Here is a 69,998-nt window from a genome sequence, read left to right as displayed (position 1 = left end):
ACCAGGATGCAAAAGCAAGGTTTATCTGTTACAAGTTGCGCGACAGGGAACTCATCTCAAGCACTCACTGGCCTCAGCGCAGGGAGGCAGGGAGGAGTTACTCTTTCTTAGGGCAGTTAGTTTTTATAGGCAAAACCCATAAAATTTCTTAGAGGGGAGGGGGTTAGTACGGGTCCATCCTTGATTGGTCCAGTTTTTCCCGGACCTGGACTTTCTCTTATTTTACCTATCTGTTTGCCCTGTCAGGGGTTTTACAACTCATCTCCAGGGTCTGGTCATGTTATCTCTGGAGAGGGGCATCTCGTAGTTGATTGGTTACCACCAGACATTCTGACTTGGTTCTTTTGAAAACACCTGTCTTTACCCTCTCCAGGAAGGAGGAACTGACTCATTTTTAAGATATCTCTTTCTTCAGCTCTTTTGGGTTTCTGGGGAAACTGTGTCTGGGTCTTTTATCTCCAGTGCTGAGATTAAAGGCGTGTGTCACCATATTCCCATCCCATTTGGTTTTGAGACAGGATCTCTATAGCCCAAACTGGCCTGTGTTATGCCCAGATCCTGTCCCCCAAAGAAGCCACAGGGAGACTTTAGGTACAGAATGCAAAAGCAAGGTGTATTCTAAGTTTACAAGCCTCGGCAGGGAGGCTCTGTTCCAACCGCAGCAGGGAGGTTAGAAGGAGTGCTCCCCTTTCTTTGTGAGGCTAGTTCTTAAAGGCACAGACCATGTAATCCATTTTCCACAACCCGCTTCCCTTTTTTAGTCTTTTGGTCGAATATCCTGACTCTGTGTTGTTTTTTTTTTAAAGTTCCTGTAGCTGATACCGCCACCTGGGAAATAGGGGTCTAAGTTCTTATCTACACTTAGGAATCCTGGTTTAAGCTTCTCTTTGTCTGTAGGGGATAGAGGTTTTACTGAGGTTTCACATGGCAGCCCGTGCCCCTTCTCTATACCTCAGAGCCTCTGCCACCTGGCTGGTTCTAAGTTTTCCCCTTTAAAATAAAAAGATAAATGTAAGTAAAGTGTCTTTCTGAGTTCTGTGAACAATTCTAGTAAATGACAAAATCTGCTCAGAGGAATTTAAATTCAAGGCAGAAATACCTCCAGTTTAGAGTGAACCTATCAAAAGGCACCCATGCCAGCCAGGACCTGAAGCTATTGTCTGAAGTGGGGTCCATCCTGTGGGGGTCGGGTCTTGGCCCATGGGATCTGACGTTTCAGGTGGAGCTAGAGGTCAGTGAGTCTCCCACCGGGGAATTGGTTTTTTGTGGGGAGAAACCCACCAGGTTAAGACCACAGATGTGCTCTGCAGTGGAGGAGAACAGGGTCAGGTTTTGTTCTGCTCTCCCTGACATGTACAATTCAAGCCACACGATTGGGAGAGCTGGGCCCGCTGTATGAGGGAAAGCCAGCTGTTCAGGAGGTACCAGTCCTTGCTGGATGAGGATTCTCTCACCTTTCCGGTTCCCCACCTTCCCCTCTCCGTTCAGGATGATCCCACACCCCCCATGACCGGTTAAAGGCCGTCCATGCGGTGGGCTCACACCCTGGGCCCAGAACGACACAGTTTACAGAGCGACAGCTTTGTTCAGCTGGTAACTGCTACGGTTTGGAGAACGGTGCGTTGAAGGCTTGGTCGCCAGCCTGTGATGTTACTGGGAGGTGCTGGGGCCTTCAATAGGTAGAGCCTAGAGGTAGGAGTCAGCAGCCTGGAGGCCTGACCGTGATGAGTACCTTGGGAACCCATTGCCGGTTCTGTTTTGCTTCCTGGATGCTGTGTGAGGAGCTGCCTCACCACAGGCCCAGTGCTACAGGACCGATAGACCGTGGGTCAGAACCTCCAAGACTATAAACCTTATATACCTTCCTTCTTCTTCAATTGATAACCTCAGGGATCTCGTGATGGTAATAACTGACCCACACAGAAACTTCAAACCTGCTTCTCTGCAAAATGTTTGCTGAGGGGCCACCCTAGAGGTACTGTGCAGGTGTTAGGACCCATCTGCTGGCAAAGCATGTTCCCAGCAGCAACATGGAGCTACAAGTTCTGCACGGACACAGAGCTCCAGGGTTCTGCATGGACACAGCTATAAGGTTCTACGTCAATACAGAGCTACAAGGTTCTGCATCAACACAGAACTACAGGGTTCTGCACCAATACAGAGCTTCAGGGTTCTGCATGGACACAGAGCAACAGGGTTCTGCACAGACACAGAGCTCCAGGGTTCTGCATGGACACAGCTATAAGGTTCTACATTAATACAGAGCTACAAGGTTCTGCATCAACACAGAACTACAAGGTTCTGGCTTCCATGGTTCCTGATTTCATTCTGACAGCTTGAAGCTTTGGATGATTTCCAGATCCAGATTTGTCCCACTGCCTGCCCCCAAACAGCTGTGCCCATGGCACAGCATCATACAGCCCTAGGGTCATCCAGGCCCCTTAGATGCAGGGCCAGAAGCTGGCTAGTGATACCCATGCTGCTCAGTGTGGAGGCAGGGTGGTTACACTGTGGGTTAGACAGACCCAGCCCCCCAGGCCACAAGTGACCATGCTGCACTGTGCCGGCGGCCACCCACCCTGCTTCCTTTGCAAGCAGCAGCAACTTGTGTAGCCAGTTGTGGCTTCAGCTTCTGTTTGGAGTGGGCCAGCTTCCAAAGTAGATCCACAGATCTGAGAGATGCCAACATTCTGTGAAGTGTTGTTTTGTCCTGGGTCAGGGTCTTCCCAGGCTAGCCTTCAACTTGGCAATCTTTCTGCTCTGGTCTCCTAAATGTTGAGATGACAGAGGTGACCCTCCAGGTCCAGCTCAGCTGTGCCCAGCTCAGTCTGACAAAGGAGCCAACATGCTGAGTCAAGATTCTTCCTGTTGTTTGCTATGAAGATTGATCCATTTTAAGTGTTTCTCCAAACCCTCTGGCTTCTTTCCCATGATGCAGCAAGTGGAGGATTCCCTTCCTTTTGAAGGCTGAAGGCTATCCCATCATGTGGGTGGATCCCAATGTGTTAGTCCAGCCATCAGCCTTGGGGCTTTTGGGTTGCTTCCAAATTTTTGCAGTTGAGAATAGGGCTTCTCTGAACATGGGTGTGCAGAGAGCTCTTTGAAATTCTGCTTTCAGTTTTGGGGGTATCGACTCCCAAACTGGAAGTGTGGAATTGCTGGGTTCCATTTTAAGTGCCTTTAAAAAAAAGATTTTGTTTTGAAGTATGTATATGTGTATGGGGGTGGGTGCACATGAGTGCAGGGATCCATGGAAGTTCTCCCTGGAGCTGGAGTGACTGGAGGCTGTGAGCCACTTGGTATGGGTCTGTGGAAGAGCAGTACATGCTAGCTCTCTAGCCCTCTTAACGCTGTTTGTTTGCCTTTTAAACAAGGTCTCGTGTATCCCAGGCTGGTCTTGAACTGGTCATGTAGCTGACATTGGCCCTGCACCCAGCTCCAGGACGTTGGGATGACAGGTGTGTGTCACCACACCCTGTCTCATAAATCCATGTTTAATCTCTGGAGCAGCCGCCACCCTGTTTTCCACAGCAGCTGTGCAGTTCTGTGTCCCCACCAGCTGCACACGAGGGCTCTAGTCTCTGCACTTCCTCCCGGCGGCGTTTATCCCTCTCCCCACCATTCTCTATCTCTCTCTCTCTCTCTCTCTCTCTCTCTCTCTCTCTCTCTCTCTCTCTCTCTCTCTCCCTCCCTCCCTCCCTCCCTCCCTCCCTCTCTTTCTCCTCTCTCCCCTCTCTTTCCTCTCTCCCCTCTCCCTCTCTCTCCTTTCCCTTTTTCTCTCTCCTATCTCTCCTCTCTCTCTCCTTCTCCCCTCTCTCTTTCCTCTCTCTCTCTCCTCTTTCTCTCTCTTTCTCCCCCCCTCGGTATGACCATGCCGATGGGGATGAAGCACCATCACTGATTTCTAAGATCAATTCCACTCCACTTTGCTGCTCCACTTTCCTTTTCCCCACTCCACCTTCTGAGAATGTTGAGAAGTCCAGATGACGACATGGAATTTCCTAAACACAAAGAGTTAAGAAGACTGAATTCCCCAGAGTTGGGGATAGGGCCTCTGTTTACACTACTGAACACTCCCGCCTGGAGCCTGGGCTGTCTCTCTTCCCAGCTAACTGGCTTCAGGCTGATGCAAGCATACAGTCCAAAAACTGAAGCAGAACTAAAAACAAAAACAAAACAATTAAAAAAAAAAAAAAAACTAGTCTGTGCCACTTTTGATAACCTAAGCATTTAAGAAAAGATTCCTCCAAACAAAGGACAATGAGGAGGGTGACATTGTTCAACATTTTTGCAAATCCCTTCAACATCTGGCTTAATCGAGGACAGCCAGATTGCCCCTATCTGCTTCCACATTCAGCGAGTCGTGATTTATAACTCTGGCTGATGTGCATGGAGAATGAGGCCTCGCAGACAGGTCTGTAGCCAGGATGCAACCGAGGACTTAGGTGGCCTTTGCAGATAACATGATCCTCTGCCAAATTCCATGTGGCTGTTTCTGGCAGGGCTGGGCCACTGGCAGTAGCCTTAGATACAGTCAGGGATGCCACATCAATGAACTAAAAGCCACTGCTGCTTGGGGCTTGACTGATAGACACATCACCCATGTGGGATTCTCCAATGGGGCCATTTGGAAAGCATCAGTTCACGGATTGTGCAGATGCACCAAATGTCGGCCATTTTCACTACATTAAACAAACCCCGGCTGTTAGTGCCTCTGCCTGCATCCTAAGAGTCAGTGCCAGAAAGTGACCGAGTTCATGTCACAGACACAAGTTCTCCAGGATTTTAACTTTTGCTTGAAATTTCAGATTTTATTCCTCTTAACCAAAGGGCTAGCACTGTCCATGGCTGAAGTCACGGGCCCATTATATTTTCAGTCTGGCCATGAACTTCTGGGCTCACTGAGTAGCTGAGACCCCAAGTGCGTACACTAGGTCTGATTTTATTGCTTATTTTAAAGAAATCACCTGCCCAGCGGTCTAGGTATCGTATCGAGTGCCTGCCGCACAAGCATGAGGACCTGAGTTCGAATCCCTGGCATGAGTGTACCAAGCCAGGTGTGGCGGGCAAGTGGTTATGACCCCAGCGCTGGGTGTGTGTGGTGGTGGTGGGGTGACTGGGATTCTGAGGGCTGGCTGGTGAGCCAGCCTGGACAAGATGGAAGCTCCAGGTTAAGTGAGAGATACTGTCTCAACAAAGAGGCAAAAAAACAAGTGGAAAACAAAAGGAAAACATTCAACATCAACCTCTGGTCTCTCCAGACACCCACGTGGGTGAGTGCATCTGGACAGACAGACGGCAGGCAGGCAGACAGACACACATACACACACACAATGAATAAATTAAAAACAACAACAAAAGAGAAATTGTCTGTTCAATGTCAAATTCTTTTTTTCTACTTTGGGTGTCTGTACTGTGAAAACTTGAAGTCGATGTCAGGTGTCCCTGTCCCCTTAGTTTTGGGGACAAGGTCTCTCACTGACCCTGGAGTTTTTAGGATTGGATAGACTGTCTAGCCAGGGAGCTCTAGGGTCCGCCTCTGTCCACCTCCCAGCACTGGGGTGACAGATATGTACTACCATGCCTGGCTTTCACATGGTGCTAGGGATCCAGGCTCAGGTCCTCAACAAGCCTTCACCCACTCACCTTTATCTCTGGTCCCAAATACTCAAGCCTTGAATAACTGAAGTGTGTCAGTCAGTTGTTCTTTCAAAAAGAGTATTCCAGTGGTGGCCCACGCCTTCAGTCCCAGCACTCAGGAGGCAGAGGCAGAGGCAGAGGCAGATGGATCTCTAAGTTCAAGGCCAACCTGGGCTACAGAGTGAGTTCCAGGATGGCCAGGGTAACACAAAGAAACCCTGTCTTAAAACAAAACATCAAGCCGAGCGGTGGTGGCCCACGCCTGTAATCCCAGCACTCGGGAGGCAGAGGCAGGCAGATCTCTGTGAGTTCGAGACCAGCCTGGGCTACAGAGTGAGTTCCAGGAAAGGCGCAAAGCTACACAGAGAAAGCCTGTCTCAAAAATAAAAACAAAACAAAACACCAAAACCATCCAAACAAACAAAAAACCAAAGGAGTATTCTGTAAAAATAAACCCAGCAGGCCTCTGGAAGTAGCTCATTGTCTAGCACAGGAGCCCTGGATTCTACTTCTGGCACTGAAAATGGTCAGGAGGGATGAAGGAAAAATTGGAGAAAGAGAGGAAAAAGAGGAAAGAGAGGGGGAAGAGGGAAGGAAAGAAAGGATGAAAGAGAGGGAGGGGAGGAAGGAAGGAGAAGAAATAAGAGAGGGAGGAATGGAGAAAAAGACAAAAAAAAAAAACTGAGCCTGAAAAAAGAAAATAAGAAACCACTGGCAATAATTTGACTCTCCTGCATCAGCTGCCTATCACAGGTGTGTGTCATGACAGCTTTAAAAACAAACAAACAAACCAGCCAGTGTGTGGTAGTAACAAGACAGTGCCAGCAGCAGAGGATTTTGCTGCTGTCTCATTTCATTGTTTCTGTGAAAGCGAGTTCAGGTGACACCGACGTGGTCAATCAGACTTGGGTAAAGCAGCAAACCCTGCATGGTGTGGCTGGGTCTCCTTCCCTTGGCTCAAGGCCTTAAGAGAAATGACAGGGCACCGGGAGGAAGGAATTCTGCCTCTAGGTGACCAGACTCCGGCCGGCAGCTGTCTACCCTGGTGTTCGTCGTGGCAAAACAATCTCCCGAAGTGTGTTGCTTGGTGTGCAGAGCACTCAGAAGCAAAAGAAGTCAGGTCTGAGAAAGCTGCCAATGGGGATGATTGGCTCCTTGACCTCCGGCTCTGCCCCAAGTTTGGGCAGGGCTCTCTCTGAAGTCTGATTGAGGCGTTTTTTTTTTTTTTTTTTTTCCCCAGGGCAGTACAACTGGCTTGGACTCCCCTGTGAACCCCGCAAGCAGGGAAGATGATCTCACAGCAAGGAAGGTGAGAGGCTGGAGCTGAGTGGCAGAGGTAGGAACTGTGTGCTCTGATATCTCGGGTTGGTAAACCTTCACCTCAGCACAATTAGGACAGCCAGGAATGAGGGGCACCATCGGAAAGACTCCGCCATGCATTTACACGGTGCAGCCCTTCTGTGCCAAGGCGTCCCCCACATTGTAGAATGCCTTTGTTCAGGGCAGCCTGCCACCTGCCTTTTCATAACTTGTCACCACCTTCCCCAGAGCCCAGGGCACTTTGTGCCAAGCCTCAGTGTGTCCTTCAGGCAATTCATTCCTCTGCAAATCATTGCCTGCCCTCCCCCTTTCCGAAATGCTCTCCAGCCGGTCCCTCTTCCCTCGCCCCTGTAAGGAAAAGGTACTTAAGCTTCAACCATCTGGCCCTCCTCTGACTTTCATATTTTGCATGGCTTCTGTGCACATGTGCATGTCAATAAATCTGTCCACTTTGCTCCCATTGTTCTGTCTGCTGTCAGTTTCCGCACGCCCAGTTTGCAAAACCTGCAGAGGGAAAGCTTGGATTTCGCTGCACCTGCAGGCCTCACACTTAACAGCCTCCAAGCGCCTTAAAATAAACCTGAGAAAGAAGAAAGGAAGGAAGGACAGATGGATGGGTGGGTGAATGGATGGATGGATAGATGGGTGGGTGGATGGGCCGGTGAATTGATATTTGGTTGGATGGATGAATGAGTGTGTGGTTGGATGAGTAGATGGATGGATGGACAGATAGGAGTGTGTGTGTGTGTGTGTGTGTGTGTGTGTGTGTGTGTGTGTGTGTGTGTGTGTAGATGTCTCCAGCCCACACGTTACGCTTCTCAGAAGAATGCTGCCCTTCTAAACCCTTCCTGTCTCTGCTTGGACTCTCCTATGCTTCACTGACATACCACACCACTGTCTTGTCCCCCATGGTGGACAGTCAAGGACCGTTCTGGATGGCTGTGGTCCTGGCTCGCCGCCACTGACTGCTGGCTCTTCCTAGAGGTAGGTGTAGGAAGGACCAGCCGCAGGAAAGGTGCTTTTGAATCCCTGCCGTCCTGCTTCCCATCTGCTGATGGCAGTGTCTCCAAGGCACTTTCCTCTGCTCACACAGACAGCAGGAGAGGATCTTGTCCCTCTCAGCCTGGGTGAGGGTTGAAGAGGGTGACAGGAGAGGCAAAGGTGAGAGGGACAGTGGCCACCTGGCTGGTCACAAAGGCCTTTGAAGACTCAAGTGGCCTACTTTGGCATATCTGAAGAGACTTAACATGAAAGACAGGGCAGGTGGAGCAAGACAAGACTGGCACTCGGCCTTCCTGTTCCCTGGACCTGCAGGGTTAATCCACACAAAGAATCATCAAGCTCAAAGAAAATCCTTCCTTTGTTGGCCGCTTGTTCCTAGCTAGCTCTTCTCATCATGCCAGAGTGAAGACTTGCCATCTGATTCCCGGAGGCATCCAAGTACAAGGTTTCCGCTTCCCCAACACAGAGCCATTGAAGACAAAGAGGGTGGCCTGATGGGTGGGTCTCCTCATCGCCCACAGCGCTGCTTCTCTGGCTTCCTGCCTAGGAGAGTAGGCTGCCCTCATCCTTGGCCCCCTTCCACATGAATTATCCATCTACACATTGAGGCCTTTGTGTGTGTGTGTGTGTGTGTGTGTGTGTGTGTGAGCATCAGTGGAAGCTTAACGAATGGAGTCAACATGACACAGGATGGTCTTGGAAGTCTACAGCAGAAGCCTCAGGATGCAGTGTGCTCTACAGAGAACAAGGTCAAGGCTAGCTCCCAGGCACCCTCATTCCCATCCCCACAAATATTCTTCCTGATCAACTGTGCAGGAAGGGAAAATCAGTCTCTCTTCTTTTCCTTTTCAGGTATTTCCTGGGGTCCCTGTTAGAAAGGGACATTAAGGCAAATTAACCAAAGAAAAGCATGCAAAAGTGTCATCTGTATGGCTGCTAGTGTATGAGGAAGGCATTCAGGGGTGAAGGAACCCAGAGGTGGCTTAAGTGTTCTCAACAGCCAAGGGAAGGCAGGCTATAAGAAGGTGACCCTGTATGGGAAAAGCAAGTGACCAACTCAAGAATTATTGTGCAGATTTAAGTCTCTGGAGAGACATGAAGACAGAGAAGTAAACTTCCTGTACAAAATGATTCTACACTGCTCCCCACCTGCCGCCTCCCCCAGAGTGTCTCTGGTGTCTTAGGAGACTAGGGTCTCAGAATGATCAGCTTATGCTCATGAGGTGTATTTGGGGTGACATATATTGGTGCTCTATAAATGACTGTCTGCTTGCACCATTCCATATGAACAAGGACCATGAAGTCTTTTTTGTTTGTTTGTTTGGAGACAGGATCTCACTGTATATCCCTGGCTGTCCTGGACCGGCTTTGTAGACCAGGCTGGCCCCAGACTCAGAGATCCCCTTTTCTCTGCTTCCCAAGTACTGGGATTAAAGGCATGTGCCACCATGCCTGGCTTTAGGACCATGAAGTCTTAACCAATAAAGGTCTTTAGGAGACCTTTACATTAACAGCTGGGTGAAAATAATACATAATTAGTTTAACACCTGTTAAGCATTTGTGAACATTTCCAAAGTCCTTCAAGTAGCATTTGTTACTTAGTCAAAATTTCTCCCAAGGCTTCTCCTTGCTCTTATTATCCCAAAACAAAGGGTTTATAAACAAGACAAGTTCGAACCCTTCATCCTGTTCACTGGCTATCCTGACTGGCCAAAGACTCCTGTGTATCAGTTTATGGCATTGGCTTGCTTGCTTATTTTTGTGATGGGGAGGCATTTTATAATTTTCTTTTCATTGGAAAGCTGGCTATGATGTTGCACACTTGGAACCCCAGCTCTTTGGAGGCTGAGGCAGGAGGATTGAGAATTAGAGGCCAGCCTGGGCTACACAGTGGTTGCCTGGAAACAAAACAACGTGAAATGGGCTGCAGGCACTTTTAGGCCAGACTCATATAGTCATGGAAAAGCTGCTGCCCCTTTAAAGGCTGGACTTGGGCCTTTGTTTCAGATTAACTAAGGCTGTTTGGGAGAACTCATAGGGACTGAACTCTACCTGAGTTCTGAGTGCCATCTTTTTTGAACATATCCTCATGATCTTCAATTCATACACAGGAGCATGCCCCTCTGCAAGGGCTGGTGAGTCTCTAAAGAGGTGTAAGTGTATAAATTTGAAAGACATTATAAGATAGTTCTGTTAGTAATATAAGTTAGGATAGAAAGAGAATCAGGTACATTTTGGTCTTACAAAAATAGGATAGATAATGGAATATTTTCTCTGAGTTTCTCAAATGCAAATGGACTAGTCTTTGTTTAGGTATTTATTGCTTGTATATATTGTATATAGTTATTGTACTTTTCGTATATAGTTTTTCTTATGTTAGTTATAACCTTTTTCCTTTTTTCTTTTTATTAGAATAGAAAAGGGAAATATGGTGATATTTTATTTGTGCTGAAATGTGGTTTTATTTGTATGTTAATAAATAAAGTTGCCTGGGGGTCAGAGCTAATAGCAAGCCATTTAGCAGAAGTCTTGGCAGTGGTAGCACACGCCCTTAATCCTGATCACATGACAGGCAGATCTCTGTGTGTTCAAGGACACAGCCAGCATGGACACACGCCTTTAATCTCAATACCAACCATAGAGACCTGGAGGTTTCTATAGACAGGCAATGACGAGAAGGTCATGTGGTTGGGTTTACAACCAATGAGAAGGCAGAACAGAAAGTCAATAAAAAGACAGACACACAGGAAGTGGGTCTCTTTCTCAGGGGCAGGACGGCAGCGGGTGGTAAGAAGGCGGTCTCAGTTCTTGACTACTGCTCTCTGACCTCTGGGCTTTTAACTCTGCTTTTGGCTCTGTGTTTCTTATTTAATAAAACCGTTCAGAATTACATCTACAAGTCTCCCTTATACAAATGCACACACAAGCTCCCTCTTATCTGCCACACACACTGACCTCTCTCCACTCCTCTGCCTCCTGGCTCTGGCAATGGCTGACTTTCTTCACCAAGAGGTGAACTCATCGCCTTATATCCCAGAACCGGAGGATGATTTTGTGTTTTGTTAATTTTTTTGTTCAGTTTCAGAGAGATTTGTTCCTCTTTTCTTCATGGTCATTGTTTTGTGGAATAAATAGCTCTATAGTTCCTCATGGTAGAGTGCTGGACTTGGTGTCTCCACTCTTCTAGAAGGTTCCCTGTGTTTGCAGATCACTGTACATACAAGTTTTTCAGGGAGAGAAGGCTGCTGGTAGAGTAATGAGGTCTTTTCCTTTCTCAGGGCTGTATAAAAGACTCAAGACATGCTCACAGTGTTTTAGAAAGTGCAGGGGTTTCCAAGATACCAACAATAACATATTCACAATCACACACCCCTCTGAAAGTACAGGCAAGGGGTCATTGCTAATCATCTTTACATTTGTTTATTTATTTAGTGTGTTGGGGGGTCCTTGTACCGAGTTGCACATGTGGAAATCAAAGAACAACCCACAGGAGTCTATTCTTTCCTGCCATGTGGGTTCTGGGGATCCAACTTAAGTCATCAGGTTTGGTGGTCGATACCTTCACCTGCTGATCCATCCTACAGGTTTCAGTTCCTGATTTAGAAAATTTTCTTGCTGGGAGGTAGTGGCGCAAGCCTTTAATCCCAGCACTCGGGAGGCAGAGGCAGGCAGATCTCTGTGAGTTCGAGGCCAGCCTGGGCTACCAAGTGAGCTCCAGGAAAGGCGCAAAGCTACACAGAGAAACCCTGTCTCGAAAAACCAAAAAAAAAAAAAAAGAAAAAGAAAATTTTCTTTTCTAGATTTTTATGTGTATGAGTGCTTTGCCTGCATGTGTGTATATGCACCACATGTGTGTCTGATACCTTCAAAGGTCAAAAAGGGGGGGTGGTTCCTGGAACTGGAGCTATGAATGGTTATGAGCCACTACATGGGGTCTGGGAACTGAACCCAGGTCCTCTGTAACAGCAGGAAGCACTCTTAACGGTCAAGCCATCTCTCCAGCACCAGTTCTTGATTTTTAAGTGCTGGCCACATAGCTTCAAAATGCATAGCAATACTCTCCCAGTCTAGACCACTCACCGCACTTGTCACAAGGTCTGTGCTCCAACTGTCACAGTGTCCTACGAGCACCGGGTTCTCTCACTGGCACCCAAATCCCTGCACTCAGCAGACCTGTCCCTTCCTTCAAGATGGTGGGAATTAGCCAGCTTCCTCAGGAGCCTCTTTGTATTCAGTGTGTGCACCTGCCTGGGAAGCCAGTGATTTATAAATAAAAAGGTATTATTTATCACTTATTGGGCTAGAAATGCTATACACATGGAACTCCAGAAATAAATTGTCTGCTAGGAGGCAACATATCTTTGATGTATTTGGTGTTTATGTCCTTCATCACCGGTGAGCCCAGATGGGGTTCCCATTCCTCATGGTAAAAGCAAATCCCCTGCATAGCGGCCCTGGTTTGAAAGCTTTATCTTTATCCTTTGCAGTCATTCTTCCCCAGGGTTCTAATCTATTTCTGTCTCCTCATCAACAATGCCTCAAGGTGTGATGCAATCATTTTAGGGCCACAGAATAATAATGCGAAGTCTTATTTATGATGCAGCTTTCTCCAAGGAATGAAAGGCACCCTGAGAGGACTGTTTGAAGTTAGTGTGGTTTTTATTCCATGTGTTAGGCAGGGCCAGGTGTTATTACAGTTATTTTTACCTATTACTTTGGACATTTTGGTATGCATAAAGGTAGGGAGGAGCGTATAATGAACCTATGTGATGAGCATTCGGCTGCAAAATTAAGGTCTGGGGGAACAGCTTAACTGTAGGACACATGCTTAACACCCGTGAGGCCCTCCATTCAATCCCCATCACACATGTACACACACACACACACACACACACACACTCACACACACACACACACACACAGAGCAAACCTAGTAACATTGTATCAATCCGATTTCCTATCCACTGCCTTTTCTCCTTAAATTGCTTTATTTATTGTTTGTGGGGTTTTGGTTTTTTTTTTTTTTTTTGGTCATACATGTAAAGCAAGTAATCTGCCACTAAGTCACATACCCCTAGCCCTTTCCCCTTAGAAGCAAATCCTAGACATTATATTTCAGTATGGGCAAGTATTTTTAACTCAATTTTATAGGGGAATAAAGGCATTGACAAGTTAAGAATCTCACCCAAGCTGGGTGGTGGTGTCACATACCTTTAATCCCAGCGCTTGGGAGGCAGAGCTTGGGATCTCTGTGAGTTCAAGGCCAGCCTGGTCTACAGAGCAAGGTCCAGGACAGGCACCAAAACTACACAGAGAAACCCTGTTTCGAAAAACAAACAAACAAACAAAATCTTACCCCAAATGATATACAGAGTCTGGGAAAGATAGCCAAAATGAATTTCCCCCAGAAGGTAAAGAAAACTGCCCTATAAATTATCGTAGTTGTGTATGTACCTTAGTTGCCTAGTTAAAGCAACTTCTAGAACCCTACTACAAAATGCAACCATAGTGACAATGTTGAAACAGATTAGTTACATGGATTTACTCTGGTCCCTGGTGTTCAAAGACATGAAGAGTTTACTCCCTGAAACCAAAAGCAGAGTTCCTTTAAAGGGTAAATAGGGACTGGGTGCGGTAATGTTCATCGTTAATCCCAACACTCAGGAGGTCGAGGCAGGAGCATTCCTTTGAGTTTGAGGCTACAAGGGCTACATAGTGAGGCCTTGTTTTGTTTTGTTATCTAAAGAGTAAGAGGAAATCTAAATCCAAGTCACATTTACTTAAAAGGTTGTTGTTTAAAAATCTTAGTGTGAGCATGTGATCGGCTGGTCGGTCACCTGAGACTCGGAGAGTGTGTCTTGTTTTTGCACATTGCATACTGCAATTTGTACTCCTATGAGGAAAGTTTTAGTGAACACTGCCCCACTGAGAGAGCTCAGCTGTGAGTTTTCCCCTGACAGGCATCTGAGTTCTGAGGATCTTGCTGACAGACAGTTCTCTGTACTTTGGGCTCCCGTGAGGTATGGTTGTCAGGATGGGTCCCAGAAAAGCCTCACAGGGAATTGCCTTTGGTCCTCCGCTGTCTCTGGGAAGCTGTTGAGCCACAAAGAATGTGGTTGGTCTCTATCCCTGTCTCCTAGAGGGGAGTGTCTGAAGTGTGATAATAACTAGTCTTATCAATTAAAACCAGGAGTCAGATATGGGGTAATAACCTGAAGGATCAGAGAAGCCGAGCAGCAGCAACTAGAGACTTACTACCTCTACGAATCCTCAGACTGAATGGGGGCCGAGATCCTGTCTCTACCCACCTTATATTCCTGTCTCCACCTCCCAATTGTGCTAGGATTAAAGGCAGGCGCCTCCTAAGTGCTGGGATCAAAGCTGTGCGCCACCACTGCCTGGCCTCTGTGGTTAACTAGTGGCTTAGTTCCACCCTCTGATCTCCAGACAGGCTTTATTTGTCAGAACACAAACAAAATCTCACACACATGTCTGAATGCATGGATATTCTGAGTGGTTTATGGTGGCCCTCAGGCTACATAGGGTGGATCCCCACTTTCACGAGGGACCCTTCCTGCTGGAAAGAGCAGCCATGACATTGGAGGGTTGGGAGTTTTTAACCTTACTGGGGCAGTCTTGGGTCACTGTGATCAAACAGGGGTGAGAACACCATAAGAGAAAAGAGCTTTGGCTCACAGCTTCAGAGGCTCTGCTGATCCTGGTCCCATGCTGAGGTGGAATGTCATGGTGGACAGACAGGAAGCAGAGAGAGGGCATATAGGAAGAGTCAGTAATAAGATACAGTTTCCAGGGGCTGGAGAGATGGCTCAGAGGTTAAGAGCACTGACTGTTCTTCCAGAGGTCCTGAGTTCAATTCCCAGCAACCACATGGTGGCTCACAACCATCTGTAACGAGATCTGGTACCCTCTTCTGGCCTGCAGTCATACATGCTGCATACATAATAAATAAATAAATCTTAAAAAAAAAAGATACAGTTTCCAAGGCCCTCCCCCAGTGACCTATATCTTCCTGTAGCTATCACTTCCTAATAGTGGCATCATACATTGAGAGGTAGTTAACTCATCAGGTCAGGACCTTCAGAATCCAATGACACTCCCCCAAACCATGCACTGGCAACCAAGCCCGTAATTCACAAGCCTGTGGGAGATAGTTCCAACTCAAACCATCCTCTGGTGTCGCTAGGCTGCCCTCCAAGAGGAGAGAAGGGCTCCAGATTGAGTTAGGTCAGGTGACTGGTGATCTAGTCCATCTCACTCGGGACAGACCTCCATCAAAACTGCCACTCACGGATGAGCTTCCTGGTGGGTGGCCACAGTCTATGGTTACCTGGTCACTTGGTTCTGCTACCACTCTAGGCCTCCCCCAGGTAAGGATAAATGGCTGAGTCCACATCCAGGAAGAAAGGCTGAAGTCTGTCAACATACCTGGGCAGGCTCTGCTGTCACATACCATTGGCTTCTCTTTTGGTCCCCAAGAGAATTGTTTACAAATTGTTGTCTGTTCTGTGTGACTTTGTTTCGGCCATTGTATGTTCTCCAAACACACAGAGTCCCTTACCTCTCACGCTGTCCTTCTCTCCTCCGTGGAAAAGGGAAATGCGTTTCTGAGTCATGCGGGGTCATCCCATGATTGCCATTATGGACTCAGATGTACCCATAGGGTCTCAGGCACCCTGGGCCATTCCTGCATCATCCTGTTGGCCCTGGAGACTTTATCAGAGTGTAGCGCTCGCCCACCTGTCTCTGGATAAGTGTCACAGTGGAGACACTGACATTGACAATAGTGGCATGTCCTTGTGGCCCCAGAAAATGGAGGATGCCCCCAACTTTTGAACATCACCCATTCTCATTCATATATAGATATCGCCCATGTGCACTTGTAACAAAGCCAGACCCAGACCCATCCACTCCATATTATTCTTCTCGCAGACACTTAGTGAGACTGTCCCCTGCCAGCTGGAGGGGGACATGCCCAGAGGCCCATCCACGTGGGAGGTTGAAACAGGAGATCACATGAGCCCAAGAGTTTGAGACCCTGAAACCAAACAAAAACAAATAGAATTGTCCATCATCCCCTTGAAGCCAGTGAGACCTGGGGAAAGATGGTTCTTGTTTAGTTAACAGGGTGAGGCTCTGCCTGGAGGACAACCATGCCTGTAAACTGCCCTCCCTCCAGCTCCACCACCCCACCCAGGCCCATGGGAGACACCTCTGAGCTTGACTCCGAGGCTTTTTGCTATTGAATTAGCACTCTTTCTTTTTTTCCAAAGCACAGTTATTCTGTGTCAACCTGGCTGTCCTAGAACTCACTCTTATAGCCCAGGCTGGCCTCGAACTCAAAGACCTACCTGCCTCTGAAGATATGCGGCACCACTATCTAGCTTGTGCTTTTCAGTGTTTGAATTTTCTTTGGTGGGAGTGCCGATGGAATCTAGGGCCCTGAACGAGCTCAGTTCCTGGCTTTACTAAAATCTATCTCCCTCCCTTCCTCCCTCCCTTCCTCCCTCTCTCTCTCCCTCCCTCCCTCTCTTCCCCTCCCCCTCTCTCCCCCCTCCTTCTTTGTGTGTGCACTGTTTGGGAGGGCAGGTACACACATCCAAAAGCACATGTGTAGAGGTCAGAGGACACCCTTGGGTGCTGGTCCTCATTTTCCACCTTGCTGTTGTGTGTGCCAGGCTCACTGACCCATGAGCTTCTAGGGATTCTCCTGTGTCTGCCATTCATCTCATCATAGGAATTATGAGATTATAAATGCACATTACCAACCCCTGTCCCCCTCCCAATTTATGTGGGTCTTAGGTATTTGAACTCAGGTCTTCAGACTTGTGCAGCGACTGCTTTTATCCACTGCACCATCTCTCCAGCCTGGCTTTGTCTTTGGAAGCTTTTATATACCCATAGGCCTCCTTAATTAGGTCTCACAGTCAGAGGTAATGAATGTAGGTGATTCTTGTTTTTGTTTGTTTGTTTTTTGATTTTTTTCGAGACAGGGTTTCTCTGTATAGTTTTGGTGCCTGTCCTGGATCTCACTCTGTAGAACAAGCTGGCCTCGAACTCACAGAGATCCACCTGGCTCTGCCTCCCGAGTGCTGGGATTAAAGGTATGCGCCACCACCTGGCGTAGGTGGTTCTTATATTCAGTCCAGTTTGTTCTGCTTCTCAGGCTGGGGTGACCAAAGGGTGTCGGGAGAGCTAACTTTTGAACTTCAAATGACCTTTTTCTGTATTAGCAGGTATTGCAGTTCGGCATGCAATGCCCCCCAGAGGCTCATATGTACTCATATGGTTCCCAGCTGGTGGGCCCAGTCCTTGAGAGGTGATTTGACCCCAAAGGCCCTGACTAATCAATGTGTTAGCCACTGATGGAGTCACGCGTTGGTGGCCTCACTGGAAGGTGGGAGGTTTGAGCAGATGGGGCCTAGGTGGAGGAAGGAGGTCACCAAGGCATGTCCTGACCCCCGCCCCAACTCTGTCCTCCATGAGGTGAGCCCCTCTGTTCTACCTCACCTCAGGCCCAGAAACAGTCACGTGGCCACACGTGACGGCGCCAGCCCTTCCTCCTCTGCTGTCTTCTCACAGTGGGGTGAGGCTGACAAGCACACAGAAGGGGCTGGCGGGACCCTGTTGAAACCAGCTTTCCAGGTTTCAATCCGCTCTTGAGCTTTGCTCTTACGCACGCTGGTGTTGTGGGCTGTCTGTATGCTGTGTGAAGATGCATTGCTGGGATTGGGGTAATAAAGAGCCGAAGGGCACTTCCCCCGCTGGGCCTTCTCTCCCCAGCTCTAAGCTACTCTGGGGTGCATGGGGCGCTACCCTTTGCTGCTAAACTATTGGTAATTGATGGGTTCTAGGGCAGATCCCCTGTTGGGCAACTCACAACCACCTGTCACCCCAGCTGCAGGGGATCTGACATGATACCTTCTTCTGACCTTCACAATATATATATGATTCAAAAATAAAACAAGGGGGCTGGAGAGATGACTCAGTGGTTAAGAGCACCGGCTGCTCTTCCAGAGGTCCCGAGTTCAATTCCCAGCAACCACATGGTGGCTCACAGCCATCTGTAATGAGATATGGTGCCCTCTTCTGGCGTGCAGGCATACATGCAGATAGAGCACTCACATACATAAAAATAAATACATCTTTAAAAAAAATAATAAAACAATATCTTTAGCCAGCATGGTGGTTCACATCTTTAATCCCAGCACACAGGAGGCAGGGGTAGGGGTGGGGTGTGGCAGGGTGATGGTGGGGATGGGTAGAGGTGGGGGGGATGGGTAGGAGGGGTAGGTGGGCAGGGGGAGAGGGGGATGGGGGCCAGGGGCAGAGGCAAAAAAGACTTTATCAATAAAACAGACTGAATTGAGCAGGGGCGGAGCATTCTGCAGCTGAGGGTCCCCTTTGGAAAGCAGGGGGACACAGCCTTCCTGGCCTCTTGGCCAGCCTCTACCCCCAGGCCTTTAGTGGTTTGTCTTTGTGGCCTCTGCTGACAGTGAATGATCCTCTCAACGGGACTATGACGACGAGAACTGCTGCGCCCGCCGCCGCCGCCGCCGCCGCCGCCGCCAGATGCCTTTGGTAGGAAACTCCTCTGAGTGGCAGCCAGCGCCGTTAGCTGGGGAGGAACAGCTGCGAGGGCCACACATCTGTGAGTCATTGGGACATTTTATGACTAACGAAAAGTATCCATTACCCAGACTTATGCATTATATATGAGCCCAGGGCCTCCGCTGCTAACCATGCCGGCGGGGCCTTTTGTTGGAGCCCTTTTCCTCCCTAATGGCATACTAACTCCAACAGTAAATTCCAAAGTCAAAAACTTTCAATCTCTAGTCACACTACATAAAATGTCCTAGTCTGCTATGGAATCCTCAACGACCACAATAGCAACAGTGATGAGTGCCAAGGTACAGGCATGGAAACCCCTGGAAGGTCAAGAGTTTGGACTGAGAATTAGGCATTCTAGAGAAAATAACTGCAAGACTAGTGCAATACAAAGAACATCACAAGATGCCAAAAATAAGTCTTAAAAACACAGGGGAGGGTGGGGGTCTCCCTAAGACGCCTCCTGCATGCGGGTGACCTTGGTTTACAAGGGGGTTTCTGGCAAAACAATGAGGGTCTTTTAAAGGGCCCTGCACCGCAGTGAAAAGGGAGGAAAGGGGGGAAACTGAGTCAGGAGAAGCGGCTGTCGCAGTGCCCGAAGCTGAGCAAGGGCTGGCCCCGCAGTCCAGAGCACCGTCATGAGGACAGTACTAGACCACCAGCCTGTACAGCCTGCCCCACCCCCAGGTATCTCAGACAGCCTCAGGTTCCTGGGGAGCTGTTTCTCCTCCTCCACCCCCTACTTTTCCTTCGGTCCCTCCCAAGGAGTGCTTTGGTTTAAATACCCTTCTCCTCCTGGAAATAGCTTTGAAGGCACGAGGCTTTGTTTCTGGTAGTGGTGAGGGGATGGCCTTCCCAGCACCTCTGGGAAGCAGCAGCAGTGGCCATGGCGGCAGCCGTGGTGGTGGCCGTGGCCGTGGTGGCAGCGTTAGCCGTGGTGGCAGCCGTGGAGGTGGCAGCGTTGGCCGTGGTGGCAGCCATGGCCATGGCGGCGGCCGTGGCAGAGGAACTTGGTGCTTCCTTTGCTTTGCTCTGACTTCCCCTGCCTGGCTCAGAGCCAGGAAAACTCTGGCATTTTGAAATAATGTCCAGGCTGTGGGAAGCCCCATGGCAGAATGCTGGTATAGCGTGTGCACAGCCCTGGGTTGGTCCCCAGTATGCATGCACACACACATGCATGCACACACACATGCATGTACACACACCTCAAAAAACAAAAATAAAGCCTGACATGATGGCAGACTCCTTCAATCCCAGCCAGCACTCGGGAAGTCAGGTGGACTGGAAGCCGGAGAGTTCACAACCTGGGCTACACAGTGATAACTTTAAACTAAACTAAAGGGAAATAAAGCAGAGCTCCTTGTCTAAGGCTCCGGTGAGTAGAAAGCCTCAGATGTGCCTGTTCCTCATGCTGGGCTCCCAGTGGTTTGCATTCCCTGATTTCAAAGCCAGGGCTTGAGAATAGAAAAGTAGCAAGTGCCAGCATGGAGCGGTGGGATGTGTCTCTCAAAACACTGGGTCCACTACCTGGACAGGCCTGTCATCCTAGGGGGGCTGCTCTGAAGCACTTGGCCTTAGGGAGGCCACTGCTAAGGCTGTCTCCTTATTCCAGCCTTGACTAACCAGCAGTGTGCCAAGAAAACCCCAGCTCCAGACAATGTCTTTCCATGTTGCTTACTTGTATATTGTACAAGACATTTATTGGGGCCTAGGGGTGAGGGTGTCTCTGGGACATGACTCAGTAGTCAGTGTTGATTCAAACTTCAGGAATCTGACCCTGAATAGTTTATTTGAGTCATATTTAAGGACCGCACAATTTGGTGAAAATTATTCTGGTAATGATTAACTCAATCCTGCATGCACAACAAAGCATATGTAAGTCTCCTTGAATAAAAATGTAAGCTAAATAAAGATCATGACTGTATCAAAAACTCAAGTCCATACAGATAGGTTCTATAGATTGATAAAAACAAAATTATGAAAGGTCTAGAGGAGGGTCCAATGCCAGAAAAGTCTCTAGCCACACTGATAGTTCAAATGTCACCAGGCTAGAAAGTATACCCGACTCAGCCTTCTGGGCAAACAAGTTTTGCATTCCTTCTCTTGAAGGAACAACCCTGTGTGCTTAGCATTTCCGGTTCCCCTAGTGCATGTCTGGGAGCACAAGGTCCTCTGAGCCCCCTGTGTGAGGGGAGGGAAGAGGCTGCCTACCTTGTTTGTCTTGCTATGGTCATTCTGCAGGTGGGGACAAGAAACAAGATAATATCAACCATTTTGATACAAAGTTTTCTCTTTGTTTCTGTTTTGTTTTGTTTTTGAACAGGGTTTCACTATATATATATCCCTGGCTGGGAACTCATTATGAAACCAGGCTGGCCTTGAACTCACAGCGGATCAGCTTGCCTCTGCCTTATACTTCACCTGGCCTGATACAGAGGTTTGTTTGTTTGTTTTTTGTTTTTGTTTTTGTTTTTTGAGACAGGCTCTTGCTGTGTAGCCCAGGTTAGCCCGGAACTCCCAATCCTCCTTCCCTAGTCCTCTGAATCCTGGGATCACAGGTTTGCACCACTACCCCTGGCTTGGAAACACCCCCAATTGGCACTCCAGAGGTTCACTTTCTAGGGCATCCATTTCTGTGCCCTCCACGCCCAGCAGCTGAGGAATGCACCCAGCTTCTCGTTTCTGCTCTAGAATCAGGGTGTTAAGTTGTGCCAGCAGCAGGTGCCCTGTGTTCTTGTTTGGAGAATTTTCTTCCTGGGGGGAAGAAAACGTCTACCCCTTCCTCATCGGGTCTCAACAACAAACCTGAGTTTGATTCCAACAAAGTTCAGCCTCGAGAACCAATGAGTTTATTAGGCTTAATTACAGAACACCGGTGAGGGGTATGGACAGGAGGCTGGGTGACCTTGAACTAGCCACACTGGAAGGTCGTGGATGACAAATCTCCCATGGCTACATAGACGGAATTCATCCTCCTCATCCTTCTGGATCTCTATACTCTCTTGCTCCTCCCTGAAACACTGGAAGCCACATACAATTAGGGCAGAATTACATACAACTGGTTGGTTGGAGTGGCTGGACACCCAGGTGAGGGTCCCACGACTCTGCTTGCTCCCTCCTTGTATTAGAGAAGGTCAACATGCCTAGCTGTGATGATCTTTTGCAGACAGACACAGCTGAACTCATGAAGATGGCAGCTGTTTGGCTCAGAGGACAGTCCTATACAACATTGTTCTCTAGGACAGCAGTCCTTGAAAGGCAGAGTCCCTGCTGCCCCACTCACCTGCCTGGGCCAGGCTAGTCTGTTTGTTGTTGCTATAGCAAAACGCCCGAGACTGGTGATGTATATATATAAGAGGAAAAGGTTTATGAGAAAGGGAAAGGGGGGGGGTCTGAACTCTCTGGTCAGCTAAGCTATTCCCAGGAGAAAGAGATCAGTCCATTCCTAGAGCTAGCTCTCTGTGCTAACCCAAGACCCTCCTACCAGGCCCCATCTCCCAACACTGCTGGTTCTGTAAAATTCGGGATTCTGACACCCGTCTTTAGGGAATGCACCCCGCCACAGAAGGCAGTTTGGAGAAAGTGAAAGCTCAGGTGCCGTGGTCAGGGACTACCCTAACCAACTGCCTTTTCACAAGCACCCTAGCCTAGCTTACCTGGATGCTCATCCGTGGATGCGGCACTCTCTGGGACACACAACAAAGATGGGACTTTAGCATGATGAAGCCTTTCACCAGGAACTTGGTGAGTCTTTGTGGCCGCGTTTTCCTGGTCTTACATACATGTTTAAGAATAACTGTGGTGACTGTGGTATCCTACATGGCCTGTGTTGGAGTGTCATGTTTTCGGGAATTCATGCTGTAAAGGAACAGGGACTGAGAGAATGATGGCCGATCTATCTGTGCCTCCTCCACCTCCCGTTGAGTTGGAATGATGAGGTCGGGAGACTTGCCTACAGCCTTGGCAGATCCTAGAGAGATCCTAGACCTCCCCTGGTGGAGAACTGGAATGTCGGATGCTGGCATGCTAACTGGGGAAGCAGAGGAAGCTGCACAAGCTCGATTAGGACGTCACTCACGGGGTCAGCATCATTTCAAGGAGATGTGAACAGATGTGTCTCTACCCCCTGCCCATCAATGTGATACTGGATAGTGAAAAGAAGATGTTAGAGGTAATAATGCTTTATAATTTTTTCCAACTCTCAGAAAAACCACATTTTTTTTTTTGCCAAAGGTAAATGACCACTGCAAGTCTGCATTTGTAGTAGAATATTATTTTAAGGCGTGTTACTTTTGTTTATGCTGCATTTGTTTAACTCTGTGAAACTGTTTTACTGTGCCTGTCTAAAACACCTGATGGTCTAATAAAGAACTGAACAGTCAATAGCAAGGCAGGAGAAAGGATAGGTGGGGCTGGCAGGCAGAGAGAAGAAATAGAGGGAGAAATCTGGGAAGAAAAAGAAGAGAGGAGCCAGAGAAGGAGGACTCCAGGGGTCAGTCACCCAGCTACACTTCAAGCCATGGAGTAAGAAACAAAGAAAGGTATACAGGAATAGAAAAGGAAAAGCCCAGAGGCAAAAGGTAGATGGGATAATCTAAAACAAAGAAAAGCTGGCTAGAAACTAAGCCAAGCTAAGGCCGGGCATTTATAAGTAATAATAAGCCTCCTTGCATGATTTATTTGGGAGCTGGGTGGTGGGCCCCTGCAAAGAGCCAAAAAAAAAAACAAAAAAAAAAAAAAACAAAAAAAAATCATACATTTCTCATTTTATTTTTTTTAATCATATCTTATTTTATTATACTGGGTTACATGGGACCATCTTCACACAACCAGAGATAACTGTAGTAAGTGAATAAGTCCATCTCAGAAAAACAAAAATTCCATGTTTTCCCTCATTTGTGGATCCTAGATTTTGTACAGCTTAATAAAACCATGTATGTACAGATGACATGAAAGCAGAACCAAAACTAAGAGACCAAGGGACTAATGGGAGGAGAAGGGGAGAGGCAGGGGAGGGGAGGGGAGGAAGAGGCCAGGGGGGAAGGGGCTAATAAGCTAGAGGAACGTGCTCATTTCACACAGACTTTCCCGTCACTGTCCCGTCAACCATGTCACCCATGCCCACGTGCACCAGCTGGATGTAAAGGGGCAAGGGCTGAGACTTTCCAAGTAAACGATGCACTTGACATTGTTGATGCTCTTGGACCAGCCAGAGGTGGACTTGTGAGAAGCCGGTGGGGGAGGTGCAGGGTACAGTCAAGCTGTCCAATGAGCAGAAGACATTTCCAGCATACACAATGGGAGTGATCTTTCCACTGCAGCTCAGTCATGCTCCCCTTGGCTGTGTGGGAGCAGCTGCTGACTGGGAACCTGCCAAGGGAAGCGGAGTTGTCTTTGTCGGCCCGTATGGGCTGCCACCACGAAATGCCATTAGTGGTGTGGCTTGTAAACAACAGCCTTATTCCTCACAGTTCTAGAGTTGGGGCATCCAAGACCAGGGAGGCGGTAGATTTAGTATGGCGAGGGCCATTCCCCTGATTGTTTTGTAAAGCTAAAATAAGGAGATGATGCAGGCCTGCGTTCCTGGACCACATGACTGACCAAGGGCACAGAAGCTAACTTCCTTTTGTTCACAGTGCCTGACAAGGGGCGAGGAAAAGAGCGACCTGGACCTTGGATGTGGCTGGTAGCTCTGCCAAATCAAGCCCTCAGGACGTCAAGCCTGACTAAAGTCAGGGAGCCTCTCCGAGATGGGTGTGACCAGTGCATCAGAGAGGAGGTGGGGGGATCCCGGCAGACATGTGAATGTTTACACAGGACACAGAAGTGCTCACACAGGACACGAGTGCTCCCACTGGATTATGTGAGTGCTCCCATCGGGCACATGAGTGCTCACACAGGACACAGGAGTGTTCCCACTGGGTTATGTGAGTGCTTCCCCTGGGTTATGTGAGTGCTCCCACTGGGCACATGAGTGCTCACACAAGACACATGAGTGCTCCCACTGGATATGTGCACGCTCACACTGGGCACATGAGTATTCATACCGCACAGTGCTGCTTGTGAGGAGGAAGCTTTGACGATCAGCTCAGAGGTCAGTGGGGACATCCTGTCCCCACTGAGCACTGAGTGTCACTCAAGCCCTTGGTTATTGTCAAGCCTAGGTGCTGGATCTAGTGCTTGAGACAGAGCTGTGGGGTTTGGTGAGGTGTGATGTGACCTTTCTCAGGAGAGGTGGACTTCCCTCCAAGTTCATGTTCCCAGTGAAGCATATGCCACTCATGTATCCAGTGGTATCTAGCATCATTTTTTTCTTTTTTTTCTTTTAAAGATTTATTTATTTATTTATTTATTTATTTATTTATTTATTTATTTATTTATTTATTATGTATACAGCATATGTGACTGCAGGCCAGAAGAGGGCACCAGATCTCATTACAGGTGGTTGTGAGCCACCATGTGGTTGCTGGGAATTGAACTCAGGACCTCTCGAAGAGCAGTCAGTGCTCTTAACCGCTGAGCCATCCATTTCAAAGTGATCTATTACTGGATTATATGGTGCCTGCTGCCTGCATTTTCTTCTTCTTTTTTTAAAAATAATTTATTTAACTTTTATTTTATGTACACTGGTGTGAAAGGTGTCAGATCTCTTGGAACTGGAGTTACAGACAGTTGTGAGCTGCCCTGTGGGTGCTGGGAATTGAACCCAGGTCCTCTAGAAGAACAGCCAGTGTTCCTAACCCCTGAGCCATCTCTCCTGCCCCTGCTGCCTGCATCTTCATACAGCAGCAGGGAAGGAAGCTCTCTGGGGCTTCCCTTGTAGGAACTGTCAAGGCCTGAGCCTCCAAAAGGCTCTGCCTTCTCCCTGTGCCACCTGCTTCTGGGTTCTGGTGGTGGTTGTGGTTGTGGGTGTGGGTAGTGTATGTACTTGTTAGTGTAGGTGTGCACACATGTGTGAAGAGTGTTTTCCTCGATTGCTCTCCACTATGGTGGTATTTTATTTGTACTGAAATGTGATTTTATTTGTATGTTAATAAATAAAGTTGCTTGGGGGTCAGAGCTAATAGCAAGCCATAGCAGAGCTGGGCGTTCGTGGCGCGCACCTTTAATCCCAGCACTTGGTAGAAGAGCTAGGTAGATCTCTGTGTGGTCAAGGATACAGCCAGCATTGGAGACACACGCCTTTAACCTCAATACCATAGAAGACCTGGAGGACTGTACATACAGGCAGTGACGAGGCAGTCATGTGTTTGGGTTTACAACCAATGAGAAGGCAGAACAGAAAGACTATATAAAGACAAACACACAGGAAGTAGGTCTCTTTTCCGGAGAGGTCTCTTGGCTAGCTGCAACAGGCGGTAAGGCTCTTAGCTCTGATCTCTTGGCTTTCTTCTTTGCATTGGTTCTGTGTTTCTTATTTAATAAGACGTTTGGTTACATCTACACTCCACCTTCATTTTTATTACGTTTATTTAATGTGCATGTGCATGGCCGTGTGTGTATGTCTGTGGATATGCCCATGCCTTGGCAGATGGATGGAAGTGAGAGGACAGTTTGTGGGATTGGTTCTTTCCTACCACTATATGGGCCCTGGGGGCTTGAACTCAAGTCATCAGGCTTAGCAGCAAGTGCCTGTATTCACTGAGCCGTCTTACTGGCCCTCGTCCATCAACTTCTGTTGATCTCATTTCCTTTAATGCTGGGTACCCAGTTGTGACAGTGATGACTACTTGTTCTGGAAGGTGGGTGATGCTCTGAACTGCCGTCCAGCCCTCCTTCTCCTCTGGGTCTTTGGCTTACCTCATTCTCACCATCAGCGTTTTGAGCAGCACCACTGGTCTGACTTCCATGATGGTTTCGTCCACATTCTATCTGTGAGGGAGCTCGGGGCTGACCCATTTCTTCCCTGTAACTGATACACACCCTACCCTGAGACAGTGAGACAGTGGTAGAGAAGAAAGGTGGACACACTGATGGCCACGTGTCTAGGTGGGGAAAACAAATGAAGACCATTATGGAGAGACATGTCACTGAAAACCTGCTGCAGCCACAGGCCAGGCCATACACCATCATTTGAAGAATGTATAGAGTGATGGTCCAAGACCACAGCTATGAGCCAAGCAGCTTGCCCTCAGGGCTGATCTGCAGAACTCTTGTCCTGATGGGCAGCAGGGTTGGAGTGCCTATCAGACAATACATGGTAGGGACCGCCCCCCCCCACCCCCATGTCACCATGGGTATGAGGTTGGAAAGGCCATGGCCTGGACTGGCCTTTAAGATGACAGCTGAACTATGATTGTCATCAGCTCCAAGTCCCCTGGCTGCCAGACTAAGCTGGCCCTTTACCACCCACTGCTTGAGCAGGCAGGGTCCTGATCCTCGCTGGCTCGAGCTTTCTTTTCTATTCCATTCCGCATGTTAAATTAGGAGGAGCTTTAAAGGTCTTTCACTGTGAAAATGGGGACAGAATCACGAACCCACACCTGCCCTCACCAACCCTTTCCACCCCTTCTGCCTCTGTCACTGTCCCTCCTACCACCACAGTTGGGGGTCAGGGAGTGAGAATTTCAACCAGAGAGGTTTTTTTTTGTTTTTAATAAAACACAGGAGCAGAATTCTTCCAGAGGCTCAGCCCTCACAGTTTGGTCTTGCCTCAAACTGTGACCATAGCTTCTGGCAATCCCAGGGCTAGCTCATTGCCTATGCCTGGACACACACTAAGGCCTTGAGGACCCCCTTTCCAGGGCTCCTACCATCAATCTCATGGCGGGCTTTGTCTCTCCCATAGCCTGCCTCTTTCATTATTGAGGACTAAGGGGGTCCAGCCCCTCAATAGTCCCCTCCCAGGGTCCAGGAAGAACCTACAACCAGCTGATAACTAATCTTTGATGAAAAGAAATGAGTCTATGTACACGAAACTCCTTAGTCCATACACTTTATTATTCTGTGTCAGTTCTCTCTCTACACAGCTTATACTCTGCTCTCATTTTAGCTCCTTTCTTGCCTGATTTCTCTCTATATTTATCTGCTGTCCCCTCTAAGTTCTATCTTAATTCCTTCATCTAGTTCTGTCCCTTCTAGGTTCTCATCCATCTAGTTCTTTCCCATATCAGCTCCTCTCCCATCTCCTTCTCTCTCATCTTGTTCTTCCCCATCTGGCTCTTCCTCATCTTCCATCTCGTTCCTCTAGTCCTCTCTTCTAGCCCTTCAATCTAGTTCTTCCCCATCTCAGTTTGTTCCTCTCAAGTTCTTACCCATCTAGTTCTTCCATTCTCTTTTCTCTTCTCCGTCCTCCCATTTCCTGGGAGTCCCTGTATGTGTATATATATATGTGTGTATATATATATATGTGTGTATATATATATTACTGCTTGTAAGTGTGTATGTGTGTATATATACACTTACAAGCAGTAATTCCTTGGCAGTGCAAAGCCAGGCTTCCAGGGTCAAGTGGAGGGGTGATAAAAATCACACAGAGGGGTGATAACTATTAATTATCATTTGTAACCCAAAAGGGAAGTGACTAATGGGGAAATGAATTAACTAATGGCTAAATTTGGATAATATCTAAGAAGAGGGATCTTATGTGCTCAACTGTAACTTTAAACGTGATTGGTAGAAATATTAAGAATCTATAAGTTGCTAGGTCAATGGGAGAAAATAAAACTGCCTTCTTTTTTCCTGTGGCTCCTATCTGTCCAAGCTATCTGCCAATTTTTCTGCAGGGTGGGGCAAAGTGTGCTCGGTTGCTAGGCAACCTGTGTACAGTTAGATGCCTCTGGTGATAGTTAAAGGGAGATCTGGCACTAGAGGTAAGATTTGGGAAAGGAGGTAGTTAAGCTTAATTGGCACATCCACCAGGCCTTCTAAAATGGGTAGTCTGGACACTTAAGTCTGTTCTTAGAGTACAGAGGTATCTCTGATAAGGTACTTTCCTCTGTCTGGGGATGGTTGTGGCCAGATGCTGCCAATGATGATAATTACAGGGAGGCTTGAACTGGGGTTCTGGCTGTGCATAGCTGTCAGAGCAGAAGGTTTTCTAAATATTCCTTTAGTAGAGGGGAAATGGTACCCAATAATGATGGAAAAGCTACAATAGCACACAAGAAACTCATAGTAGAAAATGGTTGATAATCAAAAGCCAAATATCACCAAGGCTCCTTGAGCCTCAGCTTACCTCTGGTATTAACTGTGTCATAATCAGCCAAAATCCTACTTTGTATATTTTTGCGGCTTGTAGCATTTCATCTACTCATTACCATCCTGCAGGTCCCTTGCAAGGGTTCCCCATGTACTTCTTTTTCCTACCTGTAAACTCAGAGAAGGTGCAGTGTCTATATTTGGATGCAGGGTCACAGTACTAACAGCCAAGGGGCATTTAAAATAAAGCTCTTTGATTCATGACCATACCACCCTGAACAAGCCCATACTAGGTACTGTAGGCTAAGATAAAAATAATAATAAGGCTTCTTCCAGGTCTCCGAGGTGACAATCACTCTTGCTAGCTGTTGTGAACCTTTTACATCATAGCCTTTCCTGGCCCTTCTGGAACAGAGGTGAGAGGAGAGTGGAAGGAGGGTTGGGGTGAAGGTGCCGAGCACCTAAAGCACCCTACCTGTTCCAGCTTCACTCTGATCAACCTTTTGTTAAAGAAACCACGGTGACACCTTGATTCCTGGGACCAGCAAACCACGACCTCACAGACAAGGTCTTGAGTAGTGAGAAGTTTTCCTGTGTTCCGCCCGGTCCCACAGCCACTCAGGCCCAAGTAAACACACAGAGGCTTATATTACTTACAAATTGTGTGGCCTGATGACTCAGGCTTCTCTCTAGCCAGCTCTTATAACGTAACCCATTACTATCAATCTAAAGTTGCCGTGTGGCCGTGGCTTACCGGTACTTTCACATCTTGCTTCTCTTGGCGGTGCTGGCATCTCTCCTCTGCCTGTGCCTCTCCTTTGCCCGTGCTTGTCCTGGGTTTCCCACCTGCCTATAAGCTGCCTTGCCATTGGCCAAAGCAGTCCATTTATTAACCAATGGGAACAACACATTCACAGCACACAGAAAGACATCCCCCAGGAGTCTTGCGCACTGTTTCAGCACACAAGGGTGGTAGTACTACTGCTAAAGGTGGCCTTGGACTTTAGAGGGCTATGGGAAGAAAAGGCAAGAACTGAGAACATCTGAGGCCTGCCAAGCCCACTGCATTTCCTGCCAGGGTGGTCAAGCCTCTGCCGTCCTGCCTTAACAGAAGCTAAGTGTGCAAATTCCACATCCTTGCCGAGTGGTAACCTTGGAGGGTACTGACACACACACCTTCTGAACCTTGGCTTGTTTCTTGTGTGCAAGCTAGACTCTGCTGAGGGGATCCGGGTGTGCTTCTGGCTTTGAGGCCAGTAAGAGGCCAGCAGAACACAAGCTATTCAGTGAGAAGTGGGTGTCTATGGTGACTCTACAATGGACACAGCAGGGCAGGCTCCTGATGTCTTTAAGGGGGGAGGTGACTTTGTATACAACCTGCTCCTGTCCGTGGGCATCTGCACCAGGTATGAAGAGAAACATCTGTATGTCACATTGCTCTGATTGGTCAATAAATAAAACACTGATTGGCCAGTGACTAGGCAGGACTAACAGAGAGGAGAAAAAAAAAAAAGAACAGGAAGGCAGAAGGAGTCACAGCCAGCCGCTGCTATGACAAGCAGCATGTGAAGATGCCGGTAAGCCATGAGCCACGTGGCAAGGTATAGATTCATAGAAATGGATTAATTTAAGCTATAAGAACAGTTAGCAAGAAGCCTGCCATGGCCATATAGTTTGTAAATGTTATAAGTCTCTGTGTTTACTTGGTTGGGTCTGAGCGACTGTGGGACTGGCTGGTGACAGAGATTTGTACTGACTATGGGCAAGGCAGAAAAATTCTAGCTACAATGCCAGGGTACAGGTGACAGGAAAATAGGAACCACAGTCATACATGTCAAACTGTTTAAAAAAATTCAGCCAAAGGAAAGCAGAACCAAAGTTCATAGTACATGACTTGGGTCAGAATCTGGAAAGCCACCCTAATGCAGTGTGACTCAAAGCACAGGCAAGTTTGAGCTACGCAGATGCCCTGGCAGCAGTCCTTAGAGCAGGGAAAACAACAGATACCCCCCAAAACTGACTCTGAGGGTAACCACTGCATCATCGCTACCAGATGGAGTATCCAGGAGGCACCAGCTGTGCCCATGCCTGGGGCTGCCCGTCATTGTCTCTCAACCCTTTCAATGGGCAGTGAGCCAGCTGCCAAGGAGGCAGAGATGGCCCAGAGGGACCAGTTCCAAAGCGAGAACAGTTCAAGACCCATGCTCCCTGTTCAGATCAAAATGTACCTATTCTCGGGGCCAGAGAGACGGCTCAGAGGGTAGGAGCTGCCAAGCCTGGTGACCCAAGTTCTGTCCCCTGGACCCACACAGTGGAAGGAGAAAATCAACTCCTGCAGGGTGTCTTCTAACCTCCATGTGTGTTGTGGCGGGCACAAATGGTGCACACACACACACACACACACACACACACACACACACACAAAAATGTAATTTATATAATCCTTTTCATCCAAGGCTTCACATTCCTCAGTACATTGCCACATACATGGACCTGGTTTTGAGAGGCTGTTAAACTAAAGCCAAAGTCTGAACATTAAAGATGAGTACTTCTGCCTCACACCATCTCCATCTAGGGAGACGTAGCAAGCTAGTATGGTGAATTCTAGAAATACTAACTTTTCCCCGTTTTTGTTGCTTTTGGTACAGTGTTTAAGTAGTTTAAGAAGGAACGTGATTAGGAGACCCAAGATGACAGGTGAGATGCAGTCACAATCATTCTACTCAGTCTTGACTCTCTTTACAGTGGGGGACGGTTAATGTAGACTCATAGCTGGTTAAAGTGCTGAGGAAAAAAAGTGACTGTTCTCAGTTCTAAATGGGACATCTATATCCATCCCATCCAAAGCTCAGAGAACATCTTGGAACAAGGGGGTGGAAAGGATGAGAGAGCCAGAAGATGAGGGGGAGGGCTGTGAAACGTCAGCGGTAAGGATACTTACACTAGACTGAGCCAATCACGGTGAATCACGGGATGGAGGAGGGGCTCCTGAGGCCCGGTTCCTCCCTGGGAAGCGGCCAGCAGTCAATGGTTGGCAGGTGGTCGTATTCCTCAGTCACTTGTAAGTTGACCCTGTGCTTGTTGCTTTTGGTCAACTGGACACAAACCTAGATAAGGTCAAACCTGGGAAGAAGGAACCTCAGTTGAAAAAACTACCTCATCAGATAGCCTGTAGGCAAGACTGTAAGGCATTGTCTTGACTAAGGGTTGATGGAGGACCAAGCTCACTGTGGGCCATGCAACCCCTGGGCAGGTGGTCCTGGGTTATATAAGAATATAAGCTGGGGCTGGAGAGATGGCTCAGTGGTTAAGAGCACTGACAGTTCTTCCAGATGGTCCCGGGTTCAATTCCCAGCACCCATATGGTAGCTAACAACTGTCTGTAATGTCAAGATCTGACACCCTCACACAGACATACATGCAGGCAAAAAACCAATGCAAGTAAAATTAAAATAAATAATTTTTATTTATTTATTTATTTTTGGTTTTTCGAGACAGGGTTTCTCTGTGTAGCTTTGCATCTTTCCTGGATCTCGCTCTGTAGACCAGGCTGGCTTCAAACTCACAAAGATCTGCTTGGCTCTGCCTCCCGAGTGCTGGGATTTAAGGCGTGAGCCACCACCGCCCAGCTAAATAATTTTAAAAAAGAACACAAGCTGAGAAAGCCATGGCAAGCAAACCAGGAAACTGTTCTCCAGTGGCCTCTGCTTTATTTTAGTTTCTGTCTCCAGGCTCCTGCTCATACCTCCCTCAGTGATGGACTGTTAAGCTGTAAGATGAAACAGACCCTTTCATCCCTAGGTTGCTTCTGGTTATGGAGTTTTATCACAGCAACAGAAACTCTAACAAGACACCCCTGCTCCAGGGAGGAATCTCTACCCACACTCACATAAGCAACCCTAGTTAAATGAAGTGAGCCACACATAAAAAGACTTCAAAGTAGGGGGGACTTGTTGAGAAGAAGTTCAGTGGGAGGGAGAGGGGAACTAGCATGGGTAATGGGGGTGTGATCAAAGTACATTATATAAATGTATAAGACTGAAAGACTAAGTTTCACAAAGTGATTAGAAGACCCTGGCTGAGTTGCCAAGCCTCGTGCTGGTCACAAAACCAACAGAGGATCACAGTCTCGTTAGTTGAGTTTACTTGAACTAATTCTGAGAAGTGTGAATGCAGGAACGTGGAAGCCAATGACCTGCCCTGAACCTGATGTGCTACAGGTTAATTGGAGGCCAAGACTCAAATAAAACCCCAGCATGGGCCCCAAGCAAGCCTGTGAAAGGCTGTCCTGGAGGGCATACAACTAGTCCTCTTGGATGGAGTAGTACATGTCTGTATCCCAGAAGCAGGGAAGCTGAGGCAGGAGGGTCGAACTGGAGGCCAGTCTGAACATTCTTTCTCTAAATGTATACACACACACACACACACACACACACACACACACACACACACATACACACTTTTTTGTAACATAGCAGTTAAAATCAGTGTAACTCCTAGCCCTTTTCTACTGTGTGTGTATATATGTGTGTACTTAATTTTTCGAGACAGGGTTTCTCTGTATAGCTTTGTGTCTTTCCTGGAACTCGCTCTGTAGACCAGGCTGGCCTCGAACTCACAGAGATCCGCCTGGCTCTGCCTCCCGAGTGCTGGGATTTAAGGCGTGTGCCACCACTGCCCGGCCTGGATTTTTTTTTTTTAATTAAGAGATTTTCTATTCATTTTACATACCAACCAGATTCCCATCCTCCCTCTTCCCAACCCCCCAGCCTTTCCACCCAACATCCCCCCCCCATTCCCACCTCCTTCAAGGCAAGGTCTCCCATGGGGAGTCAGCTGAGCCTGGTACATTCAGTTGAGGCAGGTCCAATCCCCTTCTCCCTGCACCAAGGCTGCACAAAGTGTCTCACCATAGGCACTAGGCTCCAAAAAGCCAGCTCATGCACTAGGGACAGCTCCTGATCCCACTGCCTGGGGGCCCTCTAAACAGTTCAAGCTAAACAACTGTCTTGCTTATCCAGGGGGACTAGTCCAGTCCATGGGGGCTCCTCAGCTATTGGTCCACAGTTCATGGGGTTCCACTAGTTTGGCTGTCTCTGTACTTTTTCCAGTCATGGTCTCGATATCCCTTGCTCATAGAATCCCTCCTCTCTCTCATCTATTGCGCTCCTGGAGCTCTGCCTGAGACCAGGCCATGGATCTCTGCATCTGCTTCCATCAGTCACTGGTTAAGGGTTCTATGATGACAGTGTACTCAGCCATCCGATCACCAGAGTATGCAAGCTCAGGCACCCTCTTGACTATTGCCAGTATGGTGGAGTCATCCTTGTGGATTCCTGGGAACCTCCCTAGCACTCTGCTTCTCCCTATTCCCATGGTGTCTTTGTTTATCACGGTATCTCTTTCCTTGCTCTCCTGTACTTTTTTGTGATGTAGTAGTTACAATTAGTGTAATTCCTATTCCACTTCTATTCTCTCACACACAATTTCTTTCTCTTTTTGGAAATGCAGTAATTGCCATCAGTGTAATTCCTACCCCCAGTTTATCCAGACTGTGCTCAGATCTAGAAGTCACCACTCCATTTTACCGACACCCACTGCCCACCGGTGCGAGGAGGCTAAGTGGGCCTGAAGACACTTTGCTTCATCTGTTTCATGGATCCCTCTGGCTGGTTGTAGACTTGCAATTCAAGAGGGATGTCATGCACAGCCTTCCTAACAGACGACGTCCCTCGGGGCTTGTTACGGATGATGCAGTTTATCGTCTCAAGGAGCTGCAGATTCTAATCTGGAAGATCTGTGAACATTTCACTGTGGCCCCTGGAGGATGCCACTGGATGATACAGACTCTACACAAATGATCAGGGTGTGACCAATTCATTCCCTGGAAGCTGTGAGGGATAATAACGACACACTGAGCTTTGTGACTCTGATTTTTATTCTCACAGGCAAGAATTCATGGGGCCGGCATGGGGCTCCCGGTGAGCTGAGCTCAGTGCCGAGGGGACTCTCGTCCTGAAGAGGGTTGAGGCATTCTGAACTTGGAGAGGTCCATGTTCAGGTCTAGGAAGGTGTATGAGTTGTAGTCATGATGCTGTAGGTTCTTGTAGGTGGTGGTGTTAGGCGACTCAGGGACCAGAGTGGACTCTGTAGAGGAAAGCGACAGAACTGTCAGATATCAGTCCATCTGAGCACTCAGGAAGCAGAAGTCTCCACAACTCCAGTCTGACGTGTGAGCAGTCTAACTAGAAGAGAGGAGACCTCGAGGTCCCCCTTGTCTTCAAAAACAATAGAGGAATAACCTGAAAACGTATGCTGAAATTTATCACCTTACCAGTTACGGTAATCACAAAGTACACAGAGGCAATGCTGTCACCCTGAGACTCAACTCTAGCCCTGCCACGGAAACCTTCCCTGAGATTACATCACAGGCCTGCCGGGAGACAGGACGACTCTCTGCTTTGTTTTTAATAATAAAATGGCAGTGTCTAAACATCTAAGAGAGGGGACAAGGTTGCTTCGTCTCTGATCTAGATCGCAGTACCTCACCTTACTTCTGCATCTCTAGGCCCTGGGCTCTATGAGTTTGGTAGGACCTGGAATTATGGACAGACTTCCAGGTCATGTAGAAACACACAGGAGAGGAATCATGTCCCTTCGCATGATTTTATCACATCACATCTGTTTGTGATGGAAATCGTCATCACGGATCTGAGAAAAATCTGAGGGTGACATCAATGATAAAAGGAACAGGGGGACCAGGGAGGAGGGTGCGGTTTTGCCATTTTTACTTTTTGGGGGAAATTGTTGCTATCTTCATGGATTCATAGACAGAAACAAACACACACATTTAGCCTTTTATCTTCAATGGGGAAGATTAAATCCATGTACCTGAGCACTCGATAAACTTAAAATTCCAAGTGTGGGACTGAGGCAAAAGGAAACCGCTCCTCTGCAACATGAATGCAACAAACAGGAGACGAGACAAAGCTAGCGAGGGCCCAGGGCAAGGTCCGGGCTCAGACTTCCCGGCTCTCTGGAAATCAGGGCAGCAGAGCTGTCTCAGTTTTTCCTCACACGGCACGAGGAACAAACACCCCAACAACTTAAACACATTTCTCTATTCCAAACCCCGAAGCGGATTCTCATCATTTAATTTTATAAAAAGAAAGGAGAAGGGTATCTTATAGAGCTGGCCTCTTCTCTGCCTCTGCAAGCTCAAGATCTCCAGTGTGGTGAAGGCATACCTTCAAAGCCACGGATTCCGTAGTTATTACAGGAGAGGCGACAACAGATGGAGCCGGCGGATTATAAACTCCAAAGCAGCTCACCTGTAAGCACGGAGCTTCGGAGAAGGACCACTTAGTGAGCCTTAGGTGTCAGACAAAGGGGTTTGGGTGGAGGGGGAGCAAGTTTGCTTGTGCAGTGTGGGAAACTGAGCAAAAGCCCTTACTCACTGGCTAAGCCCCCACACTAAGCTACATCGGCAGCCCCGTGAGGAGTTGCTGTTTCCCCCAGAAACAACCCAGAGACCCCCCCAGTCCTGTATTTTCATCCTGGGTTTGAGGCACTCCTTTCCAGTTGAGATCAAATCTGAAAATTGCCAGGGTCAGAAAGGCAGGTCCTGAGGTCCTAGGACAGACATCTGGCATGCACTGGGTACCTGGCAGATTAGTGAAAGAAGGGAAACGGAAGAGGAAGGAAACATAAATGCTGTCAACATCCTGGAAGAGCGACAGTTAGCATGCCAGGTGATGCAGGTTAGGCAAGGGTGGGCACGGCACGGCACGCAGGTACAGGAAGAAGGCCTTGTTAGCGATGCTGCATCTTAAGAAACTCTCCAGAACTGCAGATTCTAAAAATCAGAGAATTCCTGTTCCCCAATGAGCTGCCCAGAGGATGTCACACATTCACAACACCACGCAGTATGTCAGGAGGCCAATCCCCCTTGAAAAGCTCATTAGAAACTCACTGTAGAAGATTAAACAGCCCATTGGGTTGTAGCTGTGGAACGATCATGGATGCAGTCCATGGCTGCCTACCTGCTAACACTTGCTTCAATTCACTATGCACCAAGTTGCTAAGGCACCTCTCTCGTTCAGTCCACCTGAAGGCTATCACCAACAAGTGACTGCTGCTCCTGACCCATGCATGCTCCACAGGAGACTCTGACTTCCACCCAGCAGGATGCTGGGCAAGTTCATGAACTGTGTGCTTGGACACCCTCCAAGGCTAAGTGTGGTGATGCTGAATTACCGGTTTCCAAAATTTACACTGTCTAAGAAATAGTTAGACAAGGCCAAGTGCTGCACACCGAACCTAGCACCTGGGAATCGGAGGCAGGAGGATCAGGAGTGCAATGTCAGTGTCAGCTACCGAGCAAGTCTGAAATCACCCTGAGCTACAAGGGATTCTGTGTCAAAAAAAAAAAAAAAAAATTAAGATTCCTTTCTAAACACACAGAAACGCAAGGGGGCTCTTTAGAATCTATACACCCTAAAGGACAAGGAGAGTCTGAACCAAGGCAAGGAGTACCCTGTGTGTCGTCTGGGGCTTCCTGGGGTGGGCCTGCATCAGTGGGCGGGGCTTCACCGGCTGCCTCCTGGAACCTCCCCTCCTGGGGTGGGCCTGCATCCGTGGGCGGGGCTTCACCAGCTGCCTCCTGGAACCGCCCCTCCAGCTGTGGTCCTGCTCTCTCTTCCAAGATATCTTTCTTCTGAACAGGAACTGTCTTCGAATAGCTCACTGGTTTCTGATCTTCCAAGGTCTCCTCCTTGGCCGTTGGGCGGCCTTCGGGCACCTGCTTCTCCGGGCTTTCTTTTCCGACCAGGACCCGGGGAGAAGCTGCCTGCCGGTCAGGCTCTGGCCCTCTTGGTTCCAGATGTCTGGTTCCGGCCCTGGGCGCGGCTGCCGGCAGCTGTTCTTCTGCACTGGCCTCTTGTGTTCTGGTTGCGGACGCTGGGCCACCAGTGAGCTGAGCAGATGACCTAGCCTTTGTACGGTCGGGTAACATTCTTTCGGCTTCAAATGGCTTTGGGCTTTCCTTCCTTATCTTACTTGGCCTCGGCTTCTCCTGTGGGTGTTCTTCCTTCGCGGTTTGCTCCAAAAGCTCACTGGACTGGGATCTGGATGCCATGGGCTTGGATTTGGTGTCTTTGCTGTCCCCTACAGGCTTGGTGATGGTTCCTTTCTTCTTTGGCTGCGGGGACTTCTCTGGGTAGGCGAGATCTGTGTGTGGCTTTTGCACCTTGGCCCTTTCTTTTGCAGGGACTGTGATTTTGGGGACTCCGTTCCGGAAGGGACGGGAGGCCTCTGGTTTGTAAAACCCCGCCTTGCCTTTGCTGGTCACTGGGGGATCCATGTTGGAGTCATGTCCCTCCCCATCAGAGTCTGAATCTGAGGAGTTGGAGGAGGAAGATGAGGATGAGGAAGATGAGGATGAATCACTTGTCCTCTTCTGTACATGCCGCCGAGCCTCTGAGTCAGAGCCCTGTACTCGGGGCGGAGACGAAACTTTCTGAGGAAACTCTACCAAAGTCTTTCTTGACAAACGCTTCGGAAGCCCTTCATCTGTGAGCGGCAGGCTGCCACCGCGGTGTGGGCCGGCTACAGCCCCACCTGTGGTCTCCACGGATGGGTAAGAACTGCGTGGAGATGCACTTTTGGGCAGTGGCGCTGCGGGGTGGGTGGCTAGGAGCTTGCCCCTCTCCTCTGCTCCCACCACATCTGGGGAACGGCACAAAGAGGAACATTCATTATTTAATGAGCAACTCACAGCCATAGACATTGCATTGCACACCAGCGTATCATAGTGTTGTCCAGGTAACTGACCTGAGGTCGGTTCCAGGAACCTCCCCACAGGCTGGGGCAGCAGTAAGAGCGGGCAGACTTGCCTCTGACCGAAACCTTTAAGGAGGGGGCTTTCTCACCAACAAGAGCCACCAGCTGGCTCCATTTCTCACACTCACGGCTTCCCAGATGATAAATTTAAAATGATCACACTCAAATTTAAGACAGTTAAACTCTAATGCCAGTATTTTCCGCTGACTATTCACGTTTTACAAATGTGTGATTTCTTGAAGCGCTAAGGCCGCTCAAGTATTTGGTGCTTTTTCAACAGTAAAAAGTTCAGAGTTTGACCTTCCTAAACAAAACAGCAGAAGTACAGACAGGAGTCTGTTTGGAATATGGGTAAACACATCCCTGTGAGGAAGAGAGTGGAGGAGGATACGGGTAAGCTTATCCCTGTGAGGAAGAGTGTAGAGGAGGATATGGGTAAGCACATCCCTGTGAGGAAGAGTGTGAAGGAGGATATGGGTAAGCACATCCCTGTGAGGAAGAGATTGAAGGAAGATACGGGTAAGCACATCCCTGTGAGGAAGAGTGTGAAGAAGGATACGGGTAAGCCCATCCCTGTGAGGAAGAGTGTGGAGGAAGAAGTGGCAACAACTTTTCAAGGAAAGTTGCCCTAAAAAGGAAGAAAAGTCCTCAAAATCCCACAGGTCACATGGGGATTTCTTCAGCCAAGGAAACAAGTTTTACAAAGCCAGAAAGTCTAAAATAATTTAACACCATACATATCACTGGAAACAGATGTGAAAGTACAGAAAAGGCAGGATAAATTCTAACAGAAAAATCTTCCATTTCATAGTCATTTATGAAAGAGCAAAAAACAAACAAACAAACAAAACCCACATCGATCAGAACTAATTTCAGTTTTCTCGGGTGTCAATCTTTCTAACCATACGGATCAGAAGAAAATCAGAGGACAAGTTATTAACATGGGAAACTACCTTCCGAACCTGAATGGAACCAAACCTTCTCCAGATGCACAGCTCTAGAGAGTCCTTAAGCTGGGGCTACCTCTGGACTAAAACTTCCTGCTTCCTCCTCCGTGGTAGAATCAGGACCCCTCACCCACGGTGTCATGATGATACCCACACAAAGGTTCAGGGACCTACGGTTAACTGAAGGAGCAGGAAGAAAAAAGAGTGAAGGTTCCAGGCCAGAGGGACAGGCCTGTGGAAGGCAGTGACCAGAGCCAGAGCAGTGGGTGACAGCTGAAACCCGCTGGTTCAGACCCGCTGGCTCAGACAGGCCCTGGCCACTTACCGTGGGGACCCACACGGTGACTCAAAGAACACACGCTCCAGGCCACGCTGAGCAGTTCAGCAGAGCATGGCAGCACGTGCACTCTCCGTCTCCGAGCTTCAACTGCACAGCTCCGAATTCCCAGCAGCCACACGCAGGATTTCCCTAGGCCAGCTAGCCCACTCGTCTACACCACGGGCACTTCTCTGAGCTTGCCTCTTACAAATAGGAGACAACCTCAGGGCTGGGGTGTGGCTCTGCTGGCACAGTGCTAGCTCAACATGCACAAGGTCCTGGGCTCCCACTCAGCACTGCACTAAAGCAGGTGCTGTGGTACATGACCGTGCTCCTAGCATTCTGGAGGGGCAGGAGGATCCTAAGTTCAAGGTCACCCTCAACTACATAACAAGTTTGAAGCCACCCTGGTCTACAAACATAAGGTTCTATCTTAAAATTAAAGAAGCTCTCAGAGGGCTATTTTAAGTAGGAAGACGATGGACTAACTCTTCCAAAACACGTTGACGATCTGGGGATTTTGTTTTTATGCTCTTGATTGGACTCAGGGTCTCATGCACTAGACAAACTACCACTGAGCACTATTCTCCTTAGTTAGCCTTGGAGATTTAGAAAATTATAATGAGTTATAAAACTATATTACAGGTGCTGAGGAGTAGCTCAGTGATAAAGCATGGGCTGGGCACATGCAAGGCCCTGGGTTCGATCCACAGCCTCCCACCCCACAACTCACACACACAAAGAAGAAAAATTGACATCATAGGTTATTTACCTATGAAAACAGAAAGAACATTCCAGACAGGTTTGACAAGGAGACTTCACCGTACGGAATGAGAAGGCCTGAACAGTTTCTTTTGTTCTCGTTGGCTACAGGAAGAATTCCAGGAAAGGCTAACGGATGTAGGGACTGGTTCTGCTTTTGATGGAGGGTCAGTGTCCGGCCTGCCCAGACTCAGCCCTGGCCTCATCTTTAAGCCTCAGCCGGAAGCCTGTCATATGGACCTGTAGTTGCCACCACTACCCAGCACCCATACCAAGTCTGCACTCACCAGTGCAGTAGATCACAGAAGGTGAATGCGGCGTCTGAGAAGCAACTTGGTGTGTGGACACAGGATGCAGCATCCCCTCATGGCGTTCTAGCTAGAGACTGGCTTTCCTCAACAAACTGCCTAACAGACAACCTGCTGCCCCCCCCCGGACTCCTGTGCAGGCTCCTCTCAGAGCACAGGAGGGGACATGCAGGGGCCGCTAGTTCTACAGAGAGAGACATGGCAGCCTCCACAGTCAGGTCTACAAATACTACCTAACAGCGCCAACCAGTGCTCCCTACTGCCTCCCCATCTCCTCTCGGGGCACAAGTTTCTGAATCTCATTTCCGTTTGGCTGAAAACGGAGACCGCAATCTTCAAGCTTTCTGTCAACGAAAAGATGGCTGCTGTGCATTAGCGGGGCTGGAGAGATGGCAGGCAGTTCAGAGCACCTACTGCTCCTGCCGAGGGTCCACTTCCGTTCCCTGCTCCCATGTTGAGTGGCTCCCGACAGCTGGCAACTCCAGCTCCAGGGGAACCAGTGCCCTCTTCTGCCCCCCTGTGGGTGCTCGACTTATAGCCACACAGCCACATAAATAAACGTGAACATACGTAATAAAGTGAATTAGCAAGCCTACAATACTCCTCTGTAGTGTCGATGGTTTATAAAACTAAAGCAGAAAACAAGGCATACTTACAAAGGTACTTTAAACGAGGCCTGTAAAGTCACTTAGATTTCATAGGCTTAGGATTACATGTGTGTAAAGATTAAAAAAAAAAAAAAAAAAAAAAAAAAAAAAAAAAGGCAGCAGGAGAATCTAGAGTTTTGTTTTTTTTTTTTTGCCCCCAAAGTAAGAGGGTACAGTGATTGGAATATAGACCGTGGCCAGAATGTCAAAGTCCAAAGCAGACCGCTCTGGTGTGACCCCCTCAGCTACTCATCAGTGAGAAGTGATGTGCAGGTGACAGGCAGGAAGTGTTCAGAACAGCACTCCCTCCACACTGTGGCTATAGTTAACATATCTAGCCTCTAGTTTCAGAAACAATGCATGTTTAAGCCTGGACTGGAGCCTGAATGGAGAACTAACTTTGGCTTTATACTCCTTAAAGAGCTACACAAAAGCAAGGTGTTTTATGGCACACACTTGTAATCCCAGCACTCCGGAGGATCAGAGTTTAAGACCAACATGTACTACATAGAGAGACCTTGCAGAAGAAAAAAAAAACCTGAAAGAAAAGTAACGTGGAAGTGGCTCAGCCAGGAACTTATGGATCTATACAACATGGCCTGTGACCGATTCAATGAACAGCACAGAGAAGTCAGGCATGTCTCCCAGAAGGGCCTGAGGGAGCACCCTGGGACTGACGTGTGCCGGCAGCTTTCCTTAGGAAGGAAGAACATGCTACTATGTGAGCAAGGCATAGGAAATAAAGTTACTCTCAAATTTTCCTCAAGGGTGGTTCCTGATCTTTGGGCTGGAGACCAAGAGCAGATGCAGGGAGCCCCAGGGGCTACCAAAGCCACTCTGGTTCTGATGGTTTCTAATCCCTGGCACTTTAAGGAAAAACACAGGCCTACATGTGGCTATTAGAAGCATTATTTCTTTTTCTCTGTACAGAAATCTTTTAAGTTATATAAGTGTAATATGCAAAGAAGACAATTTACTTCTGAAGACCATCTTCAACCCCAAAGTACACTGCCATTCCCAAGGTGCACGAGTGGACAGACAGACAGACGGACAGACGGACAGACCACATCTCCACCAGCCCCCCACAGCACCCAGGGAGGTGGCAGAGCTGCCAGCTCAGATGGCGGAAAGGCCAGCAGCAGGAGCTCCATGGGAATCCAAGGCCAACTCTCAGGCCAAGTCTCCCTTCACAAACCTTCCCAGGATGACACCATTTCCACTCACACGGACGGACACTTGTTCTTACAGAGAAGGTTCTTGGGTCCTAACACCCGTTTAGTCTAAAATCATGTATCTAGAAGACAGGATTATAGACATAATTCAAAACTCCACCAGAGAAGAGGACATGGTTAGTATTGACATCCAGGTCACTCACCAGTAACGGGTCATAAGCATTCCAGGCTATGCAAAGCCCTGGGCTGGATCTACAGCATGCAAAAATAAACATAGACCATGCCACATGCAGTCCACAACTTAACAGACATTCTTGTTGCAGACATTTCTTAGGTATACTGGGATTCTATGTTTTGTTATTGCTATTTTAAAAAGTCCTCATGTTTAAGATTTCTGTTTTTCAATGCACCCAAGTGGAAAAAAGAGTATTGTATTTTAAAATTAGGCAGGTTTGGACAGGGCTGAATCACGTCCCTCTCGAATTCAGGCCAAAACATCTTTGCTATGTCTCTGGGTGCTGTACGGCTGATGGAGATTTGGGGATGCATGTGTGGAGAGAGCATGAAAGGCTGTGGGCAGGCACTCTCTAAAAGTACAAACATTTAGCACCCACTGGTGGTCAGTACCCAGACAGGGAGAAAAGAATGGACTCTGTATCATTTCACATACCTCAGTCGAGCAAATGCTGTTCTAGTGAAACTCAGCCCCAACTCAATTAGCACTCCACAGTCCCGCGTTAGGACTTGTCAAGGGGCAGTTCTGCATAGCCATTCAAGAGTGGATCAGGACTCCGTGAACCAAGAAAACAAAATTCAATGGTCCTACCTAGTTCGTGACCCATTGTCAACAATGAGCAAGGCATAGGAAATAACGTTACTCTCAGAATTGAAACATTTCAAACGCACTGCACTTCCCGCTGGCTTGGAGGGAGGCTATCCTATACTGGCACAGAGAGGGGAAAAGGTTAAGACTTGTGCCAGAAATCAAAACGATTTCGAAAAGAGCTGGAAGCGGACCAGGCACCAGCTGAATGCAGCGGAGCGGAAACACTGGCTCCTAATCCCCTCCCGGGGGTCCTGATGGTGTCCCCTGATGGTGATGGGGCATACCAGGAAAACCTCACTAGTCTTGGAGAGACAGGGAAAGCCAGAAACCAGGGAGAGGAAAGCAGGGTGGGTTCCCACTAGTTCACACAAGCATGGGTCTGGAGAGCCCGGGAAATGCCCAAGCTCTTCTGCTCTCCCTGCTGAGCTGAGCATTTAGAAAGCAGCACTCTCCATCCAGAGCAGTAGTTCTCTACCTGTGGGTCATGACCCCTTTGGGGGACTGAATGACCCTTTCACCGGGGTACCTAAGACCATCAGAAAACACAGATATTTTTACATTATGATTCCTAACAGTAGCAAAATTACAGTTATGAAGTAGCAATGAAAATAATTTTATGGTTGGGAGGACTGTATTAGAGGGTCAAAGCATTAGGAAGGCTGAGAACCACTGATCTAGAGCAAACACAGTAAAAGACTTTGATACCACTGAGGTGTTGTTGCCGATCTTACATCTGATTATAATACAGACACTGGGAAGATTAAGAACCTTAGGTTACGTGGCTGGTCAAACTCATTTCATGCTAATGACTTTGCATTCTTGGCCCCTCCCAGACCATCTTTAAAATCTCACCTGTGGGTGCACTTTGACTCTTGGGATTTGGTTGTCTTCCCCCTTCACTCTTGCCTGACTCTGTAGAGAGGGGCACCGTAGAAGGCAGTTCTCGGAACACCCTTGCCTCCAGGAACACAGCCTGGGGAGAGCCAACAGGAAGGATGACAGCCAGTATAACGTGAGTACTATATGTTAATATATATGTTAATATTCACCACGCGGCACATTTATTACAACTTTCATAACATGAGATGTATGAAAAGTACAAAAAAAAAAAAGCTGCAAGAAAAATAAACCCAAATTCCAGGCCAGGGCAACCACCATTAGCATCTGGGTAAAGAAAAACATCTCAGTTTCCCCGTTCTCTGCAAAAAGTTCCCAAAATGGAAACTTGGAAAATTTTTATTAAAAAGAAAAACTTTGCCAGCTTCTTTATACAAAGCTTCAGGGCGTCCTGGTGAAGAGTCTGGTCCTGCAGAAACCTGGGGCTCAGAGGGTAGGACGCGGACCAGAGGCAGGTGCTGCTGCTGGGAGAAGCCCACCTGTCCTGCAAAGTCCCGGTTATGCAAATCTGTACTGACATTGGGGAGAGGAGGGAGGTGCTGGCCTCTGGGCCTCTGATGGCTAGCTGCAACCTTCATTGCCAGGATCCTGGATGCAAGGCCGAGTCCAGACTCCTGGGTCTAGCTAGACAGGGCAGGCAGTTTATGACACCACTTATTTTGTTACTCTACAAAATACTATGTTTCTTTTTGCAAAATTATCTCCCTACACTTAGTAGCACTATCTGCTAGGAAACAATGTAAATAATTGCCTCAGAAAGTTACAGTGTAAATGGGAAGAATCTTAACTGTAATTCCCCAGGCAACCACTCAAGTATGTGCTAGATCCCAGGATGTTTCATGCCGGGCCCAGAAAAAAAATGAGGAAAACTTCTATTTATATTTGATTTTCCGCGTGTGTACAAATTATGTGTACTGCCACACGCTGAAAAAAAAATCGCTGGGAACAAGATACCTGAAGGAGTAATTAAATAGTGCCCATCTAGCGACGGGGACCCTCTGTCACCTGTATTTTATATTGCTGTGGGCACTTCCTGCTTTGAGGCTGGTTCAATGACGGCATTTGACAAAGCAAGCGCAGGGCCCTGGATTCCATCCCCAGAACCCAACCCCAACAAACCCCAACACTGGTTTTGCAGAGAAAGCCAGGTTTAGTTTTTAACTAAAGAGCCTCAGCTTTGCTCTTGCAGAGAAAGACCTCTCCGGGTCAGGTGAACACAGGGCCTGGGACCCCTCACCGTGGCACCAAGCCCACGGGTACAGCTGAGGGTCAGGCTACGGGCCGGGGAGGTCGCGCCCGTTCGCCCTTTACCTTCAGTGCCCGGATTCGTCCTCCTCGAAGCAGGAGAGCCATGGTACAGACGCAGCTCGCTGAGGTCGCACCTAGGTACGTGACCTGCGCGCGCGCACGCACCACCCGAGGCTCCGCCCTGCGTTCACGTTCGCCAATCACAGGCCAGGGTGGGTACAAGCGTCTGAGCGCGCATTCAGGGAGGCCTTCCGAGGCCACGCCCCTAAAGGAATTCACCAATCCTAGGTGGGAGCGCTTGGGGTCCGCCCCTGGGCAGGTCCTGCTGCAAGTCCCGCTCCCCTAGCCACCTTGGCCTGATCTCACCCTTAACTCTGCAACCTACCCATGTTGTACAGCTAGAATCATGCCCTTAGCGTTTCTGGTTCGACTTGAGAGTCTTCTGTGTTTGGTGAGGTTTTTGTGAGTTTGTTGTTTGTTGGGAGATACAGCTCGGTGAAAGTGCGCTTGCCCCGTAGGGGCGTGGCCTTCCACGTGCTAGGATTAAAGGTGTGCATCACCACACCTGGCTAAGATTTAGGTTTTTTTTTTTTTATTATTTTCCATTATGTGTACATGTATGTTTCCGAGTGCGTGTTTGTGCCTATGTAGATGAGAAGATGATTGCAGATCCCCCTGGAGCTGGAGTTACAGGAAATTGTAATCCCATAGAGGTCGGTGTTGGTGCGGGGAACCAAAGTTGGGTCTTCTCAAACAGCGGAGTGCACGCCTACCCCTGAGGCACCTCTCTAGCTCTGCAAGAGGTTATTTACAGTGCTGCTGAAAATGAAGTAGAACAGAGAGCAGATCATGGATTCAGGAGTATCTGTAGAGAGGATTGCTCTGACATGTCCCAGTCAGCAAAGTGCTGTGGCCTAGATTGTGCTGGAAGCAGAAGCTGCTCCTCCATTGTTAGCTCTGTCCAAGGTTCCACAGCATATGCCCTCTGCCTCTAGGAAGCAGCAACTAGCAGCTTTAGACCAGGGTTGCGGATGGAGTGGTGGGGGTGGGGGTGGTGGCTTTCACTTTTCCTATGGGGTCACACAGAATTCTGTGTGAGCTACTAGGATCTCTGTCTCCTAAAGGTTAATTAAACTTCATTTAAAGAATACTGGAGGATTATTTGGGTCCACAGCCTGACACTTAACTCCCATTTTCTGTTGCTGTAACTCACTACCAAACGCTGGCCAATTCATAAAGAATAAAGTTTCATTAATTTAAGGTTCTGCTTTAGGCAGTGCAGAGCATCACATGACTGAGAGAGGCCCATCCAACCTGGCCTTCCTAACAGACCCACTCCTGAGAGAGCTCTTTGTTAATACAAGGATGTGTCTGTCTCCTGTGACCTAGTTACTCTTAGTTATCCCACTTGGTCTGATTGCTTAATACTTCCAAGTGGAGACTGAATTCTTATTTTATATAAAAACCAATTATTTATCAGGGAAGATGGCTCTGTGGGTAAGGGTACTTGCTGTGCAGTCATGAGGACCTGAGTGCAAATCTCCAGCACGCATGAAAATAAGCAAAATAATGCACACACAAAAAGTAAGACTTATTTAGAGGCTAGAGAGATGCTCAGTGGTTAAGAGCACTAGCTGCTTGCCGGGCGGCGCACGCCTTTAATCCCAGCACTCGGGAGGCAGAGCCAGGCGGATCTCTGTGAGTTCGAGGCCAGCCTGGGCTACCAAGTGAGTTCCAGGAAAGGCGCAAAGCTACACAGAGAAACCCTGTCTCGAAAAACCAAAAAAAAAAAAAAAAAAAAAAAAAAAAAAAAAAAAAAAAAAAGAGCACTAGCTGCTCTTCCAGAGGTCCTGAGTTCAATTCCCAGCACCCACATGGCAACTCACAATCTGATGCCCTCTTCTGGTCTGCAGACATACATACATGAAGATAAAGCACTCATATACATAAAATACATAATTAATAAATCTTCAAAAATTGTTTATTTTTGAAACAGGGTCTCTCTACATAGCCCTGGCTGTCCTAGAACTCACTATGTAGACCAGGCTGGCTTTGAATTCACAGAGATCTGCTTGCCTCTGCCTTTTGAGTGCTGGGATTAAAGGCGTGCACTACTGCCACCTGGCTATTTTTGTTTTATGTATATGGGTGTATTGCCTGAATGCATGACCATGCACCATGTGCATACAGTACCTGCCAAGGCCAGAAGAGAGTGATAGATCCCCTGGAACTGGAGTTGCAGATGGTTATGAGCCACCACATGGGTCTTGGGAACTGCAATTGGGTTCTCTGAAAGAGCAGCTAATGCTCTTAACCCCTGCACTATCTTTCTAGTCTCCAAGACTGAATTTCAATGTGAATTTTGGCAGGGGACCTTTAAGCACAGTGCACCGTGATGTAAGTGCTGCAGAGATCCACCTCAGCAGGAAGCCACCATCTCCTTTGGGATGGAGATTAGGTGGTGCCACAAAACTGGTATAGGGTCACTTGTGGGATCCAGGGACCACTATGAGCTCGTCCAACAGTCGTGGCAGGAGCTGTTGGGGAGAACGTATTTTTGTGTCTCTGTCTGGGCATTCTGGCTAAACCCATCTGGCACACAGCTGACCTGAAGACCTAGGCAGCCTGCGATGGCCCCTCCCTCTGCAAGGACAGATGGCCACATGCCAGGAGAGCTGGCAGTGTCTGCTGGCAAGTCTCAGGAGACAGTGACAAACATGACAAGAATTCATTAGAGAATTCAGAAAAACTGCTGGGTGAAAGAGCAATTTATAAATAATATAAACTGCATCTCTAGTTAGCAGGAACAAATGTCAAATAGAATTGAAAAAGATCTCATTATGTTAGCAGAACCCCATATATTTTGGTAAGAATATACTTAAAAATAGTTTGTCTATGCCCTTAAAGGATAATGTCAGATAATACTATAAGCTAAGAGAAGCTATTAGAGGAAGAAAAAAGGTGTTTGTACATGCTGTAAACATGCTAGTTTCCTTCCAAACAGTCTAATACATTCAATTCTTTCCTAATCAGTATCCCAGCAGGGGCCTGGGGGGAATCTGACAATACAATTTTAACAATTATTTGAAGTGGGGAGAAGGAAGCTGAGTAGCCAGCAGTGAGGGAGGAAGGGGAGGGGAAGGGGAGGGGAAGGGTAGGAGAAAGGAGAGAGAGGGAGGGAGGGGGAGGGGGGAGACACAGAGGCAAAGTGAGTTGCCTAGTAAATTCTAAAACTGGACCTGCTCCCAGATTGGTTATTTTTGGGCAGCATTTGCTCAGGCGGTTGATAGTTTACAACAGCACATAACTGGGTCCATGAGGAAGTCAAATTTGTTTATTTTTATTTTAAAATTGTGTGTGTGTGTGTGTGTGTATGTATGTATGTGTGTGTGTGATGATGAGTCTGTGCATGTGAGTTCAGTGCCTGTGGAAGCCAGAAGAAGGCATCAGATGCCCTGTAAGTGGAGTTAGAAGCAGCTGTGAGCTGCCTGGGTGCAGGTCTTCTGGGTACACACTCTTGACTGCTGAACCCTCTCTCTAGCTTCTTTCTTTTGTTTTTGAGCCAGGGTCTCGCTGTGTAGTCCTGACTGGCCTGAAATTGGATATGGAGACCAGAACTCCCAGAGAGATCTGCCTGTCTCTGCCTCCTGAGTACTGGGATTAAAGGCATTGCCACCATGCCAGGATTTATTTATTATTGGTTTTTTTTCAAGACAAGGTTTCTCTGTGTAGTCCTGGCTGTCCTGGAACTTGCTCTGTTGCCCAGGTTGGCCTTGAACTCAGAGATCCGCCTGCCTCTCCTCCCAAGTGGTGGGATTAAAGGCATGAGCCACCACCACCCAACTATTTTTGTTTTTTTGAGACAGGGTTTTTCTGTGTAGTCCTGACTGTCTTGTAACTCACATTATAGACCAGGCTGGCCTTGAACTGGGAGATCCCCTTGCCTGTGCCTCCCAAGTGCTGGGACTAAAGGTGGGCGCCACCACCGCCTGACCTGGCTCTGCTCTTTTAATTTTTTTATTAAGAATTCCATACATGCCTATGTGTTTTGATAAAGCCCACCTTCTGTTCCTTCCCTGCCAGTTCCTTTCCTCTCCTCACCACCACTATTCCCTCACAATTTGTGTGTGTGTGTGTGTGTGTGTGTGTGTGTGTGTGTGTGTGTGTAATTCACTGAGTCCTCTTAGTGCTGCCAGTATGCATGGATGTGGAACCATCTACTAGATCACGGGTTATATAGTTTCTCAGAGGCCACATTCTTGAAGAAAGCTGACTGCCTCTCTCCCAGCAGCCATCAATTGCCAGCAACTTCCAGCTATGTTTAAATTGGAGCCCACCTATCTTTTATAGGGGCATTAACACTGAGCAGCTTTCCAGGAAGCTGGGCTGAAGCACCACCAACTGGCACAAGGTAAAATGGGTAGTTTAACAGGAACAAAGGCCCCTGGGTTCCAGATTTCCCAAGAGCAGGAAGTAAGGGGAGAAAGTTGCTCAAAGGGCACTTTCATCAAAGTAGCCAAGAAGGTTCTGGGAGAGGCACCTAAGAGGGTAGGTAGATCTCAGACCCAGTCAAGGCATAACCTGCTCTTATGAATACAGTGGGCTTCAGAACTGTGATGACCAACGATCCTGTCATGTGTGGGTCCCTACCTGGCTTCACATGTGTTGGCTTTGAGTCAGCCGTTACATAAATGGACACCTTTGTGCCTTTCCACACTGTCAGCCCTGTGAGGAGGGCTTGACGATCGATGGGTTCTGTGGTACCTTAGTATTAGGTACCACTTTCTCACTATGGCCCCGGCAAAGGACTTGCATTATCCATTGGTGTTTGATAAGCTCAGGACTCGGCTTCTCTGATAAGATTTTGCTTCACCCATGATTTAACTTAACATTTGTAGGTGGTGATTTCATTTGCACAAGTGATTTTTTAAAAATCAGTCTATACTTTGTGTTAGACAGATGGTGAGTGTTTACTTGCACAAGCAAAATGAGTCATTCTTTCTCAATTTGAGGTAAAAATGGAGCCAACTACCGCTTTATAAAATGGACTCACCCAGGGAACCGTGCAGCGTGAAGACGGCAATTCTGCACAGTATATTGAGTCTGACTTGGAGGCAGGACACAGACTGACCCGCTCAAATAGTTTACCTTCACTAGGATGTGATGGGTAGGTGGGGCAGATAAACCATCTTTTTAGGAGCTGCCTGGGGCGGGGGCGCTACATCCATCCTATAAGAGACCACAGCATTCTGGACCTTGACAGCCACTGGGATATAATGAGTCTTTGGGGGATCGGAGGAGGCACACCATTAAACACGTTTGACACTTGTGGTTCAAGGCGTCTTTGTCCTACACGAGGAGCCTAAGCAGCACATTTCCTGCGACCTCTGCCTTGACTGTACGGAGACAGCCACACGCGCGCGCGCACACACGGCCACATACTGGGCCTGGGCATCCAGTACTGATGCCATTCAGCAGCTTTTTTTTTTTTTTTTTTTTTTTTTTTTTAAGATTTATTTATTTATTATGTATACAGTGTTCTGAAGAAATGGGCACCAGATCTCATTACAGATGGTAGTGAACCACCATGTGGTTGCTGGGAATTGAACTCAGGACCTTTGGAAGAACAACCAGTGTTCTTAACCTCTGAGCCATTTCTCCAGCCCCCCATTCAGCAGCTTTTTACCAGTACCCACTGGGGTACCAGGCTCTGTCCGAGAGGAAGCCCTAGAACCACCTAACCTGACGGTCCAGAAGAGCTAATCAATACAAAAGGCACATGGGGCACGTGACGACCGACCTCACTAGCAGCAACGCCCTCGAGTACTCAGATCAAAGGAGACCCCCTCTCCCTGTGCGCATGCTCCTTGCCCGCACGCACTTCGCGCGGCGCGGACTGACGTCACTGGCCGGCGCCAGCAGGAAGGCCGCTGTGCACCGCACGTGTGCCGAGGCCGCGGGCGGGCCCATGGCGAGCTCGGCGGGGCTGGCGCTGCGCGGCCAGACGTTGGTGGTGCGGGGCGGCAGCCGGTTCCTGGCCATCTCCACTGCGAGCAGGTAAACGAGGCCCGGGCTGAGAGCGGCTGGCCCACCGCGAGATCGGACCGCCGCTGTCCCGTGTGAGGCCTCCTCCCGGATTGTCCCCTGTCCTCGGAGTCCCCTCACCCCGACCCAGCTCCCCACGACCTGCACGGCGGGTCTGGGGCGTTCTCTCCCTTCAGAGTCGGAGCACTTCCGGACTCTGCGGCGCCTGCGCGTCGTCAGGAGGGCCGGGTCACGGGGGTGTCGCGTAGGCGAGACTTTTCGGGTCCTGGTGTTCGAGACTGACCTGCTTGGATCCTTACTGATGAGAATCATGTATTGGCGAACCCTGCTGGCTGTCACTGAGCACAGAACGTGCTCCCTCTCACTTGTCTATGTCCAGTAGCCCGGCTCCAGTTGCTCTTCAGGATTTTTAGGTTCCTAACCCGACACCTCCCAAACCCAGGATGCACGCACAGCTTGAAGTGGGCATCTCCCTAGAGGTCCTTCACACCACTGATTTTGCTTTATGTTATTTCTGTCTTTATGTATCCGTAGTACTCGGTCAAAGGATTCTTAAATCAGTGAGTGTTGAGCAAGTAAGTAGTTGTGACCCAGGAACCCAAGGAATCAGTGGCAGTCCGGTTTGGCTTCTTTTTCTTTTCCCATTTAGTTTTGGTACTTTGACATTTGAAAAATACGAGTGCCCCTCAGTTTGTGACTTTGGGGGAATGCTAGTGGCCAGCAAGGTTTCAGACTTAAAAAATGACCTTTCTTCAGTTCAATGTTTAATTGGAAAAGTCTTTGGTGCAGCCACTTTATCAGCTGTCACTAGTACAAGATGCTTTAGTGTGCTAGGGTGCAGGGTCAGAGCAGCAGAAGGCAGCTTAGGTTATAACAGGGAAAGTGGGTGATTCCTATAAGAACCCTGAATCTAATCTCCTGGGGCTCATGGGGGCTTTTTCCCCAGCAGGTGAGACATGTTTCTGAACCATGTAAGGACAGCCTCAGCTGTTTCAAATTTGGGAGCAGAGCCCAGTTGGAAACAACATCAGAACATAATTTCTTAGAATCAACAGCTTGGTACCTGAAAGGGGAGTAGTACTCTGTTTCCAAGCATGCACCAACCACCATGCCCGGCTGAACTGATTGGGAACAGAACCATGCTGACTGTTCGTGATGCAGCCTATTAGGAGGTTAAGCAGATGGCAGTCCTTGATTTCCATCATGGAGCAAACCCATAATTCCGTGACGATGAAACAGTCCTGTGTGTTAACAAGTTCCCACTCCTGTGTCTCCTCTTCAGTGACGATGACTGCATCTTCACATACGACTGCAGCGCTGCAGAGAAGAAGTCTGCGCCAGAAGATAAAGGGTGAGATGTGGGGAAGCGTGCTCGCTTGTGCTTTGAATGGGGAGACCAGGAAGCCAGGCAGGAATTGCTGATGCTAAAGTTCTAGTCCCTATTTCCTAGTAGTGGGGCTAGGCTAAGTTCCATTTCAGAAAAGAAAAAAAAAAGGAAATAATTTTAAATTTAGAATACTTAGGACCCTCCCAAATACTTTTAGTGTCTTTCGTAATCATTTTTGTCGCTGGCCCCTGAAAGTAATAGTGACCATTTCAAAAATGCATTGAGGGCAGGTGTGGGAAATTAGCTAATTGAAAGGTATGCAGCATCGTGTGGTTTTGTGTGGTAGCTTGATCTTGTGACTCAGTTTGTTATTAATATTATTGGTCCCTGCCTCTAGCCCTGGGTTAATCCTTGTCTATGAGGGTTAGGCCATGTGATCGCTGAGCGTCCTTCCAGCCTACACCGGTTGTTAGTGGGTTGTTAGTGTGTTTGCAGGGAGATCCAGTTGAGTTAGGTTTCACGCTTGTACAATTAGAGCTGTTCCCTGAACTTCCCCTAATCTGTCGTTATGCTCTGGCTACGTGAACCGCTTGACCAACCATCTTCTCCCTTACTGTGTTAGACTGGACAAGCCTGGCAACGCAGGTGAGGCCTAACGGTTTTCCTCTCTCCCCTGCCCTTCTGCAGGGAGGACGGACAGCCCGTAGACAAGGGCAGTGACACGATCCTGGCGTCCACCTTCTCCAAGTCTGGCAGCTATTTTGCTTTAACTGATGACAGTAAGCGTCTGATTCTTTTCCGTACAAAACCATGGCAATGTCTGAGTGTCAGGTACGGAATGCTAACATTGGGTCATTAAGATGTCCTGTGCACTCCTTGTCCTTGCATGTCATTATCAGTAGTGACAGTAACCATTGTAACAAGCAGCTGACATGAAGTCCCAGCTGTGTGTGAGCCACTGATGTCAGAGCTTCACTGGGAACGGCAGGGCCAGGCTGTGTAGACGCTCCCCTGGCTGCAGTGCCGGTACTCTGTGGTATTCTGTGATACCATGCCGTCCTGCCACCCTGCCACCCTGCTCTCCACGTTGTGTAGCCTCCTGCCCAGCAGGGGTAGGACTGTTAGCTCACACTCTGAGAGTGTTGGGGCTTTGGGAGAAGTGGAAGTGGTGTTGCACATGTGTAAGCTAGGTGGTGGGGTACGTCCTCTTGTGTCTGAGGAGAAGATGAAGGACGGGCTAGATGTAGGGTGAGATGAACAACTGGGCAGGAGCACAGGTGGGCATTCTGTTCCTCTCTCCAGCAGTTCCATAAGTACTCTGCATCACTTACTCCTCAACTGTAACCGACATTTCTGAAGGCAAGTGGTTATGGGGGCGGGGGATGGGGTGGGGGGCGTTGGTGATGATGTTGAGGAGGAGGAGGAGACTGTGTGACTGTGTTTCCTCGAGATGCTGCTCTTCCCAGTGCCACCTTGTCCCCAAGAATGGAGGTGGGTGTCACTGTAGCACACACACACAGCGCTGGGCATATTACATTTTTGTTGGCTCCAAAAACCTCCTAATGCAGATGATCTGGGTCTCCCGAATCTCCGATTCTTCTGCGGCATCAGCACAGGGAGTGGAGTCAGCCAGGCCTCACTTGTGTGTGCCCCCCTCTCCCCCCATCCCCCCAGCTGCTGGTGGGTCTGTGCTTGACTTTCTTAGTTTTCTAGTTGCTGTTTCAAATTGCCCAATAGGAACAGCTCAGCGGAAGGAGGGTTTATTCTGGCTGGTTTTTGGGGGACACACCATCATAACAGGCACGGTGCCGGTAGTGTTGGGGATGTGTTGACTGGGACAGGAAAAGCATGGTGGGCAGAGCTCCCAGAATTGTTTACTCACCTACTGGTATGTTAGGATTTAGAAAGCAGGGCTGGACAGTGTCTCCCAAGGTCTGCCCTTATGTCTGCCAGCTAGGCCCTATCTCTTGAAGGTTCCGTAGCTTCTGGAGCCACGCCATTGCTGTGCATAAAGTCCTCAAGCATGGGAGCCCGAGGGAACCTGTGCATTCACCCAGTCAGGGAAGCTGCAGGAGCCGCATTTGAACTACTGACGTTGAGGGACTTCAGCTGAGCGTTTACAGTTTTAGTTCATTCCATTTTCTAAGAGATGAGTGAAATAAACTGGATTCTAGTGGCTTCAAAAGCAAGAACATGCAAGGTGGTGGTGGCCCATGACTTTATTCCCAGTACTTGGGAGGCAGAGGCAGGTGGATCTCTGTGAGTTCAAGGCCAGCCTGGTCTACATAGTGAGTTCCAGGATAGTCAGGGCTGCACTGAGAAACCCTGTCTCAAAAAAAACAAAATAAAACAAACAAAAAGCAGCAGCATCATTCTGCCCTCTTCCCGTTGGCTTAAAAATAGAGGCCTGCGTCACTGCCTATCTTTAGAGGGCAGTGTGTGTGTGCTTTTGCTTCTCAGATGGATAGTAGATGTGCACTGTTTAGAAACAGAACAGAACAAATTAAACAAAAGGACACTCCTATGCCAGGCTTCCTCAGGCCCTCCCACAGACGGAAGTGATTTACTGGCAGGAATTTGGCTTTCTTTTTTAAATTTACTTATTTGTGTGTGCTGGTGTGTGGTGCGCATGAGCGTGTGTACCTACATATGTATGCCTATATGTACTTAGGTTATTTCTCCTTCTGCCGTGGGGTCCTGGGATAGAACTCAGGTCATCTGGCTTGGCAACAAGTGCCTTTATCCTGGAACCCCCTTACAGCTGGACGTAGAGGGCATGCATCTGTAATCACAGCACTCCTCCAGCAAGATGGAGGTAGGTCCAGGCAAGCTAACCTCATACACAGTGGCAAACAACAGGAGATCCTGTTCAAACAAGGTGAAGACAAGGAGTGCTGCCTGAGGTTGTCCTCTGACCTTCCCGTGTCTGCTGTGACACACACACACACACACACACACACACACACACACGCTTATATTCACATGCAGGAACCCACACTTATGCGCACAAGATTTTGAAAGAGTGTAATGGCGACCCTGCTGAGAATAGCGACTCTGGCTGTGCAGATGTGGGCACAAGAATCACCTGGTCACCATGACAGTACAGGCGCTACCGTGCCGGCCTTGGATGGGGTGATCTGTGGTCTGTGAGGTGCTGTGGATAGAGCCCGTCATGCTCAGAACATGTCCCCCGCTGGCCTGTCTCCTCAGTCCCTGGTGTATGACTCAGCTGTCCTACGTGGTTGTAGTGCTCCTGGGCTGTGGACTGCACTTGGAGCAGGAGATGTAGCTCAGATAGCCCCGGACCCTCCCTTTTAGACACGTCAGCCGGCCAACAGCACAGCTGGGGGACAAGACAAGGAGACTCAGGTGCCTTCTAGGATGAAGGTGGGAGAGTGAGATGCAGTTGCTGTGGCCTAGAAGGTGGCATCTGGTAGTGCAGGCTGCAGGCATGGAGAGGTAGCATCCTGGGAGCTGCTGCGGCTATGTTGAGTTCCACTGGGTGGCCCACAGTAATGTTCCTAATGTCCCTTTGTCAATGAACATTGTCCTCTTACATTTTGCCACTTTAGAAAGCACCTCAGCGGACAGACAGATGTAATGTTTGCATCTGTGAGTAAATGTGTAGAAGTTACCAAAGTATTTGCAGGTAAGAGGGGCTGTACTTGTCATTTCGGCCTGCAGTCCCAGAGTGCCCTCCTAAGGTGCTGTAGCTGTGTTCCCCTGCTTTAAAAGTCTCTCTTAGGGCTGATGTGTGCCTCACTGGCATGTGTAAGGCATTGGATTTCATCTCCCCAGTGTAAGAATTTTTTTGAAAATACTTTTTTTTATTTTTGTATATGTGTGTGTGCCTGCTTGTCTATATGTACTTTGAGTGCATGCATGGTGCCTGAAGAGGCCAAAACAGGATGTGAGATCTCTTGGAACTGGAGTACAAATGATTGTGAGCTACCATGTGGGTCCTGGGAAGCCAGGTCCTCTGCAAGAGCAGCAAGTTCTCTTTAATAGCTGAGCTGTTTTCCATGTGTTTTCTCATTATGCCATAACAGTCTCAAATCTTTGATGTCTGATAGACAGATCTCTTATCCACTTATCTCATTGCCTATAAGGCAGTGCAATGCAGCTTTCTGCACACTGGACAGTTGCCTATGTTTTGTGAACTTCCTTTTTATCTCATTTTTTCAGTGGGAGGACTTTCCAGATTTTTCTCCTGAGTTGTAAGAGCTCTTTAGAAAAATCAAAATTGAAAAAAACAACTCCTTTGGAGTTATGGGTTCATGACGTTAGTAGGGCAAGGTAAAGTCCTTCCTTTCTGTCTGGTGGGACATCTGACCGCAGGGTTTGTGGGGGATGAGTGTGAGGAAGAGAAGAGAGTATGGGAGGTAGTCTGATCTAGATGGCAGGAGGCATGTGGGAGTTGGGGGTGCTCACTCCCCTTCACACAGGAGGCTGTCACACTTCACGGTCTGGTGGCTTTTTACTTTGTGGGCACAGATCTCCTTGGGATCTGATGAACCTGCTCCCTTGAGCAGCGTCCTTTATACCCCTGACATGCATCCTCTTCCAGCAGTTGCATGTACTTGAGTTTGTGTGTACCACATACCACCGGACACCCCAGGCTCCTCTGGGCTCCCTGGCCGAGACCAGCGTGAGTACTGTCAGCTGCTGCCTTCATTTTTCTTCTTTTTTCCCTCGAGACAGGGTTTCTCTGTGTAGCCCTGGCTGTCCTGGAACTCATCTGTAGTCCAGGCTAGCTTCGAACTCAGAGATCCGCCTGTCTCTGCCTCCAAGTGCTGGGATTAAAGGTGTGTGCCACCACCGCCTGGCTTCTGCCTTCAGTCTTAATGTGGGACAATTGTGACATTGAATCTTTTTCAGATGTAGTTCAGAGCAGTAGGGTCACAGAAACCACTTGGGTGGGTTAAGAGGCCCTTTTTGCCTTTTGTGCTGGAGGTCATGGTTGCCAGCTAAAGGTGGAGGGCAGATGGAACCTTTAGTTTTGATGTGTGGTTTTATGAATGGGAAATCTTGCGTGTGAAGTCGCATCCTTCCAGCAAGCGCTCTGCAGAAAGCAGTATCAACACACGGAAAGAGGCCGAGTTCGCTCTGCTTGGGCTGCTGGGGATGCGGGTGTGGCACAGCTGTGGCCAGACAGTCGTAGGACACTGGGGACCTGGCAGGACCTCAGCAGCGTGGCTCTGAAGGCTGGCTTGGGACAGTGCCCTATATAAATGGGAGCTTTAGGGTTCAGCAGTGAGATGCTTTGGCAGAGACCAGCTTGTTCCCCCTCCCCTGGAGCCCACCAGAGAGGAGAGTACTCACTGTTCTGTGGGGCTCTTGACTACAAACCTGAGACCGGAAGATTAGGGAAGTGCCCAACACCTGCCATGACACAGTCTAGGGGTCGGTGGGACTACTGCCTCAGTTCCTAGAGTGCCCTGCCCTGCACACCGTTCTGTCTGGTGACCTGACTTGGGCCTAAATTCTGAGATCGCTACCCACAGCAGACACCTTCCCTCCCAGAGTTGCCTCTGTGGTACAGTCTGAGGCTAGTGTGACAGCGTGGACATTTCTGCCTGGAGCTGTGTAGCAGCGGTGGACATGGGAGGACTCCTACAGGAATCTGGTTCTGCGGTGTGGGATCCTGGAGTCCTCGAGTAATACCTACCCTTGGTGGTTCGTCTAGACCGCTGTACAGAGCTCGTGCTTGCTGCAGTTGCTCCTTGAGCAGTTAGCCCAGGCTCGGTTGTCAGGTGGCTCCGGCCTTGGTTTGGAGTCATTGGCCCCCGAACCTAGTTGTCTTTCTCCTGTTGTTCTCCATTGTACCCTCTGCAGCTGCACTGCCGTGGAGAGGAGCAGCAGCCTTGCAGCCTAGTCCTTCCTCTCCTGGCCGTGTGGAACACTATCCTCACGCTTCAGGTTCTGGTTCAGACCTACATCTGGCCAGCCTGCTGCTGTGAGTGTGTGGGTCCTGTTAGCTCCTCAGCAATGGCTACTGCCTGTGTTTGCAGTGAGCAGTGTTAGAGCGTGTCTCGTAGAGAATGGCGGGCGCAGAAGGCTATGGTGTGTAATATAGGGGGTGGGTCTGGGTGCCATCCCCTAGTATGGGAGAGGAGTAAACTGTAACTACTGCCACTTAACTGAATCAGCTTGTGGATGGCACTTATTAGGGGCCCTGGGCCAAGACTGCTGTGGATGGGTTGAATCTGACAGACTAAGGCGGTGCACCACACTGTCCCTGTCCTGTCTACTGGGGATTCTGGCTGTCCCACGGCTGCCCTGTATTGCGTGTGGCCACACTGCTCTGGGTACGAGGGGCACAACAGCCTGATAGTACCTGTAGGCTTCCTGACTAAGGGCACAGGCCTAGCAGCAGAGTCACAGGCGGTGGGATGGGTCGGGGGTGGTGGGTTAGGTAGGTCCTGCAGGGTGGGGAGATTCAAGGGCTTGACTCCAGAGAGCATGTGCTTTGTAGCATGGCTGGCCCTTGTCTCCTCACCTGAGCAACAAAGGTTCTGGGGTAGGGAACAATTTCCCCAGCATTTTGTTATGAGCTTTTCAAGTGTACAGCCAAGCTGGAGGTGGTTTTTTTTTTTTTTTTTTTTTTTTGGTTTTTCGAGACAGGGTTTCTCTGTGTAGCTTTGCGCCTTTCCTGGAACTCACTTGGTAGCCCAGGCTGGCCTCAAACTCACAGAGATCTGCCTGTCTCTGCCTCCCGAGTGCTGGGATTAAAGGCGTGCGCCACCACTGCCCGGCCAAGCTGGAGGTGTTTTATAGTAAGTCCTCATGGGACGGGCCTGGCATTCTCAGCCCCCTCCCTTAGCCTCCGGGGTGCTGGGATTACAGGTGCTTGCCAGCATGCCTGCCTGTCTCTTTTATTTTTACTTTTTTTTTGGTTTTTCGAGACAGGGTTTCTCTGTGTAGCTTTGTGCCTTTCCTGGAACTCGATTTGGAGACCAGGCTGGCCTCGAACTCACAGAGATCCACCTGCCTCTGCCTCCCGAGTGCTGGGATTAAAGGCGTGCGCCACCACCGCCCGGCCTTGTTTTTGTTTTTTTTGAGACAGGGTTTCTCTGTGTAGCCCTGGCTGTCCTGGAACTCACTGGCCTCAAACTTAGAGATCTGCCTGGCTCTGCTCTTCCGGAGGACCTGGGTTCAATTCCCAGCACCTACATGGTGACTCACAACAGTCTGCAACTCCAGTAACAGGAGATCTGACACCCTCTGCTGGCTTCTGAGGGCACCACGAATGTGTGGGCACAGACATAAGTGCAAGCAAAACACTCATACACATAATAATAAAATGAAATCTTTAAACAAAATATAATTGACTGCCCCAGAACTGTGGATCATCTGAGAGAGACCAGCCTCACCTTTCAGATGTGATCAGAAACAGAGCTAAGCAAAGCCTTGTAAGGGAAGGCCTGCTTTACAGTCCCACTGATTACTTGGAGTTAAGTGATTACTGCAAGTGAGAGGTGGGGGTGTGGGAACACCTTTGCACTATGGTAAAGTCGGAGTATCTTAAGTCAAGCCATCTTAAATTGGGGGCCGTCTGTCTGGTTTGAGGGTCTATGGAGGGCCTGTGCCGACTGTGGACAGTAACCAGCTCACCTCTCTGGTTCTGCAGGACCGTGGTACGGAGATGCACTGCCCTGACTTTCACAGCCTCGGAGGAACGGGTCTTGGTGGCTGACAAGTCTGGAGATGTCTACTCCTTCTCAGTGCTGGAGCCTGATGGATGTGGCAGGCTGGAACTCGGTCACCTCTCCATGCTGCTAGATGTGGTATGTGGGACACACACACACACACACACACACACACACACACACACACACACACACCACTGTCTGCTCCAACCCGGGCTTGAGAAGGGCCACTGTAGAGTCAAGGATAGGGAAGAAACATGGGGCTCTTCCAGAGCAGGAGGCTTTGGAATGGCATTGACAGGTGAAGCAGAGTGCACTTCCGGACCACATTCCAGGCGTGTAGGAGATATAGAACAAGATACAAGGTAGTCTCCTCTCTTTCTCCTCCTAGGGTTTAGTCAGGGCCCTGGCCTCCAGCCTGTAGAACTGGGATAGACCGTGTGTGTGTGTGTGTGTGTGTGTGTGTGTGTAACCAAGGGCTGTGTGCAGTGCTTGGCATGACTGGCTGCTGCTGTCCAGTGTGGAGGATGAGGGGTGTGTGTGCAGCAGGTATGGGTGAGTGGCATTGGGGTTGGTCTCAGTGTATAGCAGTGTGACTCTGGCTGTCTTTTAAGCTGAGAAATGTGAACTGGGCACTGTGGGGGACCCTCTGTCCCCCGCCAGTTCTCATTGCTCTTCTAAGCTGCACTGCAGCTCCCTGAAAGAGACCTTCAAAGTCCAAGCAGTCTCATGGTGTTTTGCAAGGCCACCCAGTGAGTGGTTCTTCTTCTGCTGACCCCTGGTAATGTAGGCCGTGAGTCCTGATGACCAGTTTGTGCTCACCGCGGACCGGGATGAGAAGATCCGGGTCAGCTGGGCTGCTGCTCCGCACAGCATTGAGGCTTTCTGCCTGGGACACACAGAGTAAGTGCAGTCCTGTCCCCTCCTCCGTCAGGGAAGTCTGGGTCTAATGGATGAGGGTGGGTCAGGACTCTGGTGGCTGTTGGTAGATGGTAGGAGCTCCATGCTAAGAGCTACTTAGGCTCAGAAGGCCCTACCAGGCCCATGGCTCCCTCAGGTGTGACAGCTGCGGACATCTAGGTCTGTAGGCTGTGTGACACAGGTGCTCTGGACTTATCTCCTGGACTGTTGCTCCTTAGCCCATTTCTACAATCTTACATTGAAAACTCTTTCTGGGCCCGATGACCAGGGCCTGGTCGCTGCAGATAGTCGGGAGGAGACTGAGGAGTGTTCTTTAGGCACTTGGGAGTTAGTGACTGGACCCCCAGGGTTTGTCTCTGCCTGTGCTCTCCTGGCATTGATGAATGGTGTGCTGTTCAGAACAGGAAGGGCATTATTGCAGACAGTGGGAAACCTGAAGGACTTAAATTCAGTTCTGAGCAACTATGGTTCTTAGTTTCTTGAGTGGGATGTAGAAGTTCGCCCTGGAGAGAAGGCTGGTGTTACTCACCTTGTACCTTACCACAGTGTAGTCGGGCTTCTAGTTGTCGCATCCTCCAGGTCTTGAGTTTTGTCACCCTCAGTCATGTCCTTGTCACGGTGAGTTCTGCTGAGCCTCAGCCCAGCTGCGCACACTCCCGCCTCAGGATCCTGACGGGTGTTGCTTCTTGGGACAGGAGTGGTGCTTGGGAGGCAGCCCTCTGCCCCTCTTCCTCACTTTCTGCTTGATGCTGCCCGCTTCCTTGGGGGCTTTCCCCTCCACCCTCTGCCGGAATCTGTCACTTGAATACTGTGACTTCAGTGTGAACAGTTCCTGTTAGCCTTCTGGATTCTGCAGTGCCAGAGATGGAACCCCTCTGTGGCCTTTTATATGACGACGGTTCTGTTCAGTTCAGGCTTGTGGAGACTAGTTCCCACTTACCTGCTGAGAACTTGGGGTGACTTGGGCCTGTAGAGTGCTCACGGGTTATTCCTCTTGGGTGACCTAAGAAAGAGATGGCAATTGTCAGTCACAGGCCAGCTGCAGGGTGGTGGCTTGCTATTGGTGTGGTGGGTGATGGGGATGAAGGGAGCCGCCATCCAGGCCACCATGTCATAGGAGTCCTGGGTCTGTGAGTGATGACTTGAGGTCTCTGTTAAGAGCTGGTAGAAGAGCAGCCTTGCTTCGTGGCAGGACTGCAGGGTAGGGGTGGGATTCCGTGAGAGCCAGCTTGCTCAGGTGCACTTCTGGTGGCAGCGTGGGTGGCAGAGTGGTTGTCCCTCTCCTGTGCAGTTAGAGGCCATGGGGATGGGTTGAGAATGGTGGATAGAAGTCTGGATTCCTAGGCCGGGCGGCGGCGGTGGCACACGCCTTTAATCCCAGCACTCAGGAGGCAGAGGCAGACGGATCTCTGAGTTCGAGGCCAACCTGGGCTACAGAGCGAGATCCAGGACAGGCACCAAAACTACACAGAGAAACCCTGTCTCAAAAAACAAAAAGTCTGTGTTCCTTAGAGTACTGGACTGGCCACATAGAGGTCCCTTGGGGTCTGTTCTGACTGCAAATCAGTGGTTTTCCTCCTCCCTGTGCCCTGTCTCCAAGACTCATGGTGACTGGTGTCCTTGAATGTAGGCACCTTGGATGGAGGCAGGTGTGTGGGTAGAGTGAGGTAGCACCCCATGAAGAGCTGTGTGTTCTGAAGCACTCCACAGCAGAACTGGGCCCTGCCCCCCTTGGTCCAGATGTAGTGTTGGAGACTCAAAAGTGCCCAGCCATGTCCTCAGACCTGCTGGGCTGGGTGGGGTCTGCAGTGTTTGCCTTTTCTGAGCAGGGCGAGACTCCCTCTCACGTTCTGGTGACTTCTCTTCGCTGCCCACAGGTTTGTGAGCCGCATCTTTGTTGTGCCCAGTCATCCTGAGCTGCTGCTTTCCTCCTCTGGGGTAAGTGTTGTGCTTGCTGGGGGGTCACTGCTGGGAGGAGAAGAGCCACCAGCCTCTTGTCCCCAGCTAGGGTACCAAGTATGTCCGTGGTGGCCACTAGAGGGAGCTTCTTCCTGGCTCTTGGAGTGGCCTCTTTCTCCACAGCTGTGTATATAGTTTGTGTGTGCATGTGCTTTCGACTGCCTGGATCCAGCACAGCAGGCCTTCTAAGTGGACTTTGCTTAGCAGGGGAATCTGGCCCTCTTGGTTCTTTGGTCTGCTGTGCATGGGCAGGGTGTCTTGATTGGCCTGTCTTCACAGCTGCTTTCCTTGGTGCTCCATGGCCCAGTTGGTTAGCTCACGGTACTTTACAGGGAGATAAGGGAGCGCCAGATGTCAGTGGGGATGCTGGCCACAGCCAGCCATGCTCAGTGTCCTGTGTTTCCACTCCCCTTTCTTGCTTCGGGGACAGGTCTCGTGAGCCCCCATGCTAACCCTCTGTCTGTGCACAGGATGGCACCCTGCGACTCTGGGAGTACAGAAGTGGCCGCCAGCTGCAGTGCTGTGACCTGGCCAGCCTGCAGGAGCCTGCGGAGCATCAAGGCCACAAGGTAACTCTGGACTGGAGCGCTTGCCAAGCACCCCCCCTTGCTCTGCTTGTGGGGAAGTCCTCTGTCAGTGTCTGACTTCTTCCAGCTTGGGAGAAGCACACCCAGCATGTCCAGTTTTGAAGGTGCCTGGTCACATCTCACCTTGTATGTGTACAGAGGCTGACTCACAGGAGGATGTGAAAAAATGATGTTGGCAGAGAGCCCTACCTGTGTTTGTCAGTGTTGGGGACACCCAGCATTCTCTGCCCATGGAGTGCCTCTTGGCGCCTGCTGTACCCATGCTTTTTCTGGCATCAAGAATGTTCCCAGGTTGCTCATCTGTCTTAAAATTGGGTGGCATGGCATCTGCCCTTTGCTAGGCCAGCCAAAGAGCAGCAGCTGCTTTTTTCCATGTCGTGAAACTTGGGACTAATAGAAGCTTCTTAGTGTTATCACCCCCTGACCTGGGAAGCATGGAAACCCATAGGCCAGTTGTCTCTTGATTACAGTCCCTCTTCCCCAACTACTCTGTTGCTTTGGAGGCAGATCACTGGCCTGCAAGGAGAGCCAGAGTCACACACGCTTCTGTCATGTGAGGACAGGGGTGTTAGCTGCTACCCTTCTACTGATTCCAGAATGTTCCTGGGTCCTCTTTGCCCTGCGTTGGCATTGAGGGAACTATGATGCCTGTTGCCTTCCCCTCTGCTGACCTGAGAAGGGCATAGGTGACCTGGCAGCAGAGCCTGATTAAGCAGTGCTTTTTCTTGCAGGGGTTGGCCGCATCCAGGATTGCATTCTGGGAACAAGAGAGCTGTGTGGTGCTTCTGTGTGAGTGGTAAGACAACAAGTTTCACTGTCAGTGGCCTGTGGCTGTGTCTTCAGATGACGAAAACGTGGGCGGCGTTAACTCTGCCGAGTACTCTTCAGGGAGGGGGCTGGGGTCCTCTCGTAGCCCCTTCTACGGAATTGGCTTAAAGGGCAGCTGGGAGCTTGTGTATGACGGAACAGTTGCAGGAGGTTCCACGGGGCAGTTCCGCTCAGAACTGATCCTGCTGGAAGCTGCCTGAGAACTGACGCCATGGCGCAGATTGAGGGGCAGGCTGTAATTGAGGGGGTCCTTCTCCCCTTTTTCAGTGCCAGGGTAGATCTCTGGTGCTCTGCATTTTCCCCTAGGATAGCTCTCCTTAGAAATGAGAATATGGATTTGGAGAAGGGAGAGAAACGTTTCGGAGGCTGGCCTCCTCTCTAGACCAGTGGTTCTCAACCTTTCTGATGCTGCGACCCTTTGCCATGTGGTGGTGACTCCCCCATCATAAAATTGTCATTACTGCTTCATAACTGTAATTTTGCTACTGTTACAAATCATAACGTAGATAAACATCTGTGTTTTCCGTTGGTCTTAGGCACCCCCTGTGAGAGTGTCGTTTGACCCCTAAAGGCGTCGTGACCCACATAGGTTGAGAACCCTGCTGGTCTATGTACTTCGGACCGAGTGACCGTTTTACTCTTTGTCCTGTATGGGTTGGTCTTGCTGTAAAACAAGTTGCCCCAGAACTCAAGCCGGCAAACACGTGCCATCTCCCAGGGTCTGGGTGGCTCAGTTGGCAGGGTCTTCAGGGGGGTCGAGGCAGGCCTGGTGCTAAGCCTTGCTTTGTGGAACGCGGCTGGGAGCCCGTGGTTGCAGTGGTGACCAGTCTCTCTCTCCTGGAAAGCGTTCCTGTGGTCTTCATCTTCCAGCTTGATGGCAGCAGACAGCAGCTGGGGTTCAGACAGAAGCTGACTTTCCCTCATCGAGTGTGGGATGTCGTGTTTGAGGAGACGCAGGGGCTGTGGGTTCTGCAGGACTGTCGTGACTCTCCCCTAGTGCTCTGGAGGCCTGTGGGTGGCCAGTGGCAGGTGAGTGTGCAGCATCTCCGTGTTCTGAGCCTGCTGTTTGGGTGGGGGGCGGCAGGGTTTGGTAGATGGGAGCTGTGATGTTCTTACAGCCTTGAACCATCCAGTTTGATCACATCTAGGTCCTAAGACTGTACCCTGAGGCAGCTGTGACTGAGTGCTAGTCACCTTGTCCCTACTGGTTTGGGCAGTGGTTCCCTTGTGCGGCGGGGGGGAGTTCATTATCCATTAGTGATGGATCCTTACCTGACAGCCCATCCCATACTGGCGAAGCCAGCACTGGGCCTGGTGTGGGTGTGCTCTTCCTGTACCAGGGCCTTTGCTGAGTACTGGTGGGGTGGAAACCGCAGTGTGAGGACGACATCCCTGCCAGTCCCATGGGGCTGTGGGTGAGGTGGGACAGCACCGGGAGCTCTTGGCCAGCTTCGGCTTCGTGTGCTCAGCACCTTGGGCTGAAGGCTTTTATAGGACTAGCCTTAGAGAGAGGGAGCCTGTGCCTGAGGACGGGCCCTGCCAGGCCTCTGCCTGCCATCTCTGGGCTCTGGTCCTGACCCTGCTTGTCACCTGCAGGCTGTTCCTGAAGGTACTGTGTCCCAGAGACTCTGCAGCCATCTCCGTGAGAGCTGGGCCATGCTGGAAGGTGAGAACTCTGTTAGGTCTGCAGTGCAGATAAGACACAGGCACAAGGGAAGGCCTTCCCAGCCAGAGCAGCTGCAGGCTGGTTAGCATGCTTAGAGGAAGGAGCGCTGCCGCAGCAGAGAAACAACTGAGGGTGTGGGCTTGGGGCAGTGACATGCAAAGTCCAGCGCTCCATCGCTGCTGTAGCTCACCCAGGCAGGAGCACCCATAAAAGACCAGGTCCTTCATGAACAATGATCCCTTGGAAAATTCTCCTTAGAAGTTAGGGTTCTTAAAGTCTACAGGATCCGATCTGAAACTTGCTTTCGGGGCTGTTCGCGCCAGCTGTGATCCAAACGCCCTCTGAAGCCCGCAGGCTCACTCGCCACCGGGCAGTCTAGTGGGGCGCTGTCTCGGTTGAGTCCCTTCTTTCAGAACGACTCCAGCTTCTGTGGAGTGGACATGAAAGTAGACAGGGCGAGGTGGGCAAAGGTTTGTGTCCTCTGCATCTGTCCAGTCTGCCTCTGCAGTAGTCCTTGAGGGTGGACCTGGGCTGGTCACCCTAGGAACTCCTGACTAGCTTTCTAAGTGTAATCCTTGTGCCTCGGAGACAGCCTCTTCAGAATCTTTTCATGTGGGATGAAGCTCGGGTTGGCAGGGCCGGCGGCTGTCACCTTCCTGCTGAGCCATCTTGCTGGCCTCCCACTGTAGTTCCCCTTTCTCAGCCTGGGCTGCCCTCTCTGTCTGCTTCTGTGGAGGGTTACCTGGTGCAGGCTCAGGCCAGAGCCTGGCTCACTTCTAAGATATGGGTAGGGCATGGCGAACCGCACTAGCCTGAGTGTCCTGAGCCACAGTGGCCTTGGCTGCTAGAGGCCAGGGGACCACACCCAGCTGCAGGTAGGGTGACACAGGGGCGCTCTCTCTGGCATGCCTGCTGACTGTCCTTGGGGTACGCCCTCACTAGGGTGTGCCCTCACTAGGGTACAGCCCTCACTAGGGTGTGCCTCACTAGGGTACAGCCCTCACTAGGGTACAGCCTTCACTAGGGTACAGCCCTCACTAGGGTGTGCCTCACTAGGGTACAGCCCTCACTAGGGTGTGCCAGTGGCACGTCAGATTAACAAGGAAGTCTGCATGCTGTCACCACCCAGAGCCACACCCTGCTGTCGTTCCTGTGGGCTCTGGAGGCTGCCGACCCAGCCACTGGTGCTGACCGACACTGGCTGGTCTCAGGTTCCCCTGGGGCAGGCGCCATCCCTGCTCAGCAGGTGGTTGGAGGACTCAGGCCTCACTTGTGTGCTGCCCCCTGTTCAGGACCTGCAGCTGGCTTTGTCAGTGAGCAGGAAGGAGCCGACAAGATGTCAGCCAAGACCTTGTCCCTACTCCCCACCTCTACCCCTTCCCTTCACCACAGTCTGTGGTCCAGCCCAAATATGGATCCCAGGTGTTAGGGTCACGTGAGCCTCCTCAAGGCCATCCTGTGAAGAAATAGTGCTGGGCCATGTTCCAAGTCACTTCACCTGGCATCTGTCCTTGTCCTAGGCTCTGCTGGTGCCGATGATGGCTTCCGCAGCCTTTATAAGGCCACCTTTGACAACATGACCTCCTATCTGAAGAAGAAGGAGGAGCGACTCCAGCAGCAGCTGAAGAAGAAGCGACAAAGGAGCCCCCTCCCAGCGTCCCCAGAACAGACCAAGAAGGCGTGCCCAGGGCAGTCAGCCCTCAGTTGCTGACCTTGGCTTGGCAGCAGCTCTCAGCCCTGAGGCCTCATGGGCCACACTTCTCTCTCCTGCCTGGCTCATCCATAAGGAGGGGGTCATGGCAGCTCGCTCCCCACCACTAGCTCCACCGTGGTCTGTCACAGCCTCCTGGTTGCAGGGAAGACATGCGGTGTGTTAGCCTAGCTAATGATTCTACTCCATAGCGGTGTGGAAGCTCCTTCACATTGAAGGAGACACTGACCTGCAGCACCACGGTGTCCGTCTGTCAGTGCCCACGGTGCTGTCTGCAGAGCTTCCCCAGGGCGGCCTGCGGGCGGGACCTGCCTCCACGCCAATGCTGTGGGCTCTCACACGTGGCTGCTTGCTGTTGTGGGGCAGATTCAGCTGGTGCTGGTGCTCTGTACTCAGGGAGCCACACACGGTGAGGGGCTCAGTCTGGCCGAGCAGAGCTGCATGTACTTCGTACATGCCAGGGAAGCAGGCATGGCATTGGTGCTGGAGCACCTTGCTTCAGAGCGTATGGGACGGGACCTTGGCCAGGCCTTGTTTTACAGGGAGTGACTGGTGATGTTGTGGGTCCATTGCTTTGATTTGAACTCTGCACACACTGCAGAACAGCAGGGACTCAACTGAACACAGCATCAATAAAGACAAACTTTGCATAGCTTTCTGGAATGTTCAGTGGCGGCCTCCAGAGCTGCTCTTATAACATTCAGTGCGTGCGCGCGCATGCGTGTGTGTGTGTGTGTGTGTGTGTGTGTGTGTGTGTGTGTGTGTGTGCTGCTCAGATGACGTGGCTCATGGTAATTAGAGGGGTCACCCAGCTCTGCCTACTTTCCATGCGATGTTCCAGACCAGCTCCAGCAGAAACAGTCCTGGCCTGGGGGGATGCTTGATGAGCAAGAGCAGCTGTGAAAACAGAAGACCCGAGTTCAAGTACTCACCCATACATACAGAACACGCCTGCAACCCTAGTACTGGAGTTGGAGACCAAGGCAGGTCGCAGGAGCTTGCTGGACAGTCAGCCTAGCCTAAAGGGTGACCTTTCGGGCTCCTCAAGAGGTCTGGCTCTAGATGGAGAGCACTAGAGGAAGACAATGTCATTCTTGGGCTCCATGTGGACACCTGCAGCCATGCAGCCTTGCTTATATGTAGGGGCACATGGAGCAGGGCATGCTGTCCTGTAACTTAATAGTTGGAGAAGCATCACATGGCTATTTAAGTTCAAGGCCGAGGGTCAAGGATACAGCTTTGCCGAGACAGCTTTTCACACAGCCTTTTTATCATTTGCTGCCTGTGGGCCAGGTAGAGCCTGTGCCTGCAAAGCAGCACTTCTCGGGGCCACCATGGCCTGTGGCTTGATGCAAGCAACCTTCAGAGGGTCATGTATTCCTAGACCCAGCATCGCTTCTGAGCCTGTAATTGGTCCCACTTTTTAGGGTCCTTAATCCCCCTAGGCTGGGGACATAGCTTTGTTCTTATAAGCCCCTGCTAGGCTGGTCTACATGCTTACATGCTGAGTAGGCTCCCATGCTATATTTAAGAGGATTTGTGCCTTAACTTCTCTTTCAGGTCAGGCTGATCCAGGCAGTTGGTGTCACGATTCCAGGTTGTGTGGAGTTG

The 69,998-nt window shown here is 49.5% G+C and overlaps 2 protein-coding genes across 2 annotated transcripts; one reads left to right on the top strand and one right to left on the bottom strand.

Moving 5' to 3' along the window:
• Nucleotides 1-34,647: 34,647 nt before the first annotated feature.
• Ndufv3 (NADH:ubiquinone oxidoreductase subunit V3) lies at nucleotides 34,648-45,892 on the bottom strand. Its single transcript, XM_028885062.2, has 4 exons — nucleotides 45,758-45,892; nucleotides 44,402-44,522; nucleotides 37,264-38,454; nucleotides 34,648-34,875 (listed from the first exon to the last, which is right to left on the bottom strand). Exons 1-4 carry the CDS (start codon nucleotides 45,797-45,799, stop codon nucleotides 34,721-34,723), a joined length of 1,509 nt encoding a protein of 502 aa, XP_028740895.1. The 5' UTR covers nucleotides 45,800-45,892; the 3' UTR covers nucleotides 34,648-34,720.
• A 5,703-nt stretch (nucleotides 45,893-51,595) lies between these two features.
• Nucleotides 51,596-69,050, top strand: Wdr4 (WD repeat domain 4). Its single transcript, XM_028885061.2, has 11 exons — nucleotides 51,596-51,751; nucleotides 53,022-53,090; nucleotides 53,754-53,897; nucleotides 60,697-60,853; nucleotides 61,506-61,618; nucleotides 63,514-63,574; nucleotides 64,066-64,164; nucleotides 64,914-64,978; nucleotides 65,856-66,039; nucleotides 66,607-66,676; nucleotides 68,197-69,050. Exons 1-11 carry the CDS (start codon nucleotides 51,663-51,665, stop codon nucleotides 68,385-68,387), a joined length of 1,242 nt encoding a protein of 413 aa, XP_028740894.1. The 5' UTR covers nucleotides 51,596-51,662; the 3' UTR covers nucleotides 68,388-69,050.
• Nucleotides 69,051-69,998: the final 948 nt, after the last annotated feature.

This window comes from Peromyscus leucopus, chromosome 16_21, assembly GCF_004664715.2.
Source record: "Peromyscus leucopus breed LL Stock chromosome 16_21, UCI_PerLeu_2.1, whole genome shotgun sequence".
NCBI classification, from domain to species: Eukaryota; Metazoa; Chordata; class Mammalia; order Rodentia; family Cricetidae; genus Peromyscus; species Peromyscus leucopus.
Note: the sequence above shows the minus strand (reverse complement) of the source record. Positions and strands in the feature narration are given on the sequence as shown.

Coding starts and splice junctions, on each gene's coding strand:
- Ndufv3 (XM_028885062.2), bottom strand. CDS start 45,799: ATGGCTCTCCTGCTTCGAGGAGGACGAATCCGGGCACTGAAG. Junction 38,455..44,401: donor GAGTCAAAGTGCACCCACAG/GTGAGATTTTAA, acceptor GCCGTTCCCCAG/ATGTGGTGGGAGCAGAGGAG. Junction 34,876..37,263: donor AGCCCCAGACGACACACAGG/GTACTCCTTGCC, acceptor TTTCCTCTACAG/AGTCCACTCTGGTCCCTGAG.
- Wdr4 (XM_028885061.2), top strand. CDS start 51,663: ATGGCGAGCTCGGCGGGGCTGGCGCTGCGCGGCCAGACGTTGGTGGTG. Junction 51,752..53,021: donor GCCATCTCCACTGCGAGCAG/GTAAACGAGGCC, acceptor TCTCCTCTTCAG/TGACGATGACTGCATCTTCA. Junction 53,091..53,753: donor TCTGCGCCAGAAGATAAAGG/GTGAGATGTGGG, acceptor GCCCTTCTGCAG/GGAGGACGGACAGCCCGTAG.